General features: G+C 44.2%; 5 protein-coding genes and 2 long non-coding RNA genes across 7 annotated transcripts; 5 read left to right on the top strand and 2 right to left on the bottom strand.

Moving 5' to 3' along the window:
- The first annotated feature begins 7014 nt into the window (after positions 1-7014).
- LOC117866664 (F-box/LRR-repeat protein 3) lies at positions 7015-10708 on the top strand. Its single transcript, XM_034750941.2, has 7 exons — positions 7015-7941; positions 8571-8693; positions 8806-8910; positions 9029-9428; positions 9519-9648; positions 9739-10033; positions 10128-10708. Exons 1-7 carry the CDS (start codon positions 7285-7287, stop codon positions 10395-10397), a joined length of 1980 nt encoding a protein of 659 aa, XP_034606832.1. The 5' UTR covers positions 7015-7284; the 3' UTR covers positions 10398-10708.
- A 5512-nt stretch (positions 10709-16220) lies between these two features.
- On the bottom strand, positions 16221-20137 carry LOC117866665 (uncharacterized). Its single transcript, XM_034750942.2, has 7 exons — positions 19823-20137; positions 18661-18852; positions 18305-18577; positions 17871-17973; positions 17399-17517; positions 17125-17292; positions 16221-17011 (listed from the first exon to the last, which is right to left on the bottom strand). Exons 1-7 carry the CDS (start codon positions 20120-20122, stop codon positions 16433-16435), a joined length of 1734 nt encoding a protein of 577 aa, XP_034606833.1. The 5' UTR covers positions 20123-20137; the 3' UTR covers positions 16221-16432.
- Positions 20138-22799: 2662 nt separating this feature from the next.
- Positions 22800-28900, top strand: LOC117866666 (uncharacterized). Its single transcript, XM_072290178.1, has 2 exons — positions 22800-24577; positions 24610-28900. The coding sequence occupies exons 1-2, from the start codon at positions 23149-23151 to the stop codon at positions 28017-28019; spliced, it is 4839 nt and encodes a 1612-aa protein (XP_072146279.1). The 5' UTR covers positions 22800-23148; the 3' UTR covers positions 28020-28900.
- Positions 28901-36149: 7249 nt separating this feature from the next.
- Positions 36150-40173, top strand: LOC117833477 (probable polygalacturonase). The gene is made up of 6 exons (XM_034712983.2): positions 36150-36525; positions 36996-37304; positions 38121-38241; positions 38343-38517; positions 38611-38681; positions 39141-40173. Exons 1-6 carry the CDS (start codon positions 36511-36513, stop codon positions 39809-39811), a joined length of 1362 nt encoding a protein of 453 aa, XP_034568874.1. The 5' UTR covers positions 36150-36510; the 3' UTR covers positions 39812-40173.
- A 1718-nt stretch (positions 40174-41891) lies between these two features.
- On the bottom strand, positions 41892-46119 carry LOC117833478 (agamous-like MADS-box protein AGL65). Its single transcript, XM_034712984.2, has 11 exons — positions 45326-46119; positions 44841-44900; positions 44739-44757; positions 44581-44645; positions 44470-44485; positions 44310-44371; positions 43966-44062; positions 43751-43801; positions 43498-43628; positions 42966-43377; positions 41892-42392 (listed from the first exon to the last, which is right to left on the bottom strand). Exons 1-11 carry the CDS (start codon positions 45508-45510, stop codon positions 42381-42383), a joined length of 1110 nt encoding a protein of 369 aa, XP_034568875.1. The 5' UTR covers positions 45511-46119; the 3' UTR covers positions 41892-42380.
- A 6064-nt stretch (positions 46120-52183) lies between these two features.
- On the top strand, positions 52184-53868 carry LOC140223622 (uncharacterized). Its single transcript, XR_011898990.1, has 2 exons — positions 52184-52854; positions 52990-53868. It is a non-coding gene; the product is annotated as an uncharacterized lncRNA (long non-coding RNA).
- A 4157-nt stretch (positions 53869-58025) lies between these two features.
- LOC117866397 (uncharacterized) lies at positions 58026-61294 on the top strand. Its single transcript, XR_011899046.1, has 2 exons — positions 58026-60908; positions 60980-61294. It is a non-coding gene; the product is annotated as an uncharacterized lncRNA (long non-coding RNA).
- The last annotated feature ends 8799 nt before the right edge of the window (positions 61295-70093 follow it).

Here is a 70093-nt window from a genome sequence, read left to right as displayed (position 1 = left end):
CATGGCGTTTCATAACTCCAATTTCTATACTGGAATCCATCTCAAAGAACAACTTGGAAGTATATATAATGGATTAGTTTAAATCAAGAGCCATTAGCCTGAGCCTTTCAGCCATCTATTCTTTCCATATGCACAATGAACGAGGTAGAGAGTCTACGAGAGGTGGAGAGGAGGGTATTTAATTAACCACTCTCGTCAGTGAAGTATTGATCACCTTGGATTCTCGACCAAGATTTGGATGCTTGATTGAGCAAATCACTCGGGAAAGCTAAGCTGACCAGTAGTTGTCATCTACTCCTTGCCTGCTTACCCTGCTGCCCTTTTTGACGTGTTTTCTTCTCAATGGTAGGCCGTAGGCATGCAACACATGGAAGATGGAGTCGGGAACCACTTTGCAACATAGGCAGATCAGAAAAGCCACGACACAAACATATCATGCTGATGTAAACACCCCTATGCAATTGAGATTGGAGAATATATAAATATTAGGGAGCTTATTCTGATTCTCTCTTGCCCCTTCGTTCGTACTTAGTTGAAAATGTAATTTCATGGCAGCATACAGTAGCTTTAAAGCAACATAGGGAGAATTATTCCGTTTGACTAATAGGCACTAGATGAATTATTGTGCTTTGTCTTGTTCAAGATGAGATGCGTTGATAATCTCGGTTTCTCTCACCTCACGAGTCACAATATTGGCCTTTCTCTCACCATCACAAGTCATTTGAAACAGCTGACCAGTTGTCATCTACTCCTTGGCTGCCTGCTGCATATTTGGCATGCTTTCTTCACATTGGTTGGCTTGCGGAACCCTTTTTATTTTAGAAAATAGAATTATCTCCAGCCTCTACAACCCGCACACAGCCGAGTTGTTACAACAAATTTAGGTTCCAAAATAGAAATAATAGTTCACCAATTTTAAGGAAAATCATAAGCAAAGTCTATTATTGCTTCTCCATCCGTTCTTGGTGAAGATATCCAAAACGATGACTTCCAGCGCTTTGCTTGTTGCCCGGACTGATTCCCTAGTATCTTTACACTGTAACAAGGATCGAAACCGCAGCCAATAAGCTCCCCTGAATACAACCTGCATGAAAGAGGTGAACTTTTTTTCTTGAAAATCATATCATTACGAGCACACCAAATCACCCACATAAGAGCAGGAACCCCCACAGAAATCAAACTTCTTGTCTTATTCTCTATGCCCGTTAACCAATTCCACATCATATGATTTATTGATTTAAGTGGGGTTAACCCAGTAGCTATATTAAAGAGACTCCAAATTGCAGAACACATAGAAGATGGAGATTGTTTGTTCAATAGTTGAACGATAAAGGTCCTTTGAGGGTCAGGAATTTCTAGGTTAATTGATAGAAACATGGAACGAGCTAGCAGAATAATGAATTTGCTCTAGTTTTTTTATAAGAACAAATTCTTTATTCGAAATCCATTGCAAACAACAGCTTTGGAGTACAACGGATTAATCTAAAGAATAGTAGAGATTTGGAAGCTCCTTCTATGGAGGGAAGTGAGTGGAGCTGGAGAAGGTTTCCATCATGAATGGTACTTGCACATTTTCTGAACAGATTGGAGCCGTAGTTGTTAGAGATATTTTTAGCAACATCAAAACTTCATAGCAAAACATGATACAAGGTCTAGCATGTATGTTTACATGGTTTTCATCCCTGTCAGAGAAGATTTCAGCTATGTCGTACAACTCGGAGGCATCTTCTGTCGTGTTAAAGACCTGCTATAGTCATTGTGGTATTTTGTTTATCTCCAATATCCTACAAAGTTAATGGTAAAGCTGTGATGGGACTTCAAGTTCTTGTCCATGGAAGATGGGAACAGTACTACGGTATTTAAGCACTCTCATCAGTGAAGCACTGCTTCTTTTTTCCAGCTCACAAGAATTGGATGCATGATTTAGTTGGTCATTCGGAATAGCTGAGCACAATTTATCATCTACTCTTCACCTACCAAATTTGAGATGTTTAATTCGCATTCATAGGCATATCCATAACACATGGGCGACCTCAGAGATCCATTATAAAGAGTTGAATGATCGGAGATTTGCAATTGCTAGAGAGCCTCCCATCCTTTCACTGCCTCCTGAACTAAGGACAATTTAATCAAGCGAGCAGATAGCAGCATGCGTTTAGTGCCATTACACTCGCCTTCGTCCATATTGCTTCCAACAGTCTTGCAGTTTCCATGCAAATAATGTAATTTTTCCTATAGTGCCATTTATTACTGTCTAAAAGAAAATCATAGACCCTACCACAAAATGGAGCTTTCGTGAGAGGAATGAATAGCCCCCATGAAAATGTTTTCAGCTATTTAGTTAATGGATTTGAGGATAGAGTGGAAGATTAAAACAACATTTTTACCTCTGGAAGGTATGCCTTATATTTTCTTTTAAGTTCTTGAGAAATATAGAGTGCAACTATGTAAAATATGTAGCTATTTAAGTATTTATTTGTATATTTAGTGCTACACTATGAGGCATCTTAACCGTCTAGTCGGTCATCTAGATTGTGTTGTTGAAGTATAAAAAAATTATCCGCCTTTTTCCAATTCAATAACCTTTTAGGTTGAGTCATGCACCAGCTCAATATTGTGTAGAAGAAGAAATGAAGTAGAGACCAGAAAAAGGTTAATGCATATATGGGACACATCAATACATAACAATACACTTTTTCTCTCACCATCAGACTAACTAACAAAGTGATAATAAATAACGCATGCAACTTAAAGAAGATGAAGAGACTACCAAATTAAAAATTTTGGATAAACATTGGCTTCCTGGAAAGAAAAGGGGAAAAAACTCTATATTAACCCATAACTAGGTGAGGGCACGTGCGGCACACACTAAAAGTAAACAAGAATTTTATATTCATAAAACATAGATACATGCACCATGGACATATTCAATAAAAAAATTACCCATATAAAAATAGAAAATATATGGAATTTAACATTACCCATTTGACTCCTGCGTCTCTCACTACTACGAAGTATACATACAAACCACTTCGAGTCTGATGATGGCCTTAAAAAAATACTATTTCCTCCTTCCGTTCCTCGTTCCGTTCTAATTTGTAGGTCGTTCTGGCATTTCAAAGTTTGTAGATTTTGCTACGCATATAGATATATAATATGTCTAGATACATAAGTAAAAGCTATGAATCTAAAAATACCAAAACAACCTACAATTTGGAACGGAGGGAATACCTCCGTTTGCTGATTTCAGTACAGTAGAAAGAATCATTCAGTGTGTAATGCAGTGGCGGAGGAGCAACATGGCAGGTGCCATACCTTGGTTTTCCGTGTTACCCAAGTCCTCCAACTCTTTTCTGTCCATTCTGCTATATATACTGCTGCCATGGATGGATGCACAGTAGAGGAAACCCACACTAAAAATAGAAGTTTAATTAGCTTAAAGATCAATTAACTCCGCCACATCTTAATTGTACTGGTATAATGTATTATACGTTCATTTACCACGTGGTCGCACTACGCTAGTGAGAAACCAAGCATGATCCGTCACTTTCAACCCGCAGCGCCTAGCTAGCTTCGAAATCCGTAAAAGGTTCTAAAATTTTATAGGATAAATAAATTAGATCAAACATATGAGTTTAATTCAAAAAATTTATTTCCCTACCAAAGTGTTTTCGATGCACCTAGAGCTTCAGCTTCAAAAATTTACGGAGCGTGTGGCCCGCCGCAAACATTCCTTTTTTATCTAGAGCTGCACCGTATTGAAACTTGCCATACGTACTCCATCCATCAAAATTATAAAGTGTCTTAAGTCAAATTGGTATAAATTTGATCAAGTTTTTAGAGAAGAGCATTAACTCTAACACATCAAATAAGTAAATTATGAAAATATATTTCATAATAAATCTAACTATACTCATTTAGCATATCATAAATATTATTGACTTTTTCTATGGATCCGGTCAAACGAAAGTAACTTATATTTCCAGCAAATTAATCTAAACAACGTCGTTTGACTATAATGACGTGCAATAATTAGTCATACGTACGTACGTGCAAGTCTTCCTTTTGCGAACTCGAGGCAGGTAGCTCCAGTGAACCTGGTCTGCTCTGATCCAATCTGAGGAATCTAACAACCGACACAATCCAACTTGTGTATAGAAGAATACAGGGGCCGCCGGGATAAGTGGATATGCTATCGCAAAGAGGAAAAGGCCGAGCTCACTTCTTCCGGAATCCAATCCGTCGGATACGTGCTCGGAGTCAACGGGTACTGTACATCGCCAGGCACGTTCCCTCGCAGTAATAATATACTGCTCTCTCCGTCCTAAATTATTACTTATTTTAATTTTTCTACCTACATTATTTTTACCATGTATCTAGATATAATTATATATCTATGTGTATGTCAAAAGATACATGTCTATATATCTATGTGTATGTCAAAAGATACATGTCTAGAAAAGTCAAAATGAATAGTAATTCGGAAGGAGGGGTAACCTGCAATATGCGGCAAAACTGCAACGCTAGCGCAGCCCGAGCGGTGGTATCACACGGCTCCCGATACTTACTTCCTGTCAGCGCGAAAGCTTCCTGCGCCTGTTCATCCCGTTTCCCTCCTTGCTTAGACCTACCAGCTGTTTCATACTAGAGTACCTCCGATCCATTGAGAAAGGTAAAGCGACTAATGGTCCTTCGTTGGTAGGGGGACTACCAGTAGAGGACGTCGACTCATCAACAAGGTGAGAAGAGTCGGTTCTAGAGTCCACATCGACTCATAGTTAATAAAAAAATCTGATCAATCTCCGCACTTGATCTTGGTTGCTCCATATCACCCACCCTATGCCCTCCCATGCTTTTGGAGGATGATGAGTCGACTCTAGGGTAAACAGTATCGAAAGTACATTTCAGCATGAGCCCAATGCTCTTAGAATTCATACGCGTACACGAAGTCTATATCTACAACAAGATTCGTGCGCATCACGTGGACTTATATTTGGATCTCCATCATATTTTTTTTAAACAAATCAAGTAGGAGAGCTGCTGATTATATTAATAAAAAATAAGGCTCGAACTAGGCAAACAATATGACCCGGACAACGGATCTCTACCGCATCATTCTAGTCATTCAACAACGATGGATCACCATACAACCCTTTAAAATGAAGTACACTATAGCGCCATATTTTGATAGTGAGTCTCCTTTATAATAAACTATAAAAAAAGGAGTACACGAACATTTCGTAAGAAGGACTCAACCAAAAAAAGAAGACGTATATTAGAGTAGTGAGAGCTTTGCTTCTAGTGGTGTGGATCATACTATATTTGGTAAGACGATCGCGACTTACCGGTAGCAGCAGGTGCAGCGCATTGCAGGTACGCCGTACGTCCATCCTCGATACAGCCGGCTAGATTCCTGCGTGGGCCCCGTGGGGAAGCATTTGTACGGAAGGTCGTCGGCCGGCCGGCCCACGCGGAGCTTCCCGTTTCGTCCTCTCGATGCGAGGTGACCGAGGTGCCGGCCCACCTGCAGTGAGTGAGACGATGAAAGCCATCCGCCCATCGGACGAGTGCGCGGAAAGGGTCATGTGATGCGAGTGGGATCTTACGTGGAATCTTCTCTTGGTGGCGGTTTTGCTCCTCAACCCCCACGATAAGCAGCATCATGCGAATAAGGGCTTGATCCTCATCTTCGTGGTTTTATTTTGGTTCATCTCACGGCTCCTCAAGGTCACTGCTACCGAGGAGAATGGATCGGTGATTGTGCAAAGTATCTTTGATTTTTCTCATAATTTGAACCGAATATCTTAACCGTCACTATGGTATCACTCGGGCATCTTTCAAAAACAAATCCTATAAAAGAATAATGTATCGGGTTGTTCTTTATCAACGCTCAACAAAACTAATTGATAACGAAAGCTAGCTTATGATAGGATGGTTAGAATTTTGGGCGTATAGCCAGGGCCACCCCCACCAGGGTTCAAAGTTCATGGCTCAATACCGGTGTTTATCGATTTTAGGAGTACAACTATAGAGGGAAAGTGCATACACATGTTTAATTTACATTAGGTCTTGTGCGTATTAAATTAATCTCTAGAGATGTGCATTTGTGCATGTGATGGTGTACATCAGTGCATGTGTTTAGCGTGTCCATCTTCAATGTACTTTTAAGAAAACCAATAAACACTTGGACGATGGGGCTGCTTGGTCCGTTCGCCATGTCACAGCTTGCGACCGTCATAAAAAGCTAGGCTAGTGTTGCTTTCTAACAAAAGCTGCGGCGCGCCACAACAAAATTGCTCAACTGTAGTTCATTTTCACGCCACGGTTGTGGCGTCGGATTTTGACGCCACAACTTCGCCAGTGGCTCATGTGGCGTGGCTACTCATGGCCGACAACTTTGATGTAACTAATTGATACTCTGATCTCTTCAATAATTGATGATAACTTTTAGCATATGTATAGCAAAGAGATTTTCTAACTTGGAGTAATAGATGCCTAACTTGGAAGAAGCAAAGGGATAAGCTAGGTATAAGGACCACCTAAACGATGAATAAGCAAGGATTACTTCGGGCTGCTGTTTGAATGCGGAGAAAAAAAAGAAAGATGAGGATCAAAATGAGCTAAAAGTACGAATTTTACTTAATAATTAGAGGATCCCAAATCCCTCGGCTTATTTTGATCTGAAAAGAAATTTCTATCATATGGTCGGACCGTAACATTTTCGCTCGTATCCATTATATTATATCTGCGGCTACTACCTCACGTACCGACTCCACGAACCCCTTCCCCCTCATCCCTCCCCGCCATCCTCCATCTCCAATAAAAAAACAAAATTTATCACCCTCCTCTCTTTGCAAATATCACTATCCTCCGGTGACCATTCCGGAAAAAGAAACAGCTCCGGTCATCCCGCTCCCTCGAAATCCACAACGTGCGGGCCCACACGTCAGTCTCCTCCACTGACACTTCCTCTCTCCTTCCTTCAACCGGCTACCATTAAACAACTCCTCTGTGCTTCGTCCGCAGCAAAGCCAAAGCTTCCTCCTCCGTCTGCTCTCCTCTCCCTTCCCATTCTCTCTCCACCACGCCACTGCCGCAAGCTGCAAGCACCTTCCTCCTCTTCCCCGCCGCTGCCGGCCAACGCTCGCTCGCCGTCGCCCCCAGCTAACCAGCAATCCTCGCTAGCTTCGCTAGTCGGCGCCCAACGAACGAGCTTCCCGGCGCGCGCTCCCCACAACCATCTCGACCGGCGGGATCGGATCTCGACCGTCGTCGCCCCGCGAGATGAGCCACGACGACCCCGGCAGCTCCTCCGCCGGCGCCGGCGCGGGCGTGGACGCGCTGTCGCTGGACCTGCTCGCGCACGCGCTGGCGGGCGTGCGCGACCCGCGTGACCGCAAGTCCTGCCGCCTCGCCAGCCGCGCCTTCGCGCGAGCCGAGGCCGCGTCGCGCCGGTCGGCGCGCCCGCTCCGCCGCGAGGTGCTGCCCCGCGTCCTCCGCGCCTTCCCGGCGCTCGCCGCGCTCGACCTCTCCGCGTGCGCGGGGCTCGACGACGCATCCCTCGCCGCCGCGCTGCCGCCCGGCGCCGGCGCCGAGCTGGGCGTGCGGCGGGTGCGGCTGGCGCGGGCGAGCGGCGTTGGGTGGCGCGGCCTGGAGGCTATGGTGGCAGCGTGCCCGAGGCTGGAGGCCGTCGACCTGTCCCACTGCGTCGCCGCTGGGGACAGGGAGATGGCCGCCCTCGCCGCTGCCGCGGGGCTCCGGGAGCTCGTCATGGACAAGTGCCTCGGCGTCACCGACGTCGGGCTCGCCAAGGTCGCCGTCGGGTGCCCCGGGCTGGAGAAGCTCAGCGTCAAGTGGTGCCGTGAGATCTCCGACATTGGCATCGAGCTGCTCGCCAAGAAGTGCCCCGAGCTTCGCAGCGTTGACATCTCCTACCTCAAGGTAGCATCCCTGAAATTCGTATCAGTCTCTTTGGTCAGTAGTACGATTGGTCTGAAGCCTCTGATGGATTCAATTGAAAATGATTGCGACTTGACCTGTCGAGAATTCAGAAGTGTTCAATCATCTGTGAACTGACTAGAATGGGGGACAAATGTGGTAATGTTAGTAGGATGCTGTTTCCTTAATAAAAACATTAAGATTCTTCTTAGAGTTTAATAGTTTATGAGATTGTTCCCTTGCCAACATAGATGCTATTTCGCGTGTGCGAATCAAGTGAGCTGGAAAGATTCAGTATTAATTTATCCATTTACTTGCTGGTACAGTGTTTGGTTAAAAATCGAATGCTTGTTCAAATGGAAAATGGTGTTCCAAAAAATGGTAGCTTGAGACAATGTGATTAGAAGTTCTGTAATCTGGAATGTTTAGCATCTTCATATTGCTCGGTCAATGTTTACCATGCATTTTGACTTAAAGATAGAATAAAGATTCAGTTGAACTTAACGGGGCGCCATTGACATGCACATTCCTGCTATCTAGTTTACAATGGATACATATGGCTCGATGAATTCTCCCTGTTTCTTACTATGAAAATCCAAGAATGCTCCAATTTCTTGTCTCTTGTTTTGCAGGTAAGCAATGAATCCCTTAGATCACTCTCCACTCTCGAGAAGTTGGAGGATATAACAATGGTCTGCTGCTTGTTTATAGACAATGATGGCCTACAGATGCTAAGCGCAGGCAACTCACTGAAGGTAATCACCTTGCAGGGATGCCGATCTTGTATGGATTCACTTCGTATACTATGATGTGAACTTTCTTTGATACCTTTGTGCTTACTGCATTTTTCAACCTCATCTGTTCCAGAGTATTGATGTATCGAGGTGTCCCCATGTGACTTCTGAAGGCTTAGCTTCACTTATAGTCAGTCAAAGATTTATCCAAAAAATCAATGCTGGACACAGTTTGCATGTGAGTAGAGTTCCTTTGCTCTTTTTGCGCTTTTGAGAACTCACGATGGAAATGAATGCCATTTAGCAGTCAAATCCACACTGCCAGTGGTTGTTCACCTTCTGCTTTACACCTGCAGGAGATAGAGACTTGCTTTCTATCCAAGTTATCAACAATATGCGAGACTTTGACTGTTTTAAGACTTGATGGCCTTGAAATTTTTGCCTCAAATCTACAGTCCATCGGTGACAGCTGCAAAAACCTGGTTGAAATTGGGCTCAGCAAATGCAATGGAATTACAGATGATGGTATAGCTTCACTTGTAGTCAACTGCAGCTACCTAAGGACTATCGACGTTACTTGCTGCCATCTTCTTACCAATGATGCCCTTGCTGTAATCGCCGAGAACTGTACAATGGTTGAAGCCCTCCGGTTGGAATCCTGCCCTTTTATAAATGAGAAGGGACTAGAGCGAATCGGGACACTCTGCTCCCATCTTAAGGAGATTGACCTCACTGATTGCCGCATTGATGATGAGGGTAATTGAAAGATAGCTGTGTATTCAATTGTTTTTCTCGAATATTTCATCGTTGCTTTGAAGCTTCATTTTTTTATGTCCTTCATTTCAGCTCTGCGGCATTTAGCAAACTGCTCAGAACTGCAAATCTTGAAGCTTGGCCTCTGCTCAAGCATTTCTGATAAAGGCCTTGTTTATATTGGTTCAAACTGTGGAAAGCTTGTGGAACTTGATCTGTACCGGTAATTGATGTGTATATATGGTTTAGTAATTAATTATAGGTTAACCATTGATCACTGAACACAAAGTGCACTTCTTTCTCTTCCTCACAGTTGCAGCGCTATTACTGATGAAGGTCTGGCGGCCCTAGCGTATGGTTGCAAGAAGATCAGGATGCTAAATCTACGCTACTGCACCCAAATCACCGATACTGGTTTGAAGCACCTAAGCGCTCTGGAAGAGCTCACACACCTTGAGATGAGATGCCTGGTGCGCATCACAGGCATCGGCATCACCTCCATTGCCATCGGTTGCACGAGCCTGGTTGAACTGGACCTGAAGCGCTGCTATTCTGTGGATGATGCTGGGCTCTGGGCACTTTCAAGATACTCCCAAAATCTCAGACAAGTAAGAACTCATAAACCTTCTTTTGGCTTTGTCTTCTGTTTTCCATTGTCTATGAATGAGCAACTCAATATTTTGTTGGTCGGTTTGTTTGCAGCTTACTATATCCTACTGCCAAGTCACTGGTCTGGGACTGTGCCATCTGCTGGGCTCCCTGAGGTGCCTCCAGGACGTGAAGATGGTCCACCTCTCCTGGGTCTCCATCGAAGGGTTCGAGATGGCACTGCGAGCCTCCTGCGGGAGGCTGAAGAAGCTGAAGCTGCTGGGCGGGCTGCAGTCCGTGCTCTCCCCAGAGCTGCTCCAGATGCTGCAGGCTTGCGGATGCCGCATCCGGTGGGTCGACAAGCGGCTCGTCTACAAGGGCTGAGCTTGTACTGGCCTGGCGAATCGAGTGGACAGTCATCCTTAAGATCAGAGGAAGAAGATGATCAGCAACGGTGGCCAGCTTTCTTTTTTTACGCCAAGAGAAGAAGGCCATGTAGCTGGACATGCAATGCGCAAACTTTCAGAATGCAATGCAATGCAATGCGCAAACTTTCAGAATGTCGACATTGTGATGACTGTCCATGTTGAAACTTGTCTCTGTAACTGGCATTTTCTGGCCCAAACTTGTCCATCTGCAACTGAATTCCTTGCAAAGAAAGGTGAAAGTATAATCTTTTCAGTCGATTCTGAACAGCTTGAGATGTCTCTGTTTATCTCTTCACTGCACCACCGATTGCTGCGTGCACGTCCGGCCAGCGTGCGTGGTTGGCGCTGGGCTCACCGTCGTCCGGTCCTCCGGTGGCTGAGCCTGTCGGTGCCGGGAGAGAAGGGGAAAGCCGGCAGGGGATGGATGAATGATGCTGCGAGCCGCCGCCGCTGCCGCCGGACGGCGAGAACAGGCTGTTGAACCACTGTGTGGACGCCGGCAGCCGCCTGCCGCCTGCCGCTCTCTTCGGCTTCCGCGACATCGATGCGCTCTGGCTCGGCATTGCCAGCGGAGCCTGCCCTGCCATCCCCGCCGCCATTGCCATTGCCTTCGTGCTCAGCATCGACGCTGACATAGCCGCCGCCGCCGCCGCATGAGCCCTTGTCGTCGTCGGCCGGCAGGCGGCAGCTGAAATCGGCAGACGGGGCAGGACAGGAGCTGTGACATCTCGAGCCACGGCACGATGCAGTGCAGAGCATCTCCCGGGCGCGTAGTCCTCCAGGCAGACCGGGCAGCTGGCCGCGTCGTCGCCGTTGCCTCCGGCGATATCCACGGTCGGCATCGCCTCGACGGCCACCTTCTTGGACGCCGGCGTGCATTGTACATGGCGGCGGCGAGCTCGATCCGATATCCGCAGCGCGGCCGTCGGCGCGAGAGGATCCGGAGAAATTCGAAGGAGGCGAGCGCGGGAAGTATGGTGGCGGGGCTACCGGAGGTCGCCGGCGGGCAGCGGCAGCGCTATCGACGCTGGCGGCGGCCATGTCCGCCGGCACAGATTATTTGCAAAGAGACCCCTGTTTTGGATCGCGGTTAATAACCGCGATCCAAATACCTGCAAATAACCCCCTGTATTTTACAAATAGGCCCCTAATTTGGATCGCAATTAATAGTGGCGATCCGAATATATACATTTATCCCCCTCGATTGGATCGCGATTAATAATCGCGATCCGATTTTTTGCATAAATGCCCCTGGTTCGGATAGGCTTCTCCCCCCGGCCGTCCGCCGCCCGCCGTCGCCGTGCTCCCCGTCCTCCACGCCGACGGAAGGGCAACGCTGCATCGTCTCCCGCAGCTGCGCGCCGTTCGCAGCTTGGCCTTGCTCTCCCCTCGCACCGGCGGGCCGCGACAGCGCAGGCGATGACGCTGGCACTGTCGGCGGTCTCTGCGGCCAGTCATCATTCCGGGCGCCGCGACGCGTTTCGTCGCCGGCTTGTGCGGTCGGCGCAGCGCCCCGTTCCTTTTCCGGCGGCTGACCCTGCGCTAAGGACTTTTGCGGTCACAAAAAGATGCCGCAGCACTGAATCTTCAGCTTTGCAACTAGCAGGTGATTTCCTAGCTTTCCTCAGCTTCAAAGTTCTCCTACCTTTTGAAGGATTCAATCCAGGTGCTGGTTTGATTGTGAAGAGACATAAATTTTGTCACGAGCATACTCTACCTGTTGCAAAAGGGGAGTCATTTGCAGTTCCGTACACCAGGGACAACAACAAAAAATTGTGTAGGAGTACGAAAATTTTCAAATTTCTTGGAAGTCTTTGATGGATTGAATCGAAATTGCTTGTGGCTTGACCTCTCTCTCAAGAATTCACAGTGTTCAATCATGTGCGGACCGACTAGAATGAGTGCCAAATTCGCAATGTTAGTAGGATGCTGTTTCTTTCAGAGATTATGACTCTTGTTAGAGTTTAGTTCCCATGCCAAAGTTTGATGCTATTTTTGCGTGCTGAATCAGATGAGCTGGAAAGATTCAGCATTTATGAATTTACTGGCTGTTATAATGTTTGATTAAATATTGGATGCTTGCTAGAAATTGAACATGGTGTAACCAAAAGAACGTTATAGCTTGCCTTGAGACATTGTGATTAGAATTTCTGAAATCTGAAACGCTTAGCATCTTCATGTTACCTGCTCAGTGTTTACCATGTATTTTGACTTCAGACGTTAGAGAATTGAAATTCAGCAGAAGTTCATTGAATTTACTTAGGTTCTATTCATAAAATTTGGTCCTGCGTCATAGACTAAAGTTCACTTGCCCATTTGAACAAATTACATGTGTTTTCCTTCTGTCTGGTTTACAATATTGGATACCTAATGGGGCTCGATGGTTCTGATTGTTTCTTATACTATGAAAAATCCAAGAATGCTCAAATTTCTTGTCTCTATTTTCGAAGGTGAGCAATGAATGCCTAAGATCACTCTCCACTCTTGAGAAGTTAAGATTACATAGCAATGGTTGGCAGCTTGCTTATAGACGATGATGGCCTACAGATGCTAAACGCAGGCAACCTGCTGCAGGTACACCTTCCAAGGATGGAGATTTTGTGCAGATTCACTTTGTATGATATGTTGCTAGGTTTTCTTTGATACTTTTGTGCTTATTCCATTTTCAACCTCATCATCTGTTCCAGAGTGACTTCTCAGGGCTTAGTTTCACTCATTGACAGTCAAAGGTTTATCTGAAAAATAAATGCTGGACACAGTTTGCATGTGAGTAGAGTTCCTTTGAGATCCTGGGTGACAGCTGATTGGCCTAAGCGCGTCTATGGATCAGGCAATTGCATGCTTGGAGTGCCGGACATGATCGATCCATCGATGTGCCCCCAACCTCATGGATGGGTGTCGATCGCACGACGAGATTGTCATTGCATATGCGTCAACCAAGGAGAAGTAGCTAAAAAAAGGGAACACGCTTGGAACGAGGGAATCACTAACCGCTAATGAAATGAGCACGGCGCCTACAAAAGGCCATGATATTGAAGCATCTACCCAAGCAACAATCACTACTCTACCACCAGCATTAAGCTACACACAGAACAAGTTAACGAAGCAGCTAGAGCCTAGCGTATCCATGGCACCCAAGTCGGCGGCGGCTCTGGTCCTGCTGGCGCCGCCGCCGCAAGCCCAGGAGCTCTTGTACTTGATGGTCGACCGTGTATGCCCCGGCGACCGTACGATGCGACGGTGCACGCGTGGCATCGTTGCGCACGCGACCGTCGATCCGTATTGCTGCAGAGCTCTTCGGAAGGCTGTTACCTCCGGCAAGGGCACCCAAATTGCCAATGCTGGTTTGAAGCACCTAAGTGCTTTGGAAGAACTCACACACCTTGAGATGAGGTGCCTGTTACGCATCACAGGCATCATCAGGATCACGTCCATCGCATTTGGTTGCACCAGCCTGATTGAACTGGACCTGAAGTGCTGATGTTCCTGTCAATGATGCAGGACTCTGGGCACTTTCTAGATACTCCTAAAATTTCAGACAAGTAAAACCTTCTTTTGGCATTTGTGGACCAATCAGCAACTTAACATGTTGTTTTATCGTTTTGTTTGCAGCTTACCATATCGTACTGACAATCATCCTTCAGGCTTGGGATCAGAGGAAGAAGATGACCATGTAGCAAGTAACAACACTTTCAGAATTTTTTTTTGACGTTATCATGTACTGTCCATGCTGACAAAATCTCTGTAACTGGCATTTCTGGCAATGCAAAGTGCCAACTTTCAGAGTTTCGACGTTATGAATTATGATGAGTTGATGGCTGTCCATGTTGAAAGTTTTCTCTGTAGTTGGCATTTCTGGCTCAAACTTGGATTCAGAGTTTTCTCTGTGTTTTCTCTGTCGTCCGGTGGCTGGGCCTGTCGGCGCCGTGCGTGATTTCATTTCTGTTTCCCTCTCCGGGATGAACCGGTCCATGCGCGGGGAGGACGACGAGGCGCCGGTCATGGACGCTGGGCTGCTCGGGTGGCAGTGTCGGAGGGGCTCGTGTCCATCCGGCGGCCAGCGGCGGCGAGCTCGATCCGGTATCCGTAATGTGGCTTGAGCAGAGGCGGCGTCGGCGCGAGGGGCCCATCCGGAGAAAATCGATGGAGGGGAGCGCGAGAAGCACCATGGAGGTATTTCCAGAGGTCGCCGGCAAGCGGCGGCAGCACGATCGACGCCGGCGGCGGCCATGTCTGCCGGCACAGATATTTTTCAGAGAGCCCCCTGGATTTGATCGCGGTTATTAATCGCGATCCGATTATTTTCAAATAGACCCCGGTATTTTACAAAGTGCCCCCTGATTTGGATCGCGATTAATAATCGCGATCCGATTATTTGCATAAATACCCCTGGTTCGGATCGGCTTCTCTTCCCGGCCGGCCGCCGCCGTGCTTTCCGCCGGAAGGGTCGAAGACTCGAAGGGAAGCGCCGCATCCTACCCACCAATCTTCCGCTAGCACCCATCCGCCCCCACAGCCGCGCTCCGTTCGCCGCGTCCGCGGGGGTTGGGCATGGCACTGGCGGCGGTCGCTGGGGACGTAGCACATGGGTACGTGCTGATCACCCTTCCCCGGCTGCCGGGATGCATTGCGTCGCCGGCGTGTGTAGTCGGCGCTCCGTTCACCGTCCGGTGGCTGATCCTGTGCGGAGGAGGATCACAAGATGCTCTTCAGCTTTTGCAAATAGCAGGTGATTTACTAGCTTTCGATGGATCCACATGCTAGTTTGGTAGTCAAGAGACATAATTTAGCAATTAGCATGATCATTCCTGTTCTAATGTTTTGCAGTAACGCACATCAGGGACATAATAAAAGCATTCCCAAGTTCAGGAAATCTTTTTTTGCTGACTCATTTCCAAAAGGTTGCCCAAGCATTCAGACAAGTCTGCATTTCGTTCTCAACCACCAGCTGATGGCTCTCATGGGCATCGCGTAGATTTCGTTCACTGGAACTGGGATCATGGATTTGGGTCAAATATTCCCCAAATCCATATCCCTATGAAGGGTATGCTCAATTTTCCAGATCCCAAGTTTTCTGGTTCAAATTCTCACTCCCAATTGGAACGTCTAGGTCGTAATGCTGTTGTTGGTGTTCATCAGAAACGATCTACTAGTCCCGCACTCCTGCTTATTCTGATGGGAGTAGTAAAATGCCTAAACTGATCCCTCAATTTTATGGTGAAAATCCTAGGTTGTGCACGACTGCATCTGTAGGTCAGAGGACTACTTTGAGTTTTACAATGTTGAGTCTAGTATGTGGATTGAAGTAGCTTTGATGCACTTTTCTGCTCTAACTGCCTGTTGGTTGCAGTCGGTGGAAAAGCACATCAAAACTTTTTCCTGGTCTGATTTTTGCAGGTTAGTGTTGGATAGGTAGGTTTGGCCAGGATGAACTTAGCAATTTTGTTTCACATAAATCAGAGTGTCTGAATATCTGGACAAGTTTGCCAAACTTGTTCATCAATTGGCAGCTTATGAAAGCAAAACTGAACTTATTTGTCATTTTTGCAATCCAAAAGTGCCGTAGAGCTGAGTCTTCAGCTCTGCAGCTAGCAGGTGATTCCCTACCTTTCAAAGGATTCAGGTGTTGGTTTGATTGCCAAGAGACATAAATTTAGCACGATCATACTACCTGTTGCAAAAGGGGCATCATTTGCAGTTTCACAAGGGACATGGCCAAAGCATTCCCAAGTTCCATAATCCTTCTTTACCGAATCATTTCTAAAACATTACCCAAGCATTCAGGCAAATCTGTATCGTTCCCATGGTTAACCTAACTCAATATAGATCATGCAGTACATATACATCCAGAAATAACATCAGATCTTTGTTCATGCTACCACTACACTATGCCACTAACTTGGGTTCTACTCTCAACCCATAGTCATAAACCATTTCTAGTGACCTACACTAACAATGCTGCCTATCAATCTTCTTGGTTTTTTGGTCAAGTTAGCCCAACTGGTCATCTGTGTCATCGTCATCGTCCTCTGCAAGCTTGTCAATCAGCATCTCCATTGTCTCAATGTACCTCGGCATGTAATGGTCTCTTATCATGGATCTGGCCAGCCGGATCTTGCCGTACATGCTGCGAGGCGTCTGATAGATGGCAACCACCTCGTCCTGGTCATGATGCTTGCCGGTGCCTTGCTCTTCTGGACATGGCAACACAACCATGTGCATGATTCTTCCAGGAGGGTACAGCTGGTGACGAGGAGAGGGGATTGGTGATGATCGCAATGATTTCAGAATCTGCTTCATGTGTTCTTGACCTGCTGCTTTCTCCTCCTGGTTAGTCTGCTCAGCATCTGATCTCAGACGGATGAGTTCTTCATGAGAGCATGACGCTGATTCTCTTGTGTTTTGGTCAGTTCCTGCATAGATGGACATCAGTGCTGGAATGCTCATGGCCTGAGTGGGGTTCATCAAAGACTCCAGAGTTTGCCTATTTGCAGCAACAGATGACCAGCAGGATAGTGCAGAGTGCTTCTGCACAGCGGCATGTACATCTGCTGAAAGTTTCAACTCATCCTGGGATGTCATTAGGAATTGAGTCAGCACACTACAAATTAAAGCAAAGAAGGATACAATCATTTCTGCATCAGTGTGATACAATGATTTCTTTCAAAGAACACGGTGTTTACCACAGGAGTGCCAGATAAGAGCACATTGGCATCAGCAACCTTGGAACCTGGATTGTGTAAGAAGGGAATGTGGGATCGCATGAGATTCACGGAACTATTTACAAATCCCAAGATTCTTGCTTGCTGGATATTTTCTCGAAGGTCTGGAGCCTGTGACGATGCCATAACCTGCAGAAGATTTTATGATAATTGCAAAAAATTATGAGTTTACTAAGCAGAAAACATGTGCTTTGTAGTTTAAGACAGTACTTGAAATTCAGTAGCCGTAAGATACCTCTGTGCGAATAATGGCGGCTGAAGCTCTACCCAAAGATGGCACCAGGTCATTTCTGTTGACAACAGTGGTAATGAAGTCGTTGCCCGACTCAGCCAAATCCCAGGTCATGCAAGCAGCTGGACAGCAGCCCTTCAAACTGTCAGTATATTAGACATCTCAAGACAGGTATTTATATGTCACATCATGCAACCAGATACCAGAAAAATGGGAATATAATAGCTTTTGTGCTTTGTCATGGAAATTTATGGTTTTTCCTATCGAATAAAAAAAGTACTATTGGGTTCTATTAGTTCTATTTCAGACTACTTTTTGCACTTTAATATTAGGAAATTATATGGTCTGAAGTGTTAACAACAATCCACTGCAGTGAAGTTTGCCATTCTTAGTAAATTAACATAATGTGATTTTTTTTCCCTTGCTTTTTGTGTGCTCAATAGTCTAATTTTTAGTTTCTGCTTGAATGCCTTACCTGGTCCAAAGGCAATACATGAGGATGAAGATAACTTATTGTCCTCACGTAGCATGTATGTTAGAATTGCAGCAATACCAGCTCCCATTGAATGCCCAATGATCTAATATGAAATTAAAATGGTATAATTCTGTTAGCCAGAAAAAAAAATTGGGTGCAACGAACTAGTAAAGCATTACTTTCATATATATGTTACTTTTCTATTAAAAATTTCACGGTATTGATTAGTTAAGAGGACAAGCTGACAAATTATCACGCATACTAGGTTCAGCACGTACAGGATTATTTTTTAAACTAAAATTCATCAAGAATCGCAGTTAGCTAGTATTATCATGATAATATGTGCATGTATTTTGCAATGTACTTATTTACTTCCTTGCATAAGAAAAATGGGATATACCCTTGAACAAGGTCAAAAAAATTTGGCAAGTTACCTTAATTCTGTACTCTGGGAATTGCTCCACTGCTTTGCTGAGGCACGGGATGGCCTGATCTGCGATCCAACGAGCCGCTGCAACCATTCCACAATGCGCATGTCCAGCCACCAACTTGGATTTACATCCTTCATGTAACACTGAATGCTGGAATGGAACCTCTGCAGCAGTTGCTGCTGTCAGCCGATCCTTAGTGCTGGTCGCGCCCCGAATGAAAAGGAGGAAGCATTTGGTACTTTCATCACGGACAACTGTGAATGCCGGCTTCATAAGCTGAATAGAATCAGTGTTCTTTTAAGGTATCTTCACTTGCAATCTATGCTAGAACACATAAATTGGCTCAGGGTAATGCAAACCTTTGACTTCGTCTTCCTTATGAGAATATCACTCTGCCCATAACCACCTAACTCTAGAAACACTTCATATGGCTTCTTTGTGAAGAACAAGCAGAGCCTGAGGTATCTGAGAAGTCCAATCAGCTCCTGCCTTACTCCAGGACCTTCCAGGGGTATGCAATTGGTGCCAGTGTACTCATGCTGCAGATTGCCCTGAAAAAGCATTAATGAGAGAAAATGCTATTCAGTATGATGCATCAAAGAATGTTAGCCAAAGCAGGTGTCTCACGACTTTTCGCTAACAAACCAACCGGATTAGCATTGAATCTTTACATTGCACCCAATATATAACAAACTGGTTAGTTTTTTTCCTATATAAATACTGATGGACGGACAATCAGATAGCAAAACTGAATAAAACGGGAAAAAATGGAAAGATTTGTGTTAGATTTGAAAGTTCATATAAAGGCACCATAACCTAGAGTAGGAGAAATTGAAGTGAGAAGCAAAGCTAGAGAGGATGTTTTGTCAGAAATCCTAACTATCCTGAATTCTTCAGAGTTGTCAATGCAATATGTTAACTAACAGAACATGTTCTACTTGGCATCCTCCGGAGCAACTGAAAACAGAAGCTAGACGTTCTTGCAGCAGTGTTTTTTTGCCCTTTTTTTGCATGAGTTCATCGCTGCCATTCACCCTTAACACTTTTTAGGGTTATACATTAATCAAGTCACATTAATTCATCATGTATCGTTGAATCTCAGAGATGAGGAGCACAATCCCTCACCTTATCAGAAATCGGAAAGCCAACTTTATAGTTTGAATGTAAAGTATAGAGGAAAATAAAAATTATTCCTGATAAAGTACAATGACATTTCAAGGCTGCAAACAATCGAATCCCACAAAATTCTCACAAATTGATCAAACTTTAATAGCCTCAGCGCTAAATCCAGAGAAAGAGAGAGAAATTGCAGCAGGGTAAACAAAGATCAAAACTTGCGTACTACTAAATCCAGAAACTAGGCCAAAATGATAGCTTTTTTTTAAATCCAATTGCTCCTTTTTCTATCGGAAAATTAAGCACCTTTTACACCCAAGATCATTTTTTTTTCTTGTTCAATGTTCATGATAAGTAAGCAGAGCCGGAGCTCTGCAGTCCGAGCAAGAAAGATACTGCAATCACCTGGATGCGCATGTAGCGGTTGATCCCGAAGGCGATGTCCCCGAGCGTCCACTTGCCGAGCGTCTCCGCGTACGCGAGCCCCGCCGTCCTCGCCGTCACCGCCGCCGCCTCCCTCCAGCTCGCCGGCGCGCGCTCCGGCCACCTCTCCTCCCCCTTCTTGGCCTCATCCTCCTCCCACCACCGCTGCCGCCTCAGCGCCTCGGCCGCGTCGCCGCCGGACGCCGAGGAGAGACGCTCCGAGAGCGCGACGTACACCAGCGCCGCCGTCCCCGCCACCGACGCCACCCGCTTCGCCCTCATTCTGCGATCGACGGAGGCGGTGGTTGCCGTGGGCGCCTAATAAAATTGGGAAGATGGATTTAAAGGACGGTTGGACAGAATTGCCCCCTTGTTCATAGTTTCTCTTTCTCCCTCTCCTTTCATTTTAGGCAAAGGGCATTTTCGGCAACCTGTGGCAGCGCATCACCGCAGGATGCCAAAGGGCTATGCTCTGCGTATTGGATATTCCTCTGGCGAGAACCGGAAGATCCCATGCGTCCACTCAATCGGACGGTCACTGAGTCGCCATCAAGCCTCTATTCCTCTCTACGAAAGATGAACAATCTCCGTATCCAAATTGGGATGCTTGATTTTTTTATATTTTTTATTTTTTTTGAAAATGGAAGGCTTGATTCAATCCTCCCTTTTTTTTGGTGCCAAATAATCCAACTTTACTCTAGGGATGAAAAAGCTAGGGACTCACGTTGCTGAGAACCGGCACTTGCACAAGACCAAAAGTCGATTGCTGAGAACCTATTGGTTAGTGTTGAGAAAGAAAGGAAACATTACCAATTGATATACAGGATTTGCAAAGATAAAATGATTTATTCAGAAACAATGTTCTAAATAGCGGGCTACAACATTTCACGGAGAGCTCTGTTTAGCCGCTACATCTCTGCTATAGCTCGCTATAGTGCCACAATAGCCCGCTATTTAGTACAACACAGTCATAGCGGCAGTTGGCGAAAACCAATACAGTGCCGCTATTTGGAACACTGTTCAGATACGAATAATAGTTCAGCTATGAAATTAATCAAGCAAAACAATAATTGTTCCGAACCTATCTTATAAAAAGAAACAAGCTTCGTTGTACCAAAGCACACCAATGGAGCAAGACAACTACGCTTAGTTTATTGGAAGCCAAAGGGGTTTATATTTTCACCCAACGAATATCGCGCTAAAAAGATTGATGAGTATCATGAACAATAGCATATAGCCGAGCAATGGTTGATTGGCAAGGATCATCAATTTGTTGGGGTGTAGATTCTTGAGAAAAGGAGAAGAGATTAAAGTGCCATCATACAACAAACTCAATATAAATTGACATGGTTCTCCAACATATTTGATAAGGAAAGATTTACAAGTACTTTACCTAATAATTAATTGCAATATGATTTGTATAATAATACAATCAGGCATTAATAAAGGACAATTGGCCGGGATTTCCCCGAAATACAAGTGAATGATCAATTGTTCTCAATAAATACAATTGGTCCGAATAGAAAAAAAAAATTATTAGTTCAGTCATCATTGGTTGATCCAACAGAAGGCAAAAAATGATTATTGGTGAATACAGATTGAAGACTTCAAGTTAGGATAAAAGTACATTGTTTATCAAGCACAAATTGAAAATACTCTGCAAGGTGGTGACTTGTCAAAATTACAGTGAGGACGCCATTCGCTGGGAGGCATGCTAAAGTCAGGTCAAAGTGGTGTAAATCAAATTATCAACGGTTGATGTATGCAACACTGCTGAAGTCAAAGGCCGTGATAAGCGTGCTTTCAGTTTTGTTCTGGATTCATATTAAAAAGAGAAGAATGCAAAGAGTGTTAATCTGCATCCAAATAAAATTAAGCAATCAAGGTTATTTGTGAGACACGAGTTTGAAAAGGTAGAGGTCAGCGATGGGGAGAATTCCATGCAGCAGCAACTCATCAAGGGGATGGTATGATGATCTATGGATACCGCCACCAACACATTTTGGGCCACACCTCAATAAGAGTTTGCAGCTTCAAAACAACCAATATAATGCCAAAAATACAATTACATGATAAAGATTGTTTTGATCAAAAGAATCTGTATAGAGGCTAAGAGAAAGAAAAACAAGTTTCTCATGTCAAAGGGAGGGTTGGAAGGATAAAAGTTCAAATTTGTCTACAAGTGATGAAAAACCTATTAATGTGTTGGAAACTTGAGCTGGCTGATGACAGAAGATAGATGAAGCTATCGATTATTGATACTTTAGATCCCACGGCTCCTTCTCAGCCTCGATACTGGCCAGTAGATAATAATATATTATTTAGGAAATTGGTGATTAAATTTTGATGTTCAACACCATGGCAAGTTAAACCGCATCTTAATACATTCAACAGACAGAGTAGCAGTTTTTTGGCTGTTGTGGTCCAATTTCTTTCCATCATGCATCCATGCCCTCATGGATTAGATGCACAGCCTCAAGATGGGGAAGGAATAAATAAAGGTAATATAAAGAGAGGGAAATCAAAGCCTGACAGTGCCTTGTTATCTTTGCATGCAAGACAAAGGCATATTCTGATTAGCATAGCTCCTTTGAATTTGTCTGTTGATTTTAATGGCGAAAGTTGATTGATTGAGCTCTATCCATTTCCTGATGGTAAGGATAGAGTTGAGGGATGTGCCATACTACTAGATCAGAGAATAAAGGTAAAGAGGATATTAATTGACCTGAGGCATAGAGGTGATTACTTGTGTGTAGTGCATGTAATTGTTTGTTCTTTAATTTAAAAAGGGAATTGGATGATTTACTCACCTTTTGTTCATTCCGTGCCTTGCGCTTCAGCGTGCTGTTTTGTCAGACAATGTGTAGAATACTAGATGCTGGAACAGCTCGACAAGAAAATCAAGTAAAGGATAAAGGGATTCATTGGGCCCTGGTAGTGAACTAAAGAACGACTCAAAGAATACTCAATGGAAGAGCACCATGCATGCTTTGCCTCACCTGGAAGAATCCTCAATGGAACTAGCTTGGTAGGCATGGAAGCTAGGCCAAACCATTAATTTCTGCAAGAAATGGATTGGAGCTGCATACCTAGTTTGCACCGCAGAACCGGTGTTGAGGAGAAGAAACCTACCAAACCCAACCACGCACCTACGCAAATGCATGCATAATCCAATGCACCATTGGCCAGCCTCCTAGCTCCAAGCTCGTTCGTCATCGTTGGTCCAAGTTCAATTATAGCCAAGCTAAACTGAACTAAGGCTAGCGAGGTAGCTGCTACCGGCCGGCACCAGAGCAGCCGCTGGTGCCATGGCCGAGCTCGCGGCCGGCGCCGTGAGCTCCCTGCTGGGCGTCCTCCGGAACGAGGCCCTGCTGCTGCGGCGCGTCGGGCACGACGTGGAGTTCATCAAGGAGGAGATGGAGAGCATGAACAGCTTCCTGGAGCACCTGGCCAGGACGACGCCGCCCGGCGGCGAGCACGACGAGCAGGTGCGCACGTGGATGAAGCAGGTCCGGGACCTCGCCCACGACTGCAGCAACTGCATCGACCGCTACCTGCAGCGCGGCGACCCGGCGATCCACCGCGCCCGGAGCGGCCTCCGGCGCTACGCCTGGTGGGCTTACTGGCTGGTGCAGGAGATGCTCGCCCAGCACGCTGCCGCCGTCCGGCTGCGCGAGCTCAAGGAGCGGGCTCGCGACGTCGGCAACCGGCGGGTGAGGTACGGCGTGGAGCTCCCGCGCAAGTCACCGGAAGGTGCTGATATGCTTGCTGGCAGAGAATACAAGGAAGGAGAAGGAGGAGGCGGCGACGACGATGACGACGTTCATAATCAAGTTATGACAGTGGCAGCCTACAGCTCTGATGCCCGTCGAAGAGCTCTAGAGCCTTGCACTCTGGAGGACTACTGCACCAGGAAGCTAGCCGAGTGGCTCGAGCTGCAAGCCAACACAAAAATGGAGGGGTCGATTCCATCCATCTCCATAGTCGTGCCGGATGCAGCACGCGCCAGGGCCATTGCACGTGAAGCTCAGGATTTGGCGCAGGCTCGTTGTTTCCAGAAATCAATCTGGATCGACCTGCCGAATGTGCAGCAATCGTGGGATCTCCCACTGCTAACCAGGGAGATCCTCTCCTACATCCTGCATGAATGCGAGGGAGACCATCGATCGCATTACGATCACAGAAGGCATGTATTCAATACCATGTGGGAAAAGGCCGATGGAATAAACGTCCACGATAAGATTAAGGAAGTCGGGACCAAGATTGGAGAAGTCGAGAAGAAGATAGTAGAAGCCGAGGGGAGCAATAATAGAGCTGATGAAGGAAGCAAGAGCTCTATCCCCTCCGAGGAACCCTTAGGTGTACTCCTCCATGCTCTGAGGCTCAACACAGAGGGGCCTCACTCACGTCAGGAGCAAGAGCCATTGTCATCGTTGGGAAAGATTGTAAATGAGACCGCCGAGATGCTCAAATGGCATATGGAAGCTGTTTCTGCAGCTGCAGGGAAGGAGCCTAAGAAGCCCCCAATTTGTCTCCATGTTACACAATATGAAGACATACTACAGAAGGTGTACCCTAACCTAGCCAGTGGCAGGAAGCTCCCAGAAGAAGCAGGTGATTCTGCTACTTCTGCAACCGGAACCCCCACTGATCTGCTCCCCAAAGAAGTCACCCACAACCACAAGATTACACTAGAAGTTATACGGGAGCTGCCTCCCGAGCCCCAACTGCTGCCAGGCCCTGCGGTTGCGGCGTGCAACAGGCCAAAGGTGATGCCAAAGATCAAACCAAGGAGGGTCAACCTGTCGACAAGATCCCATCGGAGAACAATGCCAAAGATCAAACCAAGGAGGGTCAACCTGTCGACAAGATCCCATCGGAGAACAAGAAGACACGGCTGGTGATCAAAGGGACAGTCGACATGGTTACGCTAGACATGATAGGGGGAGCTGCTGCCAAGAGCCAAGCAAGTACAGATACCCCAGGTGGTAAAAGTGGGATAAAAAATAGAGCCATTGCTGCTGCTGTCAAAGAAGCAAAGGAGAGCCTCCCCAGGATAGAATGGCCGATTAGGAGGCAGCTGATGATCAAAGGGATAGTGGACGAGATTAAGAAGCATCTAGAAGGTAAAAAGACCCTGATTATCCTCCAAGATGAAAAAGACTACGTATCACGGTACTGGGAGGAGACCAGGAAAACTTTGGGGCTGTTGGGGGATCTTGCCACTGCTGGCAGTTCGGTCGCAGTGATAATCATCACCTCCAAAAACGAGAAGGCCGAACAGTATTGCTATCCGCAGGGGGAGCCTATAATCTATTCTCTAGTTGGTCTCTACCATAATATTGTGATCCAACTTACAAGCCTGCAGCAGGCCCATGCAGAAAATGAAGATGGCAGCAACAATTCCAAGATTCTCCGTGCCATCCTGGATAAGTGCGATCCGCACGAATTTTGCATGAAGATGTTTGCCCATGCTCTGTATGCAAATCCTAATAGGAGCAAAGAGGAGCTGAAAATGTTGCTTGACACCCTGCAGCATCCGAAGAAATCATTGGCCACCAATGCTAAAAAGATATTCAAGTTCTCTTATAGAGATCTACCTCGAGAACATAAGACTTGTTTGTTATACCTAGCTATCTTCCCTCAAGGTCACAAAATCAGTAGATCAATCTTGATAGGGCGATGGCTTACAGAAGGGTTGATAACCAAGGAAGATTGGCCAGCTGCAGTTCGTCATGCTGAGAGATGTTTTGATGCTCTCATCGACCGGTGGCTTCTTTGGCCTGGCGATATTGGTGTTGCAGGGAGGGTCAAGAGTTGTGTGCTAGGTGATCTAATCCATGGATTTATAACCAAGGCTGCCAAGAAACAACACATTCTGGACGCACGGCTATCACACCTCTGGGCTCACCACTTCTCCATCTTCAGTGGTCTTCGACTGCGAGCCTCTGATAGCATCGACAAGTTTGTGAAGAAGCTACCTACATATTCACCTCAACTACCATCGCTGAAGCTGCTAGATTTAGAAGGTTGCCATTGCTTGGACAAGAATCGCCGCTACCTCAAGGACATTTGCAGCAGGATATTTCTTGTCAAGTATTTGAGTCTAAGGGGAACAAACATTACCTATCTGCCCACTGAAATCAACAACCTCCATGAGCTTGAAGTATTGGACATCCGGAAAACCAAGGTGAATGAGTGCGCTACAAGAGATATTGTGCTCCTAAAGCTAAGGCGCCTGCTTGCTGGTCATGTTGATCCCAGAGCTAGCAGTGATGACAAGCTTGTTAGGGATGACAAGTCATTCTCCTATGTCCGGATCCCTCACAAGATTGAGAAAATGGAAAACATGGAGGTACTATCAAAAGTCAAGGCTTCAAGGAAAGGACGCGAGTTAAAAGACATTAGAAAGCTATGGCAGCTCAGGAAGCTCGGTGTGGTTATCGATGATAATGAAGATCACCTCAGGAATTTTCTTCGAGCAATCGGTGACCTTAATGATTGCCTCCAGTCTCTTTCAATCACTATACCCGAAACCACAAGTCAAGGTGCCAACCCAGACAATAAGAAGTTCTTGCAGAAAGATATTTACAATCGCTTGATACAGCCTCCCAAACTTCTTGAGAGCCTAAGCATCAACGGATCCACACAAAGGGTGAAGCTTCTGTCATTGTTGGCCACAGGTGGCGATGAACTTGCCAAGGTAACTCTGAGTCGCACCTTGTTGAAAGAAGAGAATCTGACAAGCCTTGCAGAGCTTCCCAAATTACATTGTGTCAGGCTCCGACACAATGCATACAGCGGGAAAGAGCTTACCTTCAAAGAGAATGATTTCATGCACCTCAAGTACTTTATTGTTGAGGGAACAAACATACCCAACATTGAAAAAAGCATGACCGAGACTGATATCAAGTTTGAAGATGAAGCAGCTCCTGAGCTTGAGAAGATAGTATTGTCCTTTACCAACATAAGGTCTCTTTGTGGGATCGGCAGGCTTAAAAAATTGAAGGACCTTGAGTTAACACGCAACAAATTCCTTCTTTCATTTTCTCATGATGGAGCAACTCATAATGAAAACACTGACAGTGGAGTTCCCAAACAAAACAATCAGAGTGGAGCACCTGAGCAAAAGACTCAGAACAAAACTCCCTTGCAAAACACTCAAAACAAAGTGGTGGAGCAGAACACTCAGAATGGAGCTGTGGAGCAAAACACTCAAAACGAAGCCCCCCAGCAAAACAGTCAAAGCAGAGCTGTGGAGCAGAACACTCAAAGCAGAGCTGTGGAGCAGAACATTCAGAATGAAGCCCCCCAGCAAAACACTCAAAGCAGAGCCATAGAGCAGAACACTCAGGATGGAGCTCCTGAGCAAAGTGCTGAGAGTGGAGCTATGGAGCAGAACACTCAGAATACAGCTACGGAGAAGAACACTCAGAACAAAGCTCCCGAGCAAAAAACTCAGAGCAGATTCATATTCGAGGAGAAAGAGTTCGAACATCTCAAGTATTTTCATGTCGAGGATGACAAAATTACCAATATCATCTTTAAAAAAGGAGCAGCTCCTAAGCTTGAGAAAATCGTCTTGTCCTTGACAAATGGAAACTCCAATCTTACTGGGGTCAGAAACCTTTCAAAACTGAAGGAGATCGAGTTGATAGGTGGCAAATTTCTCCTTTCCTCATTCCACGAAGCAGATCGAATTACCAAGGTGACTCTCCGCGACACCCACCTAAAGAAAGATGATCTAAAAAGTTTCCCCATGAAACCAAACCTGCGCTGCCTAGAGCTCTCGGAAAATTCTTATGATGAAAACCAAATTTCCTTGGACGAAAATGAATTTCCAAATCTTGACCTTCTTATTGTTGACTGCTCTAAAATCAACAGTATTGGCTTCAGCAATAAATCTGCTCCTAATCTGGAGAAGATCGTTTGGTCCTTTAAAGAGATGAAGGCTCTCTCTGGCATCAACTACCTTCCAAAATTGCAGGAGCTTGAGCTCAATGGTGAAATTGTCCCTCGTGAAGTGAGGAAAGACATTATAGCTCATAAAGGGCAGCATGTTCTTACTCACAAGAAGCCACAGCAACAAGACCAGGAAAAAAGAAGCACGACAGAAGAGGATGATGAGGAAGGATTTTCACTGTCCTCCTGCTTCTCGAGGATCAAGAATCAGCAGTAGCTGGCTCAGGAAAGGTTCCAAGGTTTCCCTTCTCCATCCTTCTTAACTCCATCCATTCATCACCAATTCTAGCCTCAATGTGTATGGTGCTTGTGTGTGTTGTGCTGCCTGTCGTGTGTGCATCTCCAGTTCACTCCTCATGTGCTTGTGGGTTTGTTTAACCTACCTGCATGCATGTGTGCCATCTGAGTGCATGCTTGAGCATAGCGGTTTGGATTTCCCTTGTGTGTGTGGCTTTTCTGATCTCTGGATACGCGCAGCATGTCTCTGGATGCATGCTAGCGTATCTTGAGCACATGTAAGTGTGTGTGCTTTTGAGCATGTGGGGCATATGGCTGTTCCAATGCTCATGGATTTGGATGTGTATGTGTGGCTTCCCTCTGGACCATCATCAGCTATGGTTCCGTACATCCATGTAACTAATAAGGGCGACATTTCGCTTAATGATTTCATTACAGTATGTGTGGTCTATGTATATGTTTCTGCTCTGATTGATTGTTTGCTAGAATGATAACATGAGCCATTAATTACGAAACTAAAGAATTTCTATCATGGGTAGCAAAGCAAAGAGGGTGACAAGTTTCAGGTTGCTGTTAGTACCTCAATGCAACTTGTAGTTATGCAACGGGTAAGCTGTGAACATAGCCCCATACACTCTAATTAAGAATTTATAATCCGTGTAATACATACTGTAGTAATAATCCGCAGCTGTTCAAGAATGAGGAATAAAATTACGGGGAACCCCCCCCCCTACTTTGAATCCCTAATTAAACCCGTTAACCTCAGAAAACAACTACGTATTATAAATTATACTAATCCAATCGATTAGATCTGATGCAGAGGCTTGATACATGCGTCAAATCAATTCTATTCTAGAGGTGAGAAAGAATACTGGAGTACAGACAAAAGACTTGGGTTCTTGCCTTTGCAAATCTGATGGCCTCCACCAGGCCGTCCCCTCCGTGCCTCGGCGGGCCACCGGCCGTCCGAATATCCACCCGCCGCGATGGGCGGCGAGGCACGGTGGGCGCCGGCGAGACACAGACGGGCAGACGAACGGGAGAGGACGAGACGAACTATGAATCGATCCATCGGGTTTTTTAGCTGGGCTGCAAACTAGGTAGCTTGCTGGGCTGAGGTCGTAGCCTTGGGCCGTCGTCTGTGCACCGGTATGGGCCATCTCAAAGTCGAGCGGCCTTGACACCGTGGGCCACGAAATTGGGCCGAAACGTTGCCAGAGCCCATCATCATTCTCCGCTTCTCACTCATTTGCCCTGGCCCATCATCCATCCATCGTTTGATATCTAACATTATTTTTGTTTGGACGACCTGGCCAGCCCGGCCCGGTGTGCATGTACGCAACGCCATATGCCTGCTGCTGCTGCTGCCGCCGGACGTCTGTAGCTGTCTAGGCAACTGTGCATGCAACACGTAGCCACGCGTCATCATCCGCGACCTTGTATCGTTCCCATTTTGCCCTTTATTTGGCAATTTCATACGGAGAAAAGCGTTTTTTTTTTATTAGAAACGTGCAGGGAAAAGCTGACCCCGTTGGAAATAACGGTGTCCACGCGGTCGCTATAGCTTGTGCTGGCGCTAGCTGCATCGCTGCCTAGCTGCTGCATGCATGCATGCGCCCGCTTGACTGATGTTATGCTCCGGACGCGCCTGCACGTGCATGCGCATTTATGTCCGGTTTGGGGCTTTCCCGTGGAACGCTATAGCGATAGGTGGCGAGCATGGATGAAGGATCGATCGGACGGCGCAGATCGATCCATGGAGGAAGGATGATCCGCCCGTGGTCAGGCCCATGCATGCGTCCTCTCGGCGGTCAAAGACCCCAGCTTGGCCGTGTCGTGTACTTTCCACACATTCACATCGTCAGATGGGCAGGCTGGCCGCCCGGCGAACTGTGGCAAAGCTACCATAAGTCACAAGGCCAGCTTTTTGGCTGGTCCGCGTGCATGCCAACTTGTTTTTTCTTTAACAAGACAAGTGCTCCCTCCGATTCGAAATTGTAGATTGTTTTGACTCTTTTTTAGATTCATATATATTATTATGCATCTAGACATACACTGTACACTATAAAAGCCAAAACGATATACAATTTGGAACGGAAGGAGTAGAAAAAATCATAATTAATTTGTACTATTGGAAAGACTGAACGAGGTCTCGCGTCTGAAAAGTGGAAAAGAAGAATTTAATTTGGATCCATAGGTGTGGCCTTGAGCATTTGTACGTGATGCGATAGAGCAGCAGTATACAGCTCTACAACCGACATCAGGGAGCGGTGCTCAGAACTCCATTAAAATCAAAGGAGAAAGATGAAAAGAAGAGAGGGGGAAAAGTGGATATGGACGATGAAGAAGAAGCAAACCCCCTCTAACTTTCAATCTTCTCCGCCACTACCGGCATGGTTAACATCGTCGGATAGCGCGGCCTCCATCCTCTATTCGACGGAGCTTGCCCACGTAAGGTATTTTTTCACATGCACGAAGGTACACACACATAATTAGTATAAACAAGCCTTCCATGAGGTTAAATTTTGTTAGTACGAGGCTACGTGCCCTCGACCCGGACCGACTATTGCTCCATTGATACTTGAATTTTTTATATAAAATAACCACAAATATTTAATTTATGTGTTACAAATTGTAATCAAAGTAGAATGATTAACGTAAAAGTTTTTATTGTGTGCCATTAAAATATACTACACTCCATGCGTGTTACCGTACGATGTTTTTAACGAGATAATTAGTTTCAAAATATACACTATTTTATGCTGGAACCTGCCCACCAGCAAGATTTAAAGGAAGGGAGCCTCCTCTCTTTCTCTTCCTCCTCTTCCTTTTCTTCTTCCTCCTCTTTATCTATGGTGGATCCCCCAGCTAACCCCTACGTTGGATTCATCCCTACCCATTAGTATTCGAGTTCTCGACTCAGCACTGGTGCTCGCATTTTTATGAATTTAAGGATTTAACCAGCTTTATTTTTTCAATTGTAGGTAAATGTACCCTTTCGACAGCAAGGTGCTAGTGGTGTCTTCATCGATCTCGTGTATCTATCAGCTCAACCTCTTGGAGGTTGCTCATAGGGTACGATCCTTTGTTTGCAAAAAAAAAATAGTTCAAAACATAAATGCCACATACTTAAAAATGAATAAATAAATAATTATTACTAGCTTTCTTAGGGAAAAATAATCATTAATTAGCTAATGTAAAACAATATCGAGACGAAAATGACGGCTATATTTCAGCTTGAGGACGTACTTGTCCTAGGGGCTGAAAACACAAACGTGCCATGCCGTGAAAAGCGGTCTCGCCGGAGATGCGGAAAGCTACGCGACCTACCAAAAAGACTCATCCTGTTCCGATCGAAAAAACGTGCGCGGGCCCACACGCATGCAGATCCCCGCCGGCAGAGCGCGACTTCCGGTGCCGCCGCCGGCCGGCCGGCGTGGCCGTCGCCGTCGATCCGAGGTGTCACGTCCCGTCCCGTTCAGCAGGGCGCGTGTGTGAAGCGGAGCCGGGACACGTCGGCCGGGAGCCTGGGCGGGGCCCGCGAGCCACGTGTCACCACGTGCCTGGGGCGCCCAGCTGTCCGCTCCGGCGCGGGGCCGGGGGAAACGGCGACCGCGGTGGGGCCGGGCGAACCCGTCGCGGGTGGGATGCTTACCACCCGCAGGCCGACACGTGGGGCCGGGATGGTGGTGGGGACGGGGGTGTCAGCGAGCGGTGAGGCAGGGAGGAGCGCGAGCGGTGCGCGGGGGAGAGGGTGGTGGTGGGCCCACCGCATGTGGGATGCCAATCATGCCACGCCGGCCGGCCGGTTTGCTAGCCTGGACGGACTTGACTGGATGTGAGCTTTTTTCCTCTTGTTTTGTTTGCTTCCCGTTTTAGCTCAGCTGCTGTTATTCTTCTTCTCCTTGGGTGCTGCCTGCTGGTCTCCTCCACGACTACCGTCCTAGTGTCACCGCGTCATCTCGCTCTCCACACGCCGCTACGTGGATCAATGTAGACGATGATACTCCATCCAGTCGGAATACAAATCGTCTTTTGGACAACTCTGTTTTTCCTTTTCTCTTTTGCAAAAAGTGTTACGAAATGCACGTACGCGTCCCCAGTTTTTTTTTTGAGTTACCTTCGAAAAACTGATCCCGTCGATTTGAGATCGAAAAAGTCATCGCAGGCGCCTCGCTCAAGATCAGTGGTCAGTTCAACATACATCTTTGATCTTTGTCATTTCTTATAAAGTTGCGCAGACTAATAGTGCCGCAGACTAATAGTGCCGTGTTCTTCTATTTTTTTTCATTGTGACCATTGCACGAGCATTTTAAACTTTGGTGGTCTAAGGGATAAATCTTTTTTTGGAAAGAGAGGTAATTGTCGTTGTACACTCTTGCAATGCACAAGTTGCATTGGTTGGCCCAATCTAGAGGTTGAGTTTACCGCCCATGTTCAATCCGAAAGTTACGCACACTATTTTTCTTTTCAAAGACATGTACAACTTCCCCTGCCCCCCTTCCCAAAACACCCGCGCGCACGCTAGGAAGAGGTTTTATTAGGTCAACGACAACCTAGCTATCGCCAATGACGTGACAGTTTAGAATGTGTCCAAGCCAATGAAACCGCACAAATAGAGATGGCAACAGGTACATACCTGCTGGGTAGTGCCATCCCAACCCACACCCGCTAACTCTAACTCCACTCGTTAAAATATAAATACCCGCATGCGGGTACAAGTTCTTACCCATACTCGTGCCCGCGAGGGTATTTGTACCTGTTGGGTAACCCGTACCCGATAGCATACCCGCTAGAGATGGCAACAGGTACATACCTGTTGGGTAGTGCTATTCCATACCCGCCCCCGCGAACTCTACTTCTACCCACCAAAAAGCCCATACCCGCATGCCGGTATAAGTTCTTACCCATACCCGCATACATGCTGGTTTTTTTACCCGTCGGTAACCCGTACCCGATAGGATACCCGCTATAAACTATTAGAATCGTAAATATAAGACTACATGAGAAAGTGCATACGCCAACAAATTTGAGTAAATAAAAAATATAGTTGATAATTATTAACCAATTAATAGTCTAATAATCATAAAGTTATTAGTTAATTACCAATACTAAGTCACCCTTCACTACCAACGTGCAAGTTTATGAATTTAATCACACATTATAGTCGGGTATATTTTACCCACGGGTACGCAGGTATGGGTAGTATGTACCCGCACTTGCTTACCCGATGGGTAGATGATGTTGCCCATTAGTATACCTGCGGGTTACCCACCTTCTTATAACACATCGGATACTTGGGTTTTGGGTACCCATTGCCATCTCTAATACCCGCTATAAAAGCCACTAAAATCATGAATATAACACATGATAAAAGGCACACGTCAACAAATCTGAGTAAATAAAAAGACAATTAACAATTATTAGCCAACTAATAGTGTAATAAATTATAAAATTATTAGTTCATTATTCAATACTAAATCACCTTTCACTAATAATGTGCAAGTTTATGAGATTATTACATATTGTAGCCGGGTATATTTTACCCACGGGTCGGGTACGCGGATATGGGTAGTATGTACCCGCACCCACACCTTCTTACCCGATGGGTATGAATTTTACCCATTAGTACACCCGTGGGTAAATATATCTTTCCATACCCGCCTTCCTATCGAGTAAAACACATTGGGTACTCAGGTTTTGGGTACCCATTGCCATCTGTACACACAAATATATCCCCATAAACATAAGAGGAGAGAGAGGCGTAGGCATGCAATCGACTGCTCGCAAGAATGAACCGCTCGCCTTAAAGATGTTGACATTTCTGTATTACCTTTAAATAAACCATTTTAAAATTTTGGTTACAACTTATTTTATATATTAAGTTTAGATATTGGAAGATGATACAGAGCAAGTAGATTTGTCTTGAGTTGTACTTCCTTCGTTCCAAATTGTAGGTCGTTTTGACTTTTACGTACACTATATCTATATCTAGATACATAATAATATCTATGAATCTAAAAAAGCTAAAACGACTTACAATTTGGAACGGAGGGAGTAGTTTCATAAAATCTACGTACGATATTTCATAAATATTATTGTAACACATAGCAATGGTATTTTGCTCCTAATGGTTTGTGATCTAGCTTCTGAGTTCGTTTCTAATAGGAGCTTAATTAGGGCTATGCCCCATTGCAGTCCTTGCCTAAATTCTACTAGCGTGGACCGCCATATGTCGTGGATGGAGAACATGGGACATTAAATAGCCATCAAAAGTACATCACGTCCAATCCTGTGCTCAAATTATGCAACCATCCATGCATTGTTCATCAAACTTTCATTAGCTATTTATTAATCCACACCCTGATTATACTCCTTGTAGCCAAATGATTTTTTTTTCCTATCGAAACAAAACAGTAGCTTATCCTGTTGGTTCAAATTACAAAACAAAACTGTGGATGAATAGAACAGCATTGCTCTTGCACCATCTCTGCAAAGACAAAGATGGCAACCCCTGTTTGCAATTGCAAGGCTGTTTTCTCTGCTGGGTCCTGCCCTAATGAAGGAACATTCTTTGCAACAATTATGGCTCACCTACTATGCTCAATTGCTCATCTCCCACCGTATGATCGGTGCTGCGCTGGATGTGGTCTTCCTTTCCTGCCCCCACCTCCAAACCAATAAATGCCGGATTTTTTTCTTCTTGCCAAAAATTCAGCGCCAAGTTGATGCCGATTGGTGCTTGCCAACATGGCATTAACTAATCCACATTTAAGTGTGGCTGCAATAAGGTTCATCTCAATCTCATCACGTTCTAAATCCAGATTGATGGTTTTCAGGCACCATTTTGGTTAGTTCTGGGAGCATGATGATTGTGTCTCTCTTGCTCACCGGAAGCTAAGCAAAGGTTAAGAGTCCTGGTTTATTTCTTCTCCTTAATTAATTCCTTTTTTAGTGCATATAATAAAATAAAACTAAAGCGAAGCTTGAGAGTGTGTGGATGTATAGTACTTTTCTCAACATGATGTTAAGCAAAAAAAAATGTTGGTTAAATACTTAAGTGGCACTCCAAGCTCCAAAGCATCCAAGGAAGGAAGGAGTTGGAGGGGCCCATCCTCAGATTGCAGCACGTGGGCCCACACAAAGACCCTAGCCCCACCTGTCATCATGATTGGGCCAGCTGCCCTGTGGGTCCCGTCCAAGTTTACAGACCTGTAGTGGGGCCTGCATTGGGCTTCCATCTCGGGACTGTTACTGACTGTTGCCGAAAATTTACATATTTTTTTTGAAAGATAAAATTTACATATCTATCCCTAAACTTTGAGCGATAGCAGCTTAAGTAGCGCCCAAGTTTAAGCTGATTGTAAGATGGAACGGCAAATCATGTATTGAAAACTTATTTGCATGCCCCATGAATGTATGATGCAAAAACCTTAAAAAGAGGCTCCGATTTCAATTTTTTTTCCTCCGTGTGTTACGGTTACACATGTATGCAAATATGCAATTCATGATAATCCACTCGAAAAATGTCCAAAGTTGATTAACTTCATTCGATTGTTTTTGCTCACATTCTGTCCAAAATAGGAGCAAAATCACGTTGTCACGAAATGAACGGCAATGTTTCGCAAACCTAGCGTGGACAAGGTCCAAATAACACACCTTGCAATCATCTCATCTATTCATTCTTTGTCTCTCTCTCTCTCTCTCTCTCTCTCTCTCTCATGCCCAAGACCAACACAGCTCTCTCATATCCTAGCCAGGTGCCAACTCACCACACACCAAAAAACCAATACTCCACCAAAAAAAATAAAAGAAAAAAAAGAAACCCCCTCAGTTACCCCTTTCCATCACTAAATCGGTTTTGAATTCTCCTCCTTCCTTTGAATCCGTATCCTATTGGGCAATCAATCAAATCAAAAGCCATCCTTGAAAACTCCAACTCATTTTCTTCAAACCAAAAAATAGAAACAGAATAAACAAAAATGCCAACTCATCCAAATACAACCTTTTCCCCTTCACCTCCTTCCAATTCTAATTCCCATTTTAAATCCTTTCTCCTTTTGTAATCAAATCACACACATTAGAGAGAATAAGAGAAGGCAGAGGGAGGGAGAGACTGACCCAGAAACAGAGTATTGTTACTGCTAGTACTCCTACTAGTAGTAGCAGTAGAGCTCCCCTGTAAACACATCCCCTTCCCTCCGCCTCCCCCCCTCTTCCCTGCCGCCGCAGGCGCTCGCTGCAGCATCTCCTCCCCTCGCTGCTGCAGCGGCGGCGGCAGCCGGCGGCTGCTCCTCTCCTCCCGCCGCCTTTTACGCCGTAGTTCCAACAGATTCTGAGGAGAAAAAGGGGCCATTTTTTTTCGGCTTCTGTTGGTCGGCGTTCTCCGGCGGCGGTTCGGGTCGCCGTTGCTTCGCCTCCCTCTCCCTCTTCATCTCCGGCGGCGGCGAAGAGGGGAGGGAGACGGACTCATGAAGGGTCTAGTAGTAAGTACGTTGTCCTCTGAAATTGGATTGGATTGGATTGAATCGTTTGCTCGATGGTTGTTTCCTCGTCCTCTCTGGATTTTTTCCCCCTCTTCTTCCTTCCGCCATTAAAGGCGTCGCTTTCTTGCTCCGCTGCTGAATGGGCGGCTCTTGGATTCTCGCTCGTTTGCTTTATGCGCGTGGGGCGATGGGTTCGTGATTTCGCTGTGGCTGTCGACTGGCCGGCCGCCTCTCCCGTGTGATCCGTGCTCGATTTCGGGATCTTGGTCAGGGAATGGCGGGCCCTTTTCTCGCTCCCCTGATCGCCCCCGCCGGAGATCTCGTGAGGACGGGGATGCGATTCCTCGCCGTGGTCTTGGTTCAGCGAAGTTCCGGAGATTTGATTCGAAAGATTTCAGCTTTCTATTTCGTGTTGGATGGGTTTGGATTGCTAATTCGTTCCGCGGCCATGGCAATGGCGTCCTCTGCAGGTTGTCCTGGCATTGGTGCTGGCCGCCGCGCTCGGCTCGGTCCGTGGCGAATTGCGGCGGCTGGGGGACCAGGCGCCGCCGGGGTCGCGGCCGCACAGCGTCACCATCACCGAGTTCGGCGCCGTCGGGGACGGCAAGACCCTCAACACGGTGGCCTTCCAGAACGCCGTGTTCTATGTCCGCTCCTTCGCCGACAAGGGCGGTGCGCAGCTGTACGTGCCCAAGGGCCGCTGGCTCACCGGCAGCTTCAACCTCACCAGTCACCTCACCCTCTACCTGGAGAAAGGCGCCGTCATCATCGGCTCAAAGGTAATGGCAATGGGGGCGATTGGCTTGCTTGCAATTCTTTTCCTTGTCATGGGTTGTTATGGCAGTAGTAGTTACAGATATTCTGCTTGCGTTGGCTTGAGGAGTGCTAAGGGGCGCGCACAATTGCTTTTGGTTGTGGTTGCATGTATGTGATGATGCCTATCCTTTTCAAGCTACATTGGCTGAATTGTTTGTGGTTAGGATTGGTAATGCCGATCTGATCATCTCAGTTTGTTTGGATATGGTTGTTGGATGTACCTGATGAGGTAGTGATTTTGACATGTGTAAGCTGAAGTCACATGCTGTGGATTTGGACGCTATCTTTCTTGCGCTTATGCTCTTTGTTATTGCTTAGATTGGCAAGGAGAAATCCTCTGAGGATATCCCAATAAGTAGGATTCAAGTTTTGTTCAAGCTTGTAGTTGGTTCTGTCTGCTTTTGCTCTAGGAAGGGAATGTTTGGAAGGTGAAACATAGCTGTTGCTGTGAGGGAGGAAGCCAAGAGGAGACCGTTACCTTTTGCATAGTTTTGAAGTGAAGCTAATCTCTTTAATCGTGTGCCAAAAAAAGACTAGTCGTGTTGCTTAGGTACCGCCATGCAAATTGTGATCACTTCTCTGTCGTTATTCACAAGTTTCTTGCATATGTTGTTTTTTTTGTCGTGCATAATTCTGTAGCAGTGAAGTCTAACATTTCACATTGTTTTGGGATGTAAAAAGGAATAATATTTTTTTTCACATACGAGGGTTTCTGTATTTGTTAATGATTAAAGTTACTGATAGGAGTATCTTTTTTTTTTATTTCTTCCTCATTGCAGGACTCGTCGCAGTGGCCGATTGTGGAACCTTTGCCATCTTATGGCCAAGGGCTAGATCTTCCTGGTCCTAGACATCGAAGCTTAATAAATGGATACAACTTGACTGATGTTGTCATAACCGGTAGCTACTTTTTTCTGTCATGTGTTACTTATTGCAGAGTGTTGTTCTGTTTCTTAGTGAAAATTTTGATAACTCCTGCATGTCCTATCCACTTATTCCAGGGAATAATGGAGTTATTGACGGCCAGGGATCAGTATGGTGGCAGTGGCTGCGCTCCCATGAGCTGAACCATAGTCGCCCTCATCTTCTGGAGTTTCTGCATTCTGAAAAAATTGTGATCTCAAACTTGACATTCTTAAATTCACCAGCCTGGAGCATACATCCAGTGTACTGCAGGTGCAATGCCATCAGCTTAGCTTTGTGTGTAAGTTGTGGTTTGGTGAATTTTAGTTGCATCTGTACTAATGCATACTGTTTCTGTTTTTGTAGTAATGTAAAGGTTCACAATGTGACGATTAAGACTGCACTGGATGCTCCATTGACTGATGGCATAGTTCCAGGTGTGAATTTTTTTCCCTAGTCTTGGTGCATTGTTTTTGTCGTTTTTTTGTTCAGATAGCATAGATATTTGAAGTCATTCTTGCTGGTAGCATTTAATTCCCTAATTCTAAAGAAATCTGTTTTTCTTTTTTTTCCTTTGTACTTGCTAGCATTCAGGCTTGGATGATTATATGCTTAAAAGGTAGAAAAATAATTTAAGAATCCACATGCCTTGAACTCGAGTAGTCTTAAATCCCTCAAACATACGACTCTCTAACTTTGGATATCCAATTATGATTTTAAGCGTTGTAGTTTTTCTTGTCTTTTTGTCCCAAAACATCAATCCATATCTAACTAAGTTTTCGTACTGCATCACTCTTTTGCACTTGACTGCCACAGCATGCAGTATTCACTCTTCTGCATTACAGCCATGGCATGAAATATTCACTTATTTCACCGTTTGTTCATTCTTACTCCAGATTCATGTTCAAACGTATGCATTGAAGACAGCACAGTTAGTGTTAGTCATGAAGCCATCTCATTGAAAAGTGGATGGGACAAGTATGGCATTTCCTTTGGGCGGCCTACTTCTAACATTCATATCAACAGGGTGGATCTGCTATCATCTTCTGGAGCTGCTCTTGCATTTGGCAGCGAGATGTCAGGTGGAATCTCAGATATTCATGTTAACCACCTACGGATCCATGATTCCTACAAAGGCATTTCTTTCAAGACCTCACCAGGCCGTGGGGGTTACATAAAGGAAGTGGTCGTCTCTGATGTTAAAATGGAAGATGTCCATATTGGCATCGAGTTCACTGGTAACTGTTCAAGCCACCCAGATGACAGTTTTGACCCATCCCAGCTACCAGTGATCAATCAAATCACCATGAAGAACTTGGTCGGCACAAACATCTCAACTGTTGGAGTTTTGTCAGGAATTGATGGCGCCCCATTTACAGCTATTTGCCTGTCAAATCTCAATTTCTCGATGGTTGCTGATTCTACTTCAGGTTCCTGGTCATGTTCAAATGTTTCTGGGTACTCCCAATCTGTCTTCCCTCAACCTTGCAGAGAGCTTAGTGATCCATCCTCAAGCTCTTCTATCTGTTTCTCCCTTTCTAGGTACAGTGCCATTGCAATAGCATAATCACATATAGAGTACCCTGTCCATCCTTCCATTTCTTGTTCCAGTCCTTGTACAATCCAGTGACGTTGAGCCTCCATCGCGATCGTTTCGCAATTCTTTCCCAATAAATGCATAAAAAAAAGAATCATATCACTCCCCCTCTCATGGCCGCGAGGCTCGGATTATAAGCTGAATGATGATCCCTGAGGCAGAAGAATCAAGTGGGGTTGTGGACAGCTAGGTGCTTGCTTGTACAGCTACATTTCTTTATTCAATCTGTAAGAAAGAAAATTTTTTTGGTAGGTGTTGAGTGCAGAACAGTTGCTTCATACTATTGTCATTTGGTTATAAATTATCAACATCATGATTAAATTATCTGTGTATATTCCACCTCCCTTTGAGCATCAGTCTGATTGAGAGCCATCACATGTTATCTTGTAATTTGACAGGCTGGCTCTGAATGTAGAGCCAGGGTGCTTCTTGATATAAATAATTTGGTGTCAATTGGGTTGTTAGACTGATGTTGATTGCTTCCTTTGTCCTCTCTGGGGGACATTATTAGCTTGGCCTTGGTGGCATGTTTTGCTCCAAGGAGGGCATGTTAGGTTTGCCAATTGTGCAAGCTTCTTCAACTGCCACCTGCTGCTGAACAACTGATAAATATGTTTGAGGAGAGCTGGTGCCTGGTGATGATGTTTGAGCTGTTCGTCATGGCCTTATTCTTGTACTCTCTGGAGGAATCTCTTGATGTCACAAAGGTCGTTGAAGCTTTATTATACTTCTTTTAGGAGGCTGCAGGAAGTGTTTAACCAACTGAACTTGTACACTGCCCTCGTCAAAAAGCGCCAGCAAACGGTCTATAAAGGTAGCATGGTTTTTTTTAAAGGAAAAGCATCATTAGGTTTTAGATTGAATAAAATTTTTATTCTGTTTCTGATTGTTGCGGCAAATGAATATGGTATCCTGCGGCACATTTATCTATTGAGGGTGCGCCATTTTACTAATGTTGACACTTTGTTAAACAAATTAGAATGCATATTATTAGATAGAAGTCACAGAAGGATCTAGAAGCTATATCCAATCCAATGTGATCATATGGTGACATGTTCCTTTTTCAATTTTCCCACACCTGTATAGACAGAGTGGAGGTGGAAGGCCTTATTATACTCACATCTAAAATAGGTCAATAAAATTTAGTTAAAATTAAGAAAATCCATAAGTCACAAAAGTCATTCTTTTTTTTGCAAATGCGCACCCCTTACTCAATTTTGATGAGAACCCCTCAATGTGCATAGGAATTCCTAGAATGGAAAAAAAAGACTGCTTAACTGAATCAATTTGTTTTCGCTGATGTAGAACCACCACAAGTCGAGCTAGCCAAGTCAAATTTGTCCAAGAGCTTGCATTCAACTTTTCCATAAATCAGTGCGACAACATTTAAGCCCTAATCAATAATTTTATTTGTAGAATCTCCAAAACAGTCGAGGCTTTACTCCTAGAACTAGAAGTATCTAATATCGGTAAGGATCACATTGATGGTTTGTAATTTATTAAAACATGCTAATCTCTTGCACATGTACATTGAGGGGGGGGGGGGGGGGGAGTGGGGCTGGGCATTTGAAACAAAATGACTCATTGGAGGCAAAGTCAAACTTCAAATGACTTATGGACTTTCATTGCAATTTTATCTAATATTTATGTTTGTAAGTTTCTATCCCTTTTTATTCCCTCCCATAGTAAATGAGTGATGTTTTGTACAGTGGTATGCTCTGCATAATATACAACTTTGTCTGCAACTTTCTATGTTAAAATGGGGCTGAAAATTTTAAAACTAATGTACCAAGAAAGTGTCAGAACCAGTGAAGTTTGATACACATTTCTGTCCAAAAAAGTAACATGACTTAGATTCATGTTGGTATATGCTCTAGATACACATCCTTTAATATAACTTAATTTTGTTAAAGGTTTCAGATTCAGGTACATCAACAATTAGATGAAATGAAAATAAATGCAAAAAATAGCCAAATATTCTAATGGGTGCGGTGTCTTACAACAAATGAACATCAAAATGCAATATCCAATCAATAAACAAAAAACTTGATTGACTTGGGAGGAACTAAGTGGCTTTAAATTAAGAATAAATGTGCATCCAAATTTGCCTCGACCAGAACTTGTACATCCAGCAATAGATTATTGTTACATGATGCCCCACCAGAAAATACACTTCTTCTTGTGTCCTATTCTTTTTTAGCCCATTATTTTTTTTGGTTTTACACAAAGAATGAATGCATGGAAACTAAGTGCCCAATTCTTTTATGGCAGGCTATACCGTAGATTACATGATAGATGATCTCATCATACTTACAAGAAAGAATTGGCTACAATCAATGTATATTTTACATCGACAATTTCCCTATACAACAATATTTCCAGCACATTTCGCCCTGCTGATTAATTTAATGATATGAGTATGATAGCGCCTTTCAGGGAGCAAAATTGTCTCCGGTGACGCCATATGATTATCAGATTACGACTTGCTGGAGCTGAGAGGGATCTTGCTTAACAACGGCCTGATCAAACGAGGTAGGTCCTAGAGTTGTTGCTGCAGGAATATGATTGTCAGAGATTCAGTCATGGTCCTAAACAAGTGGCTAAAATTGATAGATCAAATAGAGAAGAAAAAGAAATTACTTAACAGTTTGATAAGACATTACGTCAATCTAATTCTAACTACGATGTTGTTAATTATAAAAGAAAAAGAAATTACTTAACAGTTTGATAGAGGTAAGATGGTAAGCAAAGATTCAGTCATTGTCCTGGACGAGTGGCTAAAACTTATAGATCCAATGCAGGAGAAAAGGATCACTTTCGGCTGTATAATTCCATTGCATGATTCTTGGAAAAGAGCAGGTCACTGGTGTTGTTTCTTGCAAAATAATTCACAGCAAGAGGCTTGATAAGCCATTGAGTAAATTAACCATTGTGTTGTTAGTTAAAAAGGAAAGCGAGATTACCTAACAGTATGACAGAGTTGGCAAGGTAAATAGAAAAATTCCCATGTAATCATTGAAATCAATAACTTGTTATTAGTTGTAATGAAAGTAAGAATAATCTTGAAAAAGTGGTGTTTGTTCTTATGTACGGCCACTTGCGTGACCTCGGACATGGAACTCACTTGTGCAGATGATGGCTGTTGCTGCTGGTGATGCTGCTGCTGCTGATGGTGGTCGAACACGGATGCGCCGCATGCTGCTGATGCCCAGTTTTGGAAGCTTGCCTCGTCACCGGACCTGGACATGTCAAAGTGTCCGCCGCCGAAATCGATGCCTGCACTGCCGTCGTGCAGCTCCATGGCATCCGGCCTGAACATCCTTTCGTTGAAGAGGCTTGTGTCAAAGGGCGTGTACGGGAACGGTGCACCCAGCTGCAGGGACGTCAGGCACTCGGCCTGGCCGAAGTCCGGTGGCTGCTGGTGCACTGCCGGCTGTCCATGCTCGCTGCCGCCACCGGTGTCTGTTGATTGCTTGCTCATGCTGAAGTAGCCCGGGTAGCTCTGCAGCGACGTGCTCGTCGAGCAACCAATGTCCCTGTGTCAAGAACAGTTTGCTCGTCAGTTAACAGAAGATAAGTTTCTTCAGTTAGAACAGTTCAGTTCATGAGAGAATTTCATGTTTCAGAGCAATGCACATATTTGGGCCTGAGCTCACCTCTGATGAAGCAGGCTGGAGTCGTCCGATAGCATCATCGTTTGCTGCCCATCAGCACCGGCGTTTGGGAACCACGACGAAGGGCCCGGATCGCCGGTCAGTCCTAGAGGCAACTGCATGTCCGTCTGGAACTGAAAAATTGTAGGCAGTAACATCTATATCAGATATCTGAACCTGAAAAAGCTCTGATATGTGCCTGAAAAACCTCTTGTATTCCGGCCGACATTGTAGGTCTGAAGCTGAATCTTGTTACCTGAGCAGCAGCACAGTGCAGGCCGATCAGGTGTTGCTTTGCAAAGTTCTCCTGAGAGGCCCAAATTGATGCAGAAGTTAGAATTATTGAGTGACAACATTGACAACACTGAAATTTGTACTTTCAATGGCAACACCTGACTTGACATTTATACTTCAGATATCATACATTGAAAGCAAAATTAAGAAGTTAACTAGAAGGTTAGGGATGTCTACCTTATGGATTCGGATGCGATTAAGAGAGTCTTTAAGAGATTGCTCCATTCCTCTTATATGATCGATATTCTCAACCTTCTCAGGATCACACCAATAACTGAAGAACAAATCGCCCTGCTGTTACACTTCTCTCATTTTTTGCCCATTATTTTTATGATAGGCTACAATAATTTTATCATAAATACAGTACACGTAAAGAGCCCCCTTTACAGGATCACGTGTCATGAAAGCAAAATTACAGCGAGCACTGAATGGGAAGATTTCAGGAGATATGTATTCTCATTGCATTTATCGAATAGTGAACAGAATTTATGATGCTGCTTAAGTGGGTTAATGCTATTCACCTGACACGCTTTTGAACCTCTGCCATTTGACATTGCAATGAACCGAGATGGCTTGATAACTCCTGTCAAATTGTTGAATCCAACAAAATTAGAAACAGGAAGAAAGAAGAAAGAAATTACGGAACTTGCTCGTCCTAGTTGTTGATTCATTATACTGTACCTCGACTGTCTGACCCCTGCAATGGATTAAGAAACAGAGCGTCAGTGACAGTCTTAGCAATTAGGCATCTCTGTTGCCATGAGATTTCTATATCTAAATTGGCATAATTACCCAGAGCCTAAGAAGTCCTGAATATTTACGTCATGGTCTAGCTTCTTGAAAGTCTTCTTTAGGGCCTTTTGAACAGCAAAGCAGATCATGAGGTCATTCTGAAAAAGTGTTATGGTAAAATAACTGTGTGGACAAATCTATTTGTTGAGACAGCTTACTTCTAAGCTCTCCAATTTCCTGTTCAGCGCAAGGAAATGATTCCCAATTAGTATATTCCCATGAACCGCATATGCTTATAAGATCAAGAGGACACAAACTACCTTTTAGCCCTTTCCTGAGGGGTTAACTGTGCATATTTTGCTATCACTTCCTCAATGCTACTGCAAATAATAGAACAAGGTATCAAAGCTAAACATGCAAGCATGATTAATAATTCGAAATGCTATTTAAGTTTCTATTTCCCTACCGAAAAAAATTCCAACTACTCATGTAAGGATTATCAGAACAGAACTATGAAAAAATTCGTAAAATGGAAACGGTGCTTCAAAAAAAAACCCTCAACAGCATGGAAAGAATTGAAAACAGGAAAAGACACACACATATAGATCAATTCTTCTTACGGTTTGATCATGGTTCGATCACAAAAGTTAACCAACCCAAATTTTAAATTCAGTACAAAAAAGTAAGCCATGTTCATAGGACTTTTGCAGGAAAATCTATTATGCATGCATGCTGTTTAATATGAGCATGCCTCCTGAAACCAAGAACAAAATTAGCATCAATCAACAGGTCAGAAATTGGGTACCTCTTCTCGCCGATGCATATGGTCGGCTTCTCTGAGGGCGAGAACATGAGGAGGAGAAGATGGATGTCGCACAAGATGGACAGCTCCTTGGCCTTCTTGAGGATGCCCGACCGCCGTTTCGAATACGTGACCTGCCTCCCGCTGCTGTTCTCCAGCTTTTTGATTTTCAGTTTGACCCTCCCCATCGCCGAAGATCACGACCTCCGCCTCGTCAAGACGATCACCAATTACGACGCCGTCTGCCCTCCTCAGCGATCGAATTTCTGAATGAATCCAGCTGCACCAAGCAATCGAATCGCAGGAGCTCAACAGAATCGATCCGTGAAACATATAACCTAGCTGTTCTTTTTTCTTCTGCGAGGCTAGCTAGCTCGTGGGATCGGTGAAATTTTATTTGATGGCGAGGAGGAGGAGGAGGAGGAGGAGCTGATCGATCGAGCCCGAGGAACCTTGTGAATGCGGAGAGGAGGAGGAGGGCGAAATGGCAGTTCTTGGGGTCGATCGGGCCGGGGCGGGAGAGAAGGGGATGAGGAGAGAGAAGAGGGAGGAGGAGGGGGACGAGAGAGCGGCTGCGCGTGGAGGGAGAGGAAGGCAGAGAGAGAAACGCGCGGGAGGAGGTTCAGCAACTCAGCAAACGCGGGCAAACTAACCAACCTAATGGGAAGGGTTCACAGTGTACATTTCCTTTGATTATTTTCTGTTTTATTTTCTTTTTTCCACGTGGCCTTTTTATAGGAAACGATAGTGTTGCCAGCACGGTGCAACAACAAGGATAAAAAGTTGTTCGCGTCTGCAACAACTATCACGCTAGGCGACAGGGAGAAGGCCAAATTCTAGGACTCGGCATGGCTGTAGGGGAAGTGCTGAGAGATATTACGCTGTCGGTATATAAAATATCAAGAAATAGGAAATGAAAGGGACTGATTATATATTATATTAAATGACAAATAAAAGTGTATAAGAAATAGGTTTGTGAAACAAAGAAAGAAATAAAGAAAAATCATCAACAAAGTGAGAAAACTGATCTATTTCAGTGTTTGACATTGTTTTTTTCCTTGTATAAAAATCAGAGCAAATATCTTTTTCAACCACAACCAGCAAGTTTGCCCTTAAAAATGAGATCGTTCCGTGACATTCATATGCACTAGCTCATAGTTTCCAGATAGTACAAAATAGAGATCCAATGCTAACACAAATTAAAAGATTGCTTTGCAAGAATAGATCGATCAATAGGTGATGATGTTGACCAAACATAACCTTCGAAGAAGCATGGCATGAAGAAGCATGACCGCCGCCGAAGTCGAGATCGTAGAACGGGATCCGTATCTAGCTGTCCGGCACCAGCAGGCTCAATACGAACTTCCTTGGTTGTATGACTCTTTCCTAATCAACCATATGACATATACTCGGGATTGGACTTTGATCACCAACAGGCTCAATACGGACTTTCATAGACACAAATTCACATGTAGAGACACTATTTTGTCTTTTCAAGAATTTTTTTATTATCTCTACACATTCATAGAGTCATTTTTAATATGTCATAAATGTGCTACTACAGCCAATATCTCTTTGAATAAAGAGACACTTTTCTAAGTGTCCTTATATTTTCTATAAGACAACTTCTAATGGCATTACATTATATCTTTATACTCTGCGTGTACTAAAAATATATTTTAAAATATTTGAATAATTGAGTGATGGGTCTTCAAACTCAAGACCTCATCATATATTGAATAATACTCAAACTCAAAGCAATTGTTGTATATTTACTATATTGCATAATACTCATGAACTTCACATGCTTACAAGAACAACAGGACATAAACTACCTTTTAGCCATTTCCTGAGGGGTTAGCTGTGCATATTTTGCTATCACTTCGGTCTGGCACCAGCGGGCTCAATATGGACTTCCTTGGTTATACGACTCTTTGCTAATCAAGCATACGACATATACTCCGGCTCGCACTTTGGCCCACTAACACTAGCTGTAGGATCGGACGTGGTTAGCGAAAACCAAGTTCAAAGAAAATTGGCCCGACCTGAGCCCATACAAACAATTAATTTCATTTATTTTTCTATAAAAAAGTCCAACCTGAAAACTCAGCTCAACAACGCCAATGGGATAGCCGTGGACACAAATTTTCAGCCTAAGATGAACCAAAACTACAATACAAATCACATGTAGAGACACTTTTTTTGTCTTTTAAATATTTTTTTTATTATCTCTACACAGTCATAGAGTCATTTTTCAATATATCATAAAGGTGCTACTACAGCCTAAGTGTCCTTAGATTTTCGATTAGACAACTTGTAATGGCATTACATTATATCTCTATCCTCTATGTGGACTAGAAATATATTTAAAAATATTTTAATTATTGAGTGATGGGTTTTCAAACTCAAGACCTCATACTATATTGCATAATACTCAACCTCAAAGCAATTGTTGCATATTTACTTAGTATAATTCTTATGAGTAGTTCATTATAGTGCCTCAACAGTCTAAATAATGTCTCAAGATATTAAAGTAAATGACTCAAGCTATGTCTTTATGGGGTTAAGGTCAAAATTTAAAATATCTCAAAGATGTCCCTAATTATCTACATTGATATTTTACAAAATGACTTCAGAAATATCTCTATAGTTGAAAATGCCTAAGTGGTGTCTCGATACGTGTGACACTTTCTAAAGTGCCACAAAAAGTGTTTTTACCATATATTATGACATATTTATAAGGACAAATCATAAAATATCTATACAAAAGTATCTCTACGTGAGATTTTTGTTGTAGTGTGGGCTTTGATTTCGGTCAAGCCTAGCTCCCAAAATGCTTGTCTGTATCACCTCTCATCCCTCCATTATGCAGAATAGGAAAATATCTACCGGCTCCCACTACATGGCCAATCTATCCAAGCCATAACGTATCCGTCAGATCTTGTTCTTTCATGCCTCGGCAAGCCAACTACACCTCTACACTGATATGGGCAACCATCTCACATGCTTTTGCCCTAAGCACGTTGAGACAAGTCATAGAACGCCCCTACTGTAGGTTTTTCACCAAGATCTAACATACGAGAAAACAAGAACACAAAGACTTTCAAGGCCGCAATAGCCTAACCTTTTCTTCTCTCCTTCATTCCACATATGACAAAATACCCCCTTAATCTTGAGGTCTTCAAAGTAGTGCCGTGTGGTCTTCATCCGTAGCCATGAACAATGCCTTCTTCTCCTTCTTCGACTCATCACACTCCCATTGAAAGTGCCTATAGTTGTTACATTTCTAGCACCTTACTTTAGCCTTGTCGAGCTTTCGATTCTTGCCACCGTTTGTTCCCTAGACCTCCATTGCACTCGGGTTAGTAGCAAACACTCATCATTATCCCTCTCATCCATAGCCTTCCACTGGACTTTGCTGAGCAATACATGCTCAACACCTCATCATGATCACTACAACATAGCCTTTCCTGGAGTCTCCCAAAAACTTCTTCAGCGGTCTTGGTCATCAAGTCACCGAATTGCTCGATGGAAGCAACAATCTGCAAAAACTTGTTTGTAGCAGCTCTCAGATTTTTTTTTACCAAATATGAGTCCTCAATTTTGTCACCCAATCCACGAATCATGCTCAGGATCGAGTTTACTTTCATTGCGAAGTTGTCAATTGAATCGGTACTTTTCATCCTCAATCCATCCAGCTCTTCTCTAAGAGTTTGGACACGAGCATCCTTTACACGCTGAGCACCTTGGTACATTGTCTTGATGCACTCCCATGCCTCCTTTGATGTTTCCTTCTACAACACCGCCAACAAAGTCTCATGATTTTTGTGATATTCTAGTGCCCTTGCTATCACTTTTATGATATTTTGATGCATAAGGGATCCACAACACATTGCTCAGCCGATCAGCCCATGAAGATTTCTTGCCCTCTAACTTTAGCAGAATATCCCTCGATCGTCTATAAAAAATGCATGTTCCAATTATCGTCTGTATCTCTTAACCATTGCCTTCCTCCAAGTAGTAGAGTTTCTTGTATTCCTTAGTATACATTCATCTAGGGTAACCATTGTGTAGTTTTGCCATTTTGGTGTTGCATGTTGGCCACAACGCTAGCATGCCTTTGTTCGTTACTGCAGGAACCATGTGCAGGATTGGCAAGGAAAGGTGAGAAAAAAAATTGCCATGTTCATTGGTGTACGAGGAACCATGCATACTTAGGGGACATTTGGTTTGATACCAACGATAGACCTACCAATATTTTGGTCGTTGACTGGAAAATCTCAATGCGTTTGGTTTGATGCCCGTCGTTGGCGTGCCAACATCCCACACCCACGATGCAATTGTTTTCCACGCCTACGCGTGGGTGAATCGCGGGCGGGCATATCGGTCGCCAAATAATTGGTTCGCTGATGGAAAGGTGGGCTGCTGTGGGCAAAATCCAAACAGCCCCTTAGTGTTAGGCTTGCCCCATCACCATTAATAGATTAAGGGATCACACCAAGGCAGCCTATTGCTTGGTGGCACACATGTTGGCGGCAGCCCCTTGGGCGGTTTACAATCACACATTGCCAAGAGCGATCATTCAAGATGTCATTCACTTTTATTGTCACTAACCACTAAACCCCCAAACTCTTTAGTCCGATGACCTATCATTGTGATTCAAAATTTTGTTTAGGAATATGGAGGCGAAGGAGTAGGACATGAAACATAATTGAAAAGCAGACCACCATTGCCGCTGCAGACCAGTGAGACCGCAAGTACCTATTTTAAGGGCATGGTGAAATTGATCTCTAATGTGAGAGGCGACAATGGATGGAGAGAACAAGATGAATGGAAAGAGGTGGTGTGGTAGGGGAATAGAGTGTGGAGGCAAAATGCTTTGGGCTAGGTTGTTTTGTGACAGCTCACCGATTGATGCTGAGACCAAAACTATACGTCACAATGAACTTGGCTATGCGCATCGTGCTTCTTTTTCTTATAAAGGTGGAGCAATTTCTCTTGAAGCTGGAACATTTTCGAACTCGCACGCTGTGAGCACCTCCGATCCGATCCCATCGCTGATCTTCTTCCTGTGTTCCGATCCTCTTCTGAATTCTGATATTGCTTCTTTGTTCATCGTCCAAAGTATCCCTATTCGTCATTGCTTTTCATGAATTTCAATTGGTCGCTCAAAGGCTCCAACACAACATTGGTAGTTTCGTACTTGATGCAGTAACATCTTCCTTTCGGGTTCTACAGAATTTGGCGTAGATAAAGCGCTATTACAAGTTTTGATTCAAACCATGTACAGCACAAGCAGAGAAAGAAAAAACACAAGCGAGGAGCGAGCGAGCAAATGGACGAATTGGGAAACTGAACCATTCAGACACGAAATTACCAGTAAAGCAGAAACAAGGCCCAGAGAGAGAGAGAGAGAGAACGCCTTGGTCGATCAATCATATACCATGGGCTGGCCCCGTGCAGAACTCCTTCAGCTTGGATCCGGCGGTGGTATGGCACATCCGGTCGACATCAATACTCATCTTTTTGGCGGCCGCCCGGAACCCGCAGGTGCATCGCTTGCCCTTGCCGCCGAAGATAACATCCACCAGAAGATGTCCGCAGCAATACGGAGCGGCAACCTTTTCTTGCCATGGGTCGGCCGCCGCATGTAGAAGCAAAAGCGCGCATTCTTCATCACAAGGTCGCCGGAGCAATATACTTTGTCGACCAGGTGGAGCCCATCGACATCGGGCCGGCTTGCAGCGGCGGCGCCAGGCCGGCGATCATCGCCGCCAGCAGGACCAGAGCCGCCGCGGACTTGGGCGCCATGGATACGCCAGGCTAGCTGCTTCGTTAACTTGTTCTGCCTGTAGCTTAATGCTGGTGGTAGAGTAGTGATTGTTGCTTGGGTAGATGCTTCAATATCATGGCCTTTTGTAGGCGCCGTGCTCATTTCATTAGTGGTTAGTGATTCCCTCGTTCTAAGCGTGTTCCCTTTTTTTTAGCTACTTGTTGTCCTTGGTTGACGCATATATATGCAACGATAATCCATCAGCGAACGGCAGATAGATGATTAATGTCTCGTCGTGCGACACCCATGAGGTTGGGGACACATCGATCGATCGTGTCCGGCACTGCAAGCATGCAATTGCCTGATCCATAGACGCGCTTAGGCCAACTGCACCTTGTCGACCCACCCATCCTGTTCAGCGGTAACCTGCATTCGCGTTACATGCGTAAAGCTGCGCATTGGATGGGCCAAATATGCATGTCCTGTTCAGTGTGTGAATGGAATTATTTTAATCATCATTAAACTCCGCACGATCGGTGATGCTCTATACGCGATGTTCTGATCTTGGCGGCTCCTCACCACACACAAGGACCGTGGACTTATACCCTCTAAACAAAGACCCCGGACTTCCAATATCAAAACACATAGAACCGAACAAAGAATACTGACTTCACATTTTACCCTGCACTACAAATCTTTTCTTGTAGTAGTGACGCACAAGCTTAACCAGCCGATTTGTCAATGAAATAATCTCAAGAAACGAGCCACCGAATCCGCCGGAAGCTTCGAACTATATACAATCGGTGGTGAAATATGCGATAGCTGCCAACTCGACAACAAACGTAGTTGCAGCTCCTGGGGGCGGCGGTCGGGCCGGGCTTCAGCAGTGGCTGTGCACTGAAGCTGGTTGCTCCTATTGCCGTGCGGGCACCTCGCGCGATCGCCGAGCCTACCGAGGCAGGAGCTGCTGCCGCTACAAAGGTTAAAAAATCCGGCCACAAGCCTCGGTTCGTGCGTGCTCTTCTGGATGACGCTCCAACAAAGCCTACTGCAAAGGCGCTCGATAATGTCGTGAGCACTGCTGAGATTACGCAGAGGCCACTTACCGAGAAGGAGAAGCTTATGGCAGAGCTGGCGAAGGACAAGGAAAGGCTAGCCGGTGCACCTTCAGAGGGTTCAAGGGGGCCTCCCTCGGAAGCGACAAAGTCAGGTACGCATGTGGAGGTTCGGTTGCCTAAACTTCTCTTTTTTAGGTATGACGGGGCTTCGCGAGGGTTTCTGAGCGATCTGGAAAGGACGATGGGTGGTCCTGGTGAGCCGTGTGATGAGACCCATGTGAGGTTAAAGGTTAAACGCTATGCTGCAGGCTCCGAGCTGCCATCGAGATTGAAAGAGATGAACAAGGCACTGGGGACCGGGTTCAGGAAGGAAATTCTAGCAGCCCATGTGCCTGGCGAAGGTGAGGTTTATAACCCCTACAACTTGTCACTGGCTTGGGGGTCTGATGCGAAGGAAGGTGGTCATGGCGCAGATGCTGCGAGGGGATTGCCTGGCGGCGAGACCGGTGCTTTAGTTACTGAGGAAAGTGGGAGGGTTGGGGCTAGCGGAGTTGGCGGAAGGAAGACAGTGGTCGAAGCCGAGGCCATTGAGAAGTTGGCCGATTATGAGGGTGAGTTTTGCTAGGCTTGCTTTACAGAAATTGGTACGGAGCTTGGATGACGACGCGCTCACGAAGCTGAATGTTGGCCTAGAAAAGAAGGTTTGTTTCCTTCAATGTTGATTTACTCGACTCATTTTATTGGCTTCGCCGCAACTTTGATTGCGCTTCTCCATGTTTCTTCAAGCTCTTCACTGGGAGGCTTCGTTTCTTTGAGTAATTCTTCCTCTTTTGCAGGTTGCTTTTGCATCTGCCGTTGCTAAGGAGAGGATGGAATCGCGGGAAAAGGCTGCACTCGCGGAGGTGTTTGAGCTGAAAGTTAAGGTTGCTTCTCTTGAGAAGCAAAACGAGATCTTGGAGAACATTCACGTGGAGCTCAAAGCGTCGAACTCTCTTCTAAAAGAAAATAATGATCTCCTGGCGAAGACAACGTGAGAACTTGGGGAAAAATACGAAAAATTAGATGACAAAAGAGAGAGCCTCGAAGAGGAGAACGCGAAGCTGAAGGAACGCTTGGAGGAGGATGCCAAGTCTATTGAGAAACTTCGCGTCGGTGCAGAGAAGAATGCTCGGACTATCAGTGAATTAGAGCGAATCATCGAAGCAATGGGTCCGGAACTGGAGGAGAAGACAAAGCTCATCAATGAAGCCGAAGCTTTGTTAAAGGGGAAATTCGCTGAAGTCTACGAGACGTACAAAGCCTCGCTGCAAGTCTTCGGTGCTGAGCCACTCCCTTTGCTAGGCTTTTGTCTAGTACGATGACCTATCATTGTGATTCAAAATTTTGTTTGAGAATATGGAGGCGAAAGAGTAGGACATGAAACATAATTGAAAAGCAAACCACCATTGCCGCTACAGACCAGTGAGACCGCAAGTAAAGATTTTAGTGGCATGGTGAAGTTGATCTCCAATGTGAGAGGTGACAATGGATGGAGAGAACAAGATGAGTGGAAAGAGGTGGTGTGGTAGGGGAATAGAGTGTGGAGGCAAAATGCTTGGGGCTAGGTAGTTTTATGACACCGATTGATTCCGAGACCAAAGCTATACGTCACAATGAACTTGGCTATATCGCATCGTGCTTCGTTTTCTTATAAAGGTGGAGAAATTTCTTTTGAAGCTGGAAAATTTTTCCTATAAGGCTTGAATATTTTATCTTGAAGCTCGAACATTTTTCACGTAAGACTAGGACATCTTTTGCTTACATTGGAATATTTTTCTTATACAAAGCTAGAACTAGAATCTTCTTTTACTGAGTGGACCATTTTAAAAATGTTTAAGGTGTATAATTTGAAATTATCAAGTTAAATAAAAATGTTTCTAAAATATTTGCAAAATTGTTATAAAAATTTATTGAATAAGATGAACACAATTAAGAAAACGGGCCAACTCTTTCCCACAATGCTAGGCTTGGTCCCTTATCGTCCCACGTAGGCCCACCGCTTCCTCGCGATAGGCCCGTAATGGGCTGCCCGAAGTCATTTTGGAGTCCGGCGGCCAGAACGCCAACAAGGCCACGGCCAAAGCCAAGAAGAAGTCGAAGGAGCAGGGTTGTTCTTCGAACTCGCACACTGTGAGCACCTCCGATCCATCGCTCTTCTTCCTGTGGTCCGATCCTCTTCTGATATTGCTTCTTTGTTCATCGTCCAAAGTATCCCTATTCGCCATTGCTTTTCATGAATTTCAATTGCTGGCTCAAAGGCTCCAACGCAACATTGGTAGTTTCGTACTTGATGCAGTAACATCTTCGTTTCGGGTTCTACAGAATTTTATGAATTTTAAATAATTATTAATTTTAGGTGATGGACGGAAAAATCCGATCTTTGTATCTGGATCTAAAGTTAGGTATGGATTTGAAAGTTACGTGGGAAGCACATGATTTATCTGATCAAATATTTTAGAGCTTAGTGTTGAAACTAACATATCAACTGAAAACTTAACTACAAGAAGCGCATTGTTCCAGTTAATATTGTACCAACTAATAAAAAAACCCTGTGTCTAAAATCAACAATTTTAACCTTGTCCTGAAAATCTCATGGCTTCATGATGATCGCTTGTGTTACCTGAAACCTGAAACTTTTTTTTTGAAACGTAAAGGGGCAGGAGCACTTCCATTTCATACAAGGAGGAAAGAGATCGGTCTGTTTACAATATTAAGGTTACATAATGGAAGTTAAACTCAATGCTCATGACACCGGATTGCACTATTCTCTCCCTATTCAACACTCTGGCGCTCCACAGGCCTTTTACCGTAAGCGAATTTCTTCTTTGATGAGGAAGAAAACTTGTAACACAGAGCACTGGACACCCTCAAAAATCTTCCTGTTGTGCTCTTTCCATACATTCCATGCCGTATAGATGAGAACTGCTGCTGTTGCGCGTCTCTTTTCCTTCCTGACCGCTTTGATGGAGGAGCACCACCAGTCCTGAAGCTCCAAACCTGAAACTTTTTATCCGCTTGAAATTGTTACTTATTACGAGATGGCTTGCTTCAGGTCCAAATTCACCTAACCTAATCTATTATAGTACTGTGACGTATTCATTTGCTTTGTTTGTGATGTGAAGGTATCAGCCTTGGTGACTCTTGTGCTGTACTATATATACGTTTCTTCGTGTACAACATGGTCAGTTTCTCTGAAAAATGGTGGCATGCTGCGCTGGCTATTGCGTTGGCGTCGGCCTCCCTTGTGCTGTCCTGCTACCTGGTAGCCAAGCAGAATGTATGCTACCACACCGGGAGAACAAAATGCCGTCAAACCTCAGGACAGTGATGGTGGATGATCTTGGCAGAACACTACTAGCATCTGAAGGCTTGCAAGATAAGACGTCAGTAAGGGGCACCGTTTAGTGTTGCTTGCCCACAGTTAGTAGCCAGTACTATGTGTGTTGGAGGTATGCCCTAGAGGCAATCATAGAGATGATGATATTCCATTTGTATCCATGATTTGTATATTGTGTTCATTGAATATCCATTAAAGGCTACTTGAATTGATTTGCAATTATGTGAATTGTATGTGAAACTCTTTACTTGTATGGTTATTCTAAAGTTGTCCCTAGTCGGAGTTCATGTGAGGACACACATGAATATTAGACTAGCACATGTATTAGTTGATGACTATGTTTCACAAGTCATGGATATGGAGATGTTGAACTAATAATATGGACACATGTGGAGACATGTGCTAGGACTGACCCAACACGAGAAGTAGTTCTCTCTTTAAACAACATATACGTTTTGTCCTTAGACTTGAGATTGTCGCATGTATTCAAGATGTGGATCGACCTACTTAGGGGCTATCAAACGCTACGCCGTAACAGGGTAGTTATAAAGGTAGCTTTCGGGTTTGTCAAGAAGCATGCTATGAGACATGGTCAATCAAGATTGGATTTGCCCCTCTCTGATTGAGAGTGATATCTCTGGGCCCCTCGAGTGATCGGATCCGAAAACGCATGACCATGCTACGTACGGTTAAGAGTTAACCTACAAAGGGATTCCGAATCACAGGATCGAGAAAGAGCGGTCGGCTTGAAGCTAGACCAAATATCGTGAGGCAAAAGGAATAGCATGTATATTATGTTGTGATGGTTCGTCTGATATGATCTCCGTGTGCGTATAGGAGTTGGCACGTCTTGCTAGAGGCCGCTACCGACTATTAGGCCGAGTAGGAGTACTCGGGCCATGTCTATACGTATCTGAACCCATAGGGTCACACACTTAAGGGGTTGGAAGCCCAATTCGGATCTGATCCGAGTTGGATTAGGTTTAGAAGTACTAATGGGCCTCGGACCCAGAGGCCCGTCAGGAACCTCTATAAATAGAGGGGTGGGGGCGCCCTAGGGTTTACACCTTTTTGGCGAAACACATCTGCCGCGCCTCCACGCTCTCGCCTATTGCAACTCGCGGATCTAGCAGTCCGGCTTGCGACGCTTCCTCCCTGCACGTGTGGATACCTTGGAGGTGTTGCGCCTGCAGCACTCGGACGAGCCACGCCGAGCCACGACGAGCCACGACGAGCCGACGACGAGCCGCGACACGGGAGGCGATCTTGCTGCACGTGGAGGAGCTGCTGAGGAGCTGCTGGACGTTGACGTGATCGACTACGTACGACTACGTTGATCGACTACGTACGACTACGTTGATCGTCTTCACTACATCGACGCATATCTACATCTTCCGCACCAGTAGTGCGTCGAGTGGTAATCCCGTGATCCTTATACGGCAGTTCTTCCTGGTTTTACGCGGTAGAAATTTTGATTTGCGCTAGTGTAGCCTACCTCGTAACCCAACAATGTGCTATGTCTGCCGGTCCTTAGTTCAACTTCACTTTAATCTTAGAGTTACAATATTTGGGTGAATCCGTCGCTACCTTTAATGTCAGGTTGTTCTGACGGAAAGGATTGCAATAAGTGCCCAAGATAGCTCATCTACTATATATGAACCACAGCAAGCTTTCTCCTCAGGCATGGAGGGTACGCAAATGAGAATATCACTCACACACATCCATATTTGTTATGAAATGATGGATTTCTTGAACACAATTCATGCCATGCAAACTGCTTGTCAGTTTTCCACAACATACCTTGAATACATTCAACAATTTACAGTGAAGATCAATAAATAACTGTGCAAAAATTAAATAGCCAGAATTTCCAAAAAGGACCACTGAGGATCAATGGTGGTCACCCTTGGATGATGAGTGATTGACAACGTTGTGTTGGTTTGATGTTGCTTTTGGCTTGTGATGTGCAGATGTAGGATGCGACGTGGCGGTCGACGGCGTGCGGTGAAGGTCAAGCGAAAGGTTCATGCCGATGGACCAAGGGCGGTGAAGGATGAACGCGAGTGGGCTTGGACCGATGGACCCGAGAAGTCCGGGCGAAGTCATGGGCGGTCCACATGGTGCACGGAATGGCGAGAGGGCATGACATGATGGAGACAGCGTCGGTCGAGTCAAGCGGGAGGCTTGGCGGAGGCCGGACACGCGTCAATGGACGGTTTGGGTGGTTTGGACCTCAAAACCACTGCGCAGGCAGGTTTTCCGGTTTGGGCCTCAAAACCGGGGGCGAGCCTGGTGCGGCCGGAGCTTCGAGAAGGAGGGCACGTGGCGTCATCGCGAAGCTTGCGTCGAGGCGAAGCAAAGTCGTGAAGGCGGCGTGTCCGTCCGATGCGCGGATAAAAACTTGGACTAAAATGCCCCTGCGTGGGTAGTTATCTTAGTTGTAGCTGTAGGGGTAGTATAGTCTTTTGTCCTGGACTATAAATAGGGATGGGGGGCTGGTTATTTCAGCACCTCTTTGTTTAGCAACTCATTATCTATTTGCTTAGAGGCTAGTCATGTGCTTAAAGTGAGAAGAGAGAGGGAAATTAGAGAGTGATTACTCTTTTCTCTTAATTTCTTTATCTTTAGTGGGTGGATGAGGGGAGGAGGCTAGTCCTCATCTTGTATAGAAGATGTTCTCGTGATTTAGTGTTGTTTGTTGTCTCAAATTGTGCTAAATCTTTGATTCCCGAGCGTTTTTCTTTTTCTCTATTTTCGGAGCTATTTTTGGGGAACTTTCGTTCATCTTGTTTGAGCCCGAATCTCGTGAGTTTGGTTGAAGGGAAATGTTGCTAGGACCTTAGGGAGCATTTTTGATATGATCCCCCTTCAAATCCCTCACGAATCCGGCTTGAATTTTGAATTTTCCCAAATCGTGTTCTTGAGTTAGGGTTTTGATTTTCTTCAAGATTTGCAATGAATACTTGAGCTTTTTGAGAGTTGTCTCATGGATCTATTTGCCCTTGGGGTATTGTATCCTTGTCTCAAGTTTCGTTTCGAATCATGGAGTATCAAGGAAGGAATTTTGGATTGAAGTGTGGCCGGCGTTCTTTGTGTTCTTGGCTGTTCGTTCTCTGTTCTTCGTATCCTTCTGTTTGTGTGCGCAGGTGACGGAGCAGCGCTTCACTTGTTGCCAGGCCGTTCACAGCGAGCGGCACGCGGGCCGGTGGAAGCAAGCAGTGGCCCAGCAACCTTCGCAGGCCGGCAGCCCAGCGAGTTGGCAGGCTGCCCCAGGTGCTGATCGCTAGCAGGCCGTCTGGAGCTTGCGATCCAGGAGTAGCTGATGCGTCGTGGGCCAGACCAGGCCACAAGCACGGCGACAGGCCAAGCAACGAGCAGGCAAGCAGCGCAAGTAGCAGGTAGTGCCTTCGTGCCATGAAGAGTTGCTTTCTAGCTACAGTGATCAATGATTCGAGTAATCATGATTAGTTCTTTCACATGGCTGATAGCACTGTTCTAGTCCATGGTTGTTCGGTGTTAAATTAGCTTTTCTAATCCTCTGTTAATCCTAACACTTAGTCAATTAATACTTGTTCACTTGCTTGAGTACTTAATGTGTTTTATCACTTGCTAATCATGCTTAGTTCCTTAAATTAATCTTCTATGGCAGTTAGTTAATCACTACTTGTTTAGCTACTTTACATGATATATCTTTTGCTAATCAAGTCTAGTGGTTAATTATTTTGTTGTCTCATTTGCTAATCATGCCTAGCACTTTAGATTAATCTTTTTCTCTTGCTTGCTTAGTTGAGTGATTAGCTAGTAGTGATCTTGGTTAATCGTGTTTTGAGCAAACTTGTTAGAATCATTTTATGTCTTATTTCCGCTATGATTTGTGTGCCTCTTATCGTTCCTAGGGTGAGCCAGTCACGAGTTGACTTGCGTCATCTTGATGATTGAACGCACCGTGTGCTTTGGGGTTGCGTTTGGGATATAGGCCTTGTTTTCGTTGAGAATTTTTATAGGCTCCCATTCACCCTCCCTCTGGTCGCCCCTTCGGTCCTTCAACCACACAGCTACATTATTCGTATTATTCAACTGTTGCATTTTCAGTGTTATTATATATATGCACAAAATCAAAGAAATATTCAAACTTTCAGCATTAATATAGCCAGCAAAATGACAAGGAACTTCCAAACCAACCTCACAATTCTGACTTTACTGCTTTTCTAACATGTGTCGCATGGCCGACTTCCATTGTGTACGCACATCATTAGTCAAAGCTACCTTCAATTCATTGCTCTTTAGAGCTAAGGTCCTGTACGTTTTGAACATCTCTTCAAACTCACCGATCAACCGCTGATACCCATCCAGCAGATTCACTAAATATGCAAGCTTACAGTGCATTTTATTTAAGAAGCAATAATGCAAGGAGAAAGAGAAGGAGAAAAACAAAACCTGCACCTTAATTCGAGTTATCTTAGTGCAACCCTGGCCGACGAGGTCCACCGCCATTGTGCTCACACGATGACCAGCTCGTAGCCTCGTACTCGCTCCTGAGCTCCAGTCAGCTGGGAAGTTTGGGTATGGATATGGCACCAAGGCGAAGTTTGGGTGTCCTCGATGCCAACCGTGTCCTCATCGATCCAGCAGCGGTAATCTCAGTTATCTCTATGCTATCCGTTTTGGGGTTCCTCGGAAGCAAAAGTGGTTCCTGGTGCCTCTCGTACCTAGTGCCAGTGGTGGTCTTCCTGTCTCCTGCATCTGTGTTCCTATACTAGCCCTGATCAACATGGGACATTAGGGTATACACTTATAGGGTACATGTAGAGGCCATCCATGGAATCAGTACGTGCTACTCGAGAAAAAAAATAAAAATAAAGTAAATATATATCTTACTAGCCAGTAAGTGCCAGCACCATGGTTTGAGCCCATGATGTGTCTGCTTTAAACTTGAGCCAGTCCCACCTGACATCTGAACTCCCAGAATCATGTGTGTGCATCATGTCTTGATGTTTAGTTATGGACCAATTAAGACTCCAGTCGCATCAGTAGCCTTGGTGATTATATTTGCAAATGTAGTACTCACACGTACTGGTGAATTCCAACTTTGTGCAGAAGATAGTGCAAGAAATCTCAAGTGGTACAGTACATATTGTTTGATCAATAGAGCTATATGCAGTTTGATCAATAATGTCGTTATAATATCACAACACATTAATTTCATTAAGATCAAGGACTATTAGTGTCTTTGAGTGTATATATGTTTGTACTAGCTAGCCCCGATCGATCGATATGGGAACATGAACCTTATGCATAAACGGGATATGCAGCAAACGTAAATGAAGTCAGTGCAGCTCAAGGAGAAGGGGAGACCATCCTCCTTCTTCAACCTTAGAGGTCTGCTACCTCATTCCATTTTATAGGTAAAAATAGATACAAAAGGGATCCAACAGTCTTGCAAATTGCAGTGCCAAAGAGGGAGCCAACAAGAAGGCCGAAGCTGGAGGCTGGCGTTCGGTGCAGTGTGCCAGCACAAGCTGATGAACGCGCTAGGGTAAAAGATGTCTGTCCGGAGGATTGATGCTAGTGCTGGGAGCATGCTTCTTCTTCTCAGTTCTGAAATTACAGTGAATTGAAAAAAAAATCTTTGATGCTGATCGGTTGTGGGAACCGTACCATACACGTACTATTTCCTGTCTAATACGTACAGTGCTGGTTTGCTAGACACAAAGAAAAGTTTAATTATCGATCATTAGGTGTGTCTAATCTATCAGAAATTCATACTTATCTGTTGCCTCTATCTCTGGCCCTTTGTTTAATTTGTGATATCCCAAGACACTTCTCTCCAAGGTGTGTGCCATGCCTGAGTACATACTCTGTGAGGTGGCCAAGCACATATATATTGCTCTCGATAGCGATACCCTAGCTCAAATAGCTATTGCGGGTTATAGCGGCAGATATTATTCCTTGAAATCAAGTGGAGACAGATTAATAGTTCGTTGAATTTTTTTTTTGTTTCTTGAAAGTCTGAAACCACATCTCCATTACTCAATCGTTTTAATTGTTGACTTACTGCTCAAAATATAGTCATCTTGGCTGTTCCCATCCACCAACTTGTCCTACTAAATGGCATATAGTTCAGCTCAAAACCTCACTTATTCTTGAGTACGACGTATGACTTATTTATTTTATGACCACACTTAAATGGCAATCCTATCTTACTATTACTAATTGGAGGCTCCTTTTGAAGCCTCCAGGTGAAGCCACCTAGGATTCCTAGGTGGACACTCTAGAAAAAGAGAGAAATCCTAGAAATTCTCACAAAAAAGCAAAACATCCGACCATCAATCGACAGATTCAAATCATCATAGCCATTGGATCTATTATGTTTTTAAAAAAATTACCCACCTATGCCATTATGAAAATAGCCTAAAGTAACCCCCTAAATCTATATATAAATTACCCACCTCTGCCATTATATAAAATAAACTAAAGTAACCCCTTAATCTTCATCAAATTTACCCACTTATGCTATTATAAACAATATTTAAAATAACCCCCTAATTTGCAACTGAATTGCCTACCACTATTACTTAATTTAACCCCTTAAATTTGCATCTATAATACCCACACATGTCATTGTTAAAAATAACATGAGGTAACCCTACGCTTTAATCAAATAACATTAATTAAAAATATATAGCAATATATGATTCTAAATCATCTATATCTTACACTATTGGTATACGATATAATAATTAAGGTCTTTACGTATGATGTGTGTTACCATTTATAAGGATATAAAGTGATGAGAATATAAATTTCTATGCTAAAATTGTATCTTAAAATTAGGGTTCACTAAACAAATTCAAGCGCATACCTGCGATGCAAAGTGAAAAGTTAAAGATTATAAATATGGATGAAAATATTGTAGAGTAATTATTAACTAAAATCTATCACAATTGGATGAAGATATTATGTATATATCTACATAAGTATTGTGTTTGAATATTTAACAAACGAGAGGTAGCTTATGGTAATAGTTTTGTAGCAATGTAGTCTTATTTTTTTTCATTGGAGACTCCGCATTAGTTCCCACGAGACAAGCTAGAAAAAAGAGACAAATTCTCATAACAATTAAAAAATATCAAACACCAATTCTGTAAACTCTAATAATCATAGCTATTGATCTATTATATTTTCTAAAAAGTTACCCACCACTGCCATTGTGAAAATATTCAAAAATGAGCTCTAAACCTATATCTAAATTATCGAGCTCAACTATTATAAAAAATAATCTAAAACCTATATCTAAATTATCGAGCTCAACTGTTAATAAAAATAATCTAAAGTAACCCCATAATATTCATCCAATTTACTAATACACATCATTATAAAGCATAACTTAAAATGTCATTCTAAAATAAAAACCTATATCTAAATTATCGAGCTCAACTATTATAAAAAATAATCTAAAGTAACCACATAATATTCATCCAATTTACTAATACACATCATTATAAAGCATAACTTAAAATGTCATTCTAAAATTTTATCTATGTTACCCACGAATGTCGTTATTAAAAATAACCTAAAGTAAACACCTAAATCTTAATCTAATTATCTTCATGTGCATCATACAGAAATGTCAAAAAGTAAACTAATATATGATTCTAAACTACCTATTTATGTTATTATTAATATAAAAATACTAAGTTAAAGTATATACACATGATGAGTGCCACCATTTAGACCATTTATACAAGTATGTGAGGAATCGATGAAAAATATTGATTTGTATGCTAAACACAATGTATGGAGGATTGGAGGTGTGATACAAAATGGAAAAAGTATGAATATGGATGAAAAAGTGCATAGAGTAATTATTAATTAAAAATTAATCACAAGTGGACAAAGATATCTATATAATATCTTGAAATATTGAAAACTAAGAGAGTAGTAATTAAACAATTTTGATTATTAGCTAGGAGTTTAATTTCTAAATAATTTTTAAATATAATAGCTTTTAAAAATATTAGCCCGTGCGGTAAGCACGGGTTGATGGACTAGTTATCTAAATTTGATTATTTTTCTGATTAATTGTTTGATCATGTGAGTTAGTAGCATTCAGACAAGACATTTCTTTGAGCTTAGGGCTAGGTTGCAAAAAAGAAGAAGAAGAAGAGAGAATAGCTTGTCTTCATTCTGGGACACTTAATTTACTCAAGAATCAGTAGAATTAAGCAGCCATCCACAGGTTCCTGAACAAGTTTGACAATATAGGCAGGAGGACAGCCTGATCTAGGGGCCGAAAACTATCTAGAAACCACTGGCGTATGGATCCACGAAAATGTGGTCTTTGCTAATTACACATAAAGAACTGAAGCAGGCCAATGCAACATATCATGGAGGCATGGTGATTAGTGCTATCAACTAGATTCACCATCGATACAACTAATTTGCAGGCCTTGCCATGCTTGCAAGCTACTCGTAACGCAATACTCATCATCAGAAGGCCGCAACTAATTCCTGATGCCTTCCATGCTTATGCTAGTGCCTATATGATCCATCGATGTTAGCATGGATCGACTAGTGCTGGCATGGCTTTGCCGATCTTTGGCCACCGGTATTGCTTATATAGGCGGTTTTACTTCCGGAGGTGATGGCATATGTATGCTGGGATTTGGCTAGCTAGCTCAATAAATTCTTTTGCTTCTTGCCGATCTCACGCTAGCTATACAGTAATCAATTGTAGTAACATGCATGCTGGTGTTGCGTCAATGTTCAGAAAACAGTTGCGTCAATGTTCGGTGAAGGAAGGGTAGACTCATCATATATAACAGCATAGTTCATGGCGAATGCTCTGGTCCATGCATCGTCTTCTACAGGCACTGTTGGAACTCACACAAACGCAGAGATGAATACACGCAGGGAAGAGGAACACACACATAGCCTTGCGGCTAAGACACAAACTACGCGAGCATCCTAAGAGACCGATTCAGCACCTACCGACAGACTTGGGCTACTGCACACACTACACTGACGCGCATGAACAACACTGAAAAACATCTAATCCAATGAACCAAACAAGGTTAATCTAAAAGCCACCAGTCTAGAACGTCTCAAATCTTTGATGCTAGAGCTGGGAGCATGCTTCTCAGTTCTGAAATTACAGTGAATTGAAAATAAAATCTTTGATGCTGATCAGTTGTGGGAACCATTCGGCACGCTTTGAATTACACTACGTGTTAATTTCTTATCAACCGTTTCAAACTTTCAGTAGCAAAACAAATCTTTGATCAATAATGGCATCAGATCAATCAGGTACACAATGCGTTAATTTTTCACTACTGCCTACATCAACGTTCGTCAGCACATGTTTGATAAAGTCTACCAGGGAATGAAGAGCAAGGTGACACAACCCCTAGCAGAGTATGGACAGCCTTTCTTTCAAGTTTCAAGTCAACCACATGGTATTCAGAAATAGAAAAAAAGGAAATATATGGTAGATGAGCTCTCTAAGACCAGAATGACATAGAACAAAATTGCAGCAGTTATAGAATAAGCACTGTAACATACTTCAGCTCAGGTAGCCTTGGATATCTTTGCTAAGAATGGATGGAGAAATAATAATAGACTTTGTTTTTGATTTTCTTCTTTTCATCTACGTACTATTTTCCCTTTTATTTTTAATCAGCTTATGAGCTGAAAATACTATAAAAATTTGGCTGTGTGCGGTCGCAGAGACCCGAAACTAATCCTTTTTCTAAAAAAAGGCAGCTCAGGTTATCTTTTTTCTTGAATATGCGGGGGATCTGCATTCCATTTTATTAAGGAAGTAGAGGAACAATTACAACATTGGACCCCAAACACTACAAGTCCAATACTCTGCACCCCAAACTCAATAAACAGCTAGGGCAACCAAGAACTAGAACAATGACCATAGATCTAGAACAAAACCCCTGAAGCGCATTGGCCCCATCAGCAGAGCACTGCAAGCAGGACAAGTCATCACGCAACAGATGCCCTGCTGCTACATGTTGCAAGGAGGTCAGTGCACCGTTGAGGCTGTACGAAAATAAATGAAGTTAGAAGCGTACCCAGCGCACGCAGAGAGATGTGTCCCTGTGGTTTAATTTGGTCCTTCAATTTGGAGCAACATCATATCAAACCTCAGGAAAATAAACCAAGTTATTAGAAGCGTGCATGAGTCTTGGGAGGATTAAGGTAGCATGCATGTGTGGGACACCCGGAAGGCAGCAGGTAGCTGCGGCACAAGCATGCGCATCAGGAGGCCAGCAGCTTTTTATAGGCACTAATGGACCATTAACATGTTAATGGGCCATTAGGACTTTAAGAACTGGAGCCCACATAGACTCTTGGGCATAGATATTCAACAAAATACATCATGTTCAGTTCAATTAGCGCTTGATTTTGTTTTAAAATCGGGTATGACAGGGGGAGACACACGCTTCTGCTCTTTGTCACCATTTCCATGCTGGCCATATGCATGTACCACACACTTCGACTGGAAGCTGCCTGCATGCCGGCAGCGTGTGAAAGCTGAAGATGGAAGAGATGAACGGGATCTCCATACGGCTCAAGGCAATGCTGCATCTGGATGCTAAGTCACGTACGGTGTGTACTTAGTTACAATGTGAGATCGATCCGTTGTTTATGGTAGTATAAATACCAGCAACAAAAAAACATGATTACGGTTTGCAATCATAGTAATAATCATGGAGCACAGGTATGTGTAAACATGGATAATTGAACAAGCTGCCTAATATTTCTTGAGTATTATATGCACAAGTTGCAATAGAGATAGCTACTGTTTAGGGGCTCCTCGACATCTCAACCTCCGTGACATCTCAAGACTAGTTTACAGACCGCTTGTGTATTTCACTCTCTCTTTTTTTTAGAATGAATCAATCAACAACGATGCAGGTTGAAACGAGGTGGCGGTGCGAGACAGAGGGACAAGGAACTGTGAGGAGACGAGTGTGAGACGACGAGGTGATGTCCAGGGCCTTGTACAGAGAAAAGCTGCTGACGAAATGGGAGAGGCTAGAAAAGCTTGTTCTTGATGACTCTCATGCCTAATTGCCCAAACTTGCATGTAGCGCATGTTGAAACCTTCCATGGTATGTGATGGCGCAACGAGTAAGAACGTGTGCGAGAATCGCAAAATATTTGCCGGTGTCGCATGTGATATCTCTATCTCAGCCTCTCAGGTTCTTTGTTTTGAGATATCTGGAAGCAGACACAAGACTCAGACACAATGCCTTAGTATATATGCTGTGTGTCGAGAAAGTGTTGAATTTGGGGAGGAATTTGGGGCTTAGGTGTTTCCCACCACAGCTCCTCTCTTCTCTTTATTCCAACACTATGCACAATAGTCCCTTACAGAAAGCTTCAATTACAACAATACACCAACAGAAAGCTTCAATGCTTGATCAAAAAATTGCTCTTCATGAGTCATAACGTTGGGGATACAGAGCAGGGTTAAGATTTTCGGTGGCATTGATGAGGGAGACGATCGAGAAAAGGACATTCCCCATGCCTAAATTCAATTCCCGTACACCATTATTTTATTAAAATTCTCAATTTTGCCATTAAAAACTAGAGACCCCTACTTATAGTACTGCTGCTTCATTTTTTTTTTCTTTCCCCATGTCCGACTTCCATCAGGCAGCCATAAAATGGATCACCTTGACCTCATTGGCGACTCTAGTGGCTAGAAAGGGAGAGATGGGGGATTTTGTGTGCAAAAAATCTGATGCATTTTGGGGAAGCGAGGAATTTGAAGCAAAGTCACATTGCCATAAACTTATTAGCTCCAGTTTGACTTTGGCTCAACATGCTACACTATTGCTAGCCACCAACAAAAGATTAATCCTGACTAGCCATGCATAATTTGCCAGAAATTCATAAATCCTCCATTTTCTGCTGTCTCTCTCTATATTGGCTCTTTGTTTTTATTATCCAAAAAGACTGTTACAGGATGGTAGTTACAGTTTTTAATGGTTTGAGTTGAAAAAAGAAGAAGGATACAATCGATTTAAGTTTAGGCCAGAAATGAACTGAAATTGAAAGTTGCACAGTGATGACAGGGCCAAATGAACTGATATGTATATGCCTTAGAGACAGAAATGCATGAGACATCATCTGGGCATGATTGGCTTAAAGTAGTTAGTTAATTCTTACAATTTGAACCAGGTGTTTAATTTGATTATGGTGCACTAAAAGGTGAGGGGAATCAAACTGGGCATCCAGCTCATGCCCAGTGGCTGCACCTAAGTGCTTTAGCAGCTACCACCACGGTACATGGCCTTTCTCGAATCAGGCAGAGGCACAGAAAATGGTCAAACAGAGGTAGGAGGAAAAAAAGATGCGCAGTGTTGAGGTTTCTCTTTCACCAAAATTAGTTTATGTTTCACCAACGCAAGGAACTAAGTAAAGATTACAAAATTGTGATGCAAGGATCTCACCTCATCAGTAGCTCTGCTTCTAAGTAAGCATATATAATTGCATGATACATTCCAGAAACATGACAAGTGATGCAGTGTTGCTCCTAACCAAGGTTCTAAATCTCCGGCTATAGCGGCAGATAGCTGCTGGAGAGGGAAGCCGCTAGGATAGTTTGATTTTAGCATTATGAGTTCGCTGCCGCTAATAGCTGCTGTTAGCCGGAGATAGCCGCTAAATGTTCCCTCAATTAGCTGCCGCTAAAGGACTTGACGGGCCGAATTGAAGCACAGGCTTAGCGCAAGCGAACAAACTTGGCAGGCAACGCGCTCGGCCCAGCAAGAATTTCAGCCCAGATTTCATCATTTCAGGCCATGTATAGACAGGCAAATCCTGATTCCCCCCACTCCTCTCGAGTCTCTCAACTCTGTCTCAGCCTCTCCACTCCCCTGAAAGGCGGCGGCGGCGTTGACTGCGCGGCCGGCGGCGGCGGTGGCTGCACCCGGCCCTGGAGACGAGGAAGACTAGCAGTCTAGCACCCTCTCTATTTCCCACTTCTCTCCCCTAAGCGACGGCTGCTGCTACAACCCACCAAGGCGGCGGCGACTGCGACGGTGCCATGGTCCACCGGCGGCTGCTTCGTTTGAGGCTGCAATGCGAGGCAAGGAAGAACCAGCACGTTCTTAGCTGTAGCTATAGCCGGCTATAGCTGCACTTAGCTGTTGCTGAGCCCAACAGCTAAGAGGCTTAGCCGGAGATTTTAAACACTGCTCCTAACGATGGAATCCATGCACACCATGCTCTCATTGAAGAGCTTGTAGAGGAAGGGGGAACACAGGAGATCAGCATGGGAGAGGCTTGACTGCAGGATCAAGTGCATAGAAAAGTTAACTGTGGAGTCCCACAGAGGACCGCAGAGAAAAAAATATCCCTGATGTCTCCTATGCCTAATTGCTCATTAATCCTTAGGTTGTTTATGTTGAACCCTTGCAGGCTTGCATGGTCCCCGATCAAGGAGAAAGAACATCTGCGAGAAAGCAAAGTATACATGTCCATATACATGTGCCCCTCTGTTGACATGTGGTCTCTCTATCTCGAGTTCTTTGTTTCGCATATCCAAAAGCACTAGTCAGGGTGCAATTAATGTCTACCGACATATATCACTTTTTTCAATTTTCATGAACCATATATATACAATCACATTTACAGGTACAGAGTGGTGGTTCTGATTTTTGAATGGAATTTATGATGAGATAAAAGAGGGAGGCATAACCATGCACAAACCTGAATCAGGCCAAATAGTGAATCAAAGTCGAAATTTACATGTCACTAGCCCAATATAGCCCTTTGCACGGCTAGGCTTAAGTATATGAGGTTCTTTGTTTTTTATTTATAAAAAAATTCAATACTTCAATAAATTAATCCTTTTTCTTTTGCAAATGGATGACAAATTAATCATTGATGTGCATGCTCATGTCAATGCTAGTCCAAAGAGAACTTTTCTATTTGAGTTTACATGATATATTGAAATCCATAATGATGTGCAAATTTGTAAGTTATCGTCCATTTGCATGCGCTGGACTCTATTTTGCATGCACGTCTGAGGCAAGTATTGATAAATGTTTGTTTCTAAATCTCGTAGAAGTTCAACTTCAGAACACCAAATCCCAGCCATTATGATTTGATCCCACTAAATCGATGGCCTGATGTATCTAGTATCTAGTTAACATCAGGGTGGGTGTCTGGAGGTTTCCCCTACCTTTGGTTAGATGACGACCGGGGGTGAAGCTCATAAATGGATAGTGCAGATTTGGCAAGTAAGACGCTTGCAGACCAGTGATCGGCAGTTTGCTCTCAGGGTGGTAGTACTTGGAGGTCTGCTCGACCTTTTTCCTTTCTCTATTGTTTGTAATTTTCTCTCTTTTGGCCTTGCCGATCTCATGTTTTTCTCCTCGCCTTCCCGAGATGATTTGTGTAACACCCCCCCCCCCCCCCCCCCCCACACACACATTGTTCGAAGAAAAGTATTAACTTTTTTAGCGACCATGCCTTAGCACGTATTTCACTAAGAGGGAAAGAGAGTTAGGGTATATAAAAATGCAGCGTCATCCAGG

The sequence above is a fragment of the Setaria viridis genome, chromosome 8, assembly GCF_005286985.2.
Source record: "Setaria viridis chromosome 8, Setaria_viridis_v4.0, whole genome shotgun sequence".
Classification (NCBI taxonomy): domain Eukaryota; kingdom Viridiplantae; phylum Streptophyta; class Magnoliopsida; order Poales; family Poaceae; genus Setaria; species Setaria viridis.
The sequence above is the reverse complement of the archived record's forward strand: the minus strand, read 5'-3'. Positions and strand labels throughout refer to the sequence as shown.

What these genes read in the sequence shown, in the direction of transcription:
- LOC117866665 (XM_034750942.2), bottom strand. Translation starts at nt 20,122, where the DNA reads ATGAGGGCGAAGCGGGTGGCGTCGGTGGCGGGGACGGCGGCGCTGGTG. An exon ending in TAAGGAAGACGAAGTCAAAG is followed by an intron (nt 18,578 to 18,660) that starts GTTTGCATTACC and finishes GATTCTATTCAG; the next exon opens with CTTATGAAGCCGGCATTCAC. An exon ending in CCGCCATTATTCGCACAGAG is followed by an intron (nt 17,293 to 17,398) that starts GTATCTTACGGC and finishes AATCTTCTGCAG; the next exon opens with GTTATGGCATCGTCACAGGC.
- LOC117833477 (XM_034712983.2), top strand. An exon ending in GACTGATGTTGTCATAACCG is followed by an intron (nt 38,242 to 38,342) that starts GTAGCTACTTTT and finishes CACTTATTCCAG; the next exon opens with GGAATAATGGAGTTATTGAC. An exon ending in GACTGATGGCATAGTTCCAG is followed by an intron (nt 38,682 to 39,140) that starts GTGTGAATTTTT and finishes TTCTTACTCCAG; the next exon opens with ATTCATGTTCAAACGTATGC.
- LOC117866666 (XM_072290178.1), top strand. Translation starts at nt 23,149, where the DNA reads ATGGCCGAGCTCGCGGCCGGCGCCGTGAGCTCCCTGCTGGGCGTCCTC. An exon ending in CGAGCCCCAACTGCTGCCAG is followed by an intron (nt 24,578 to 24,609) that starts GCCCTGCGGTTG and finishes AACAGGCCAAAG; the next exon opens with GTGATGCCAAAGATCAAACC.
- LOC117833478 (XM_034712984.2), bottom strand. Translation starts at nt 45,510, where the DNA reads ATGGGGAGGGTCAAACTGAAAATCAAAAAGCTGGAGAACAGCAGCGGG. An exon ending in ATATGCATCGGCGAGAAGAG is followed by an intron (nt 44,901 to 45,325) that starts GTACCCAATTTC and finishes TATTATTTGCAG; the next exon opens with TAGCATTGAGGAAGTGATAG. An exon ending in TGCACTGTGCTGCTGCTCAG is followed by an intron (nt 43,629 to 43,750) that starts GTAACAAGATTC and finishes ACAATTTTTCAG; the next exon opens with TTCCAGACGGACATGCAGTT.
- LOC117866664 (XM_034750941.2), top strand. Translation starts at nt 7,285, where the DNA reads ATGAGCCACGACGACCCCGGCAGCTCCTCCGCCGGCGCCGGCGCGGGC. An exon ending in TTGACATCTCCTACCTCAAG is followed by an intron (nt 7,942 to 8,570) that starts GTAGCATCCCTG and finishes CTTGTTTTGCAG; the next exon opens with GTAAGCAATGAATCCCTTAG. An exon ending in TTGCCGCATTGATGATGAGG is followed by an intron (nt 9,429 to 9,518) that starts GTAATTGAAAGA and finishes CCTTCATTTCAG; the next exon opens with CTCTGCGGCATTTAGCAAAC.